Source organism: Eulemur rufifrons, chromosome 30, assembly GCF_041146395.1.
Source record: "Eulemur rufifrons isolate Redbay chromosome 30, OSU_ERuf_1, whole genome shotgun sequence".
NCBI lineage: Eukaryota > Metazoa > Chordata > Mammalia > Primates > Lemuridae > Eulemur > Eulemur rufifrons.
Window position 1 is genome coordinate 142,505,843 of NC_091012.1, and position 72,089 is coordinate 142,577,931.

Sequence of the window (72,089 nt, forward strand, 5' to 3'; positions counted from 1 at the left end):
CAACAGTGTGTCCTTGAGAATCTATTTTTCCAGAAAGTGTGCTTGGGATATAAATTTTGACAAACATGCATGTTTATAATTCCAGGTAGGCTTATTATTATCAAATAGTGTTTCCTCAAGTGTTTGAAACTCTGTTCCGTTTCTTCTGATAAATTGTGGCTTTCTGATAAGAAGTCTAAATCTGCTAAGACCTTTCCTGTTTTTTTTTTCTTTTCTTTGTAGATAAATGTATCTTTCTTTTTTCTCTCTGTATAGAACATATCCAGTGTGTGCCTTGCTTTATATTTTTTTCTCCCTCGAAATACACGTGTCGTAGATTCTGTACCCACGTCCAAAGCATTATTCCCAACCACCAAAAGGTGGAAGCAGTCTAAGTATCCACAACAGATGCATGGATAAAGAAAATGTGGTATAATACACAAAAAGGAATCTCAGTCAGCCTTAAAAAGGAAAGAAATTCTGGTACCTGCTATGGTCTGAATGAACCTTGAGGACATTATACTCAGTGAAATAAGCCAGATATAAAAAGAAAGACAAATAGTATATGGCTCCATTTAGATGAAGCAACAAGTATAGCAATATTCATAGAGACAAAAAAGAAAAAAAGTAGAATGCTGGTTTGCTGGAAGTTGGGAAGTGGAAAATGGGCAGTTTTTTCATGAGTACCGAGATTCGGTTGGGGAAGATGAACAAGTTCTTGGATCGATGGCAATGCTGGTTGTACAACAATGTGACTGCACTTAAAGCCACTGAACTGTGTACTTAAAAATGGTTAAAATGGTAAATTTTATTTTATATATATATATATATATATATATATCACACTAAAAAATAAATATGCAACAGGAAGGAACATTTGCAACATATCGTGTAATGAGTTTTGTGATCATCCAAAACATTTATTAGCATTATCACGGGCACTACAGGGCAATCTCTGCGGTCACGTGGGTTATGTGACGTGTATTCGGTTAAAGCCAATCTCTGCCATGGAATCCTGTAGAAGGTGGGAGAAGGTACTGTGTGTAAAGCTCGCTTTATCTCAAAATATTTCTAAATCTATGCAAAACTGGTATTTCTAAAGGCAAAGAAATGGCCTTACCACCCACCCCGGAAGCTTTCAGATGGACATAAACACCAAGGAGACAAAACCATACCACTTAAGATGACTAAAGATTAAACAAACAAAATCTGTGAATTTTCCAAAACAATCTGACGTTCATAGAGAAAAATAGTTTTTGCCTGTGTCCAAATGTTGCTCCTATTTTCAAAGCATGGTACAAGTAGCAGATTAAAAAAAAAAAAAAGTGGTTTCCTTAAACAGTCCCTGTTGATCTTGCCCGATACGGCTGCATTGGACAAGGTCAGCCCACGTGTTGAAATTCCTCCCCGGTTGGCTTCCCTGGTGCAATGTGACTTCTTTCCCTCTGGTCACTTCTTGCAACCCTTCTCGAATCCTTCTCGCTACTCAGCCCTTCGTGGAAGCACCACCAGAAATCCACCGTCTGCTCCCTGCCCCGAGCCTCCATCACCCTGTCAATACAGAAAACTCCCTTCTGTTTCTGTGTTGCTGCTATAAGCCGCTCCATATCCCCATATAAGACCAGAAAGTCCATAAAAAATTGCTATTTGCCTATAACAAGAAGCAGAGTAGAGACCGCTAGCATGTATCCAGGACTTAACTTAGACGCCAGGGATGGTTCTACACAGTTGATACAAATGAGCTCATGTCATTATCGTAATAAGTGCATTATTATCCTCAGTGCACGAAAGAAGAAACCAAAACACAGTGAGGTTAAGTTGTCTGCCCACGATTAGGTAGCTAATGGCATAGCTGAGATTCTAAACCTGATAGTTGGACTCCAAAACTCATGCTATGGGCCGGCGTGGTGGCTCATGCCTGTAATCCCAACATTCTGGGAGGCTGAGGCAAGAGGATCGCTTGAGGTCAGGAGTTTTGAGACCAGCCTGAGCAAGACTGACAACCCCCTCTCTGTACTAAAAATAGAAAAATTAGCCAGACGTGGTGGTGGCACCTGCAGTCCCAGCTACTTGGGAGGCTGAGGCAGGAGGATCGCTTGAGCCCAAGATTCAAGGTTGCAGTGAGCTATGAAGACGCCACTGCACTCCAGCCCGGGTGACAGAGTGAGACCCTGTCTCTAAAAAAATAAAAGAAAACAAAGAAAGAAAGAGAAAAAAAGAGAGACAACAGAGGAGACACAGACGCAGAGGAGAAGCCACATGGAGACCGAGGCAGAGACTGGAGTGACGCGGCCACAAGCCCAGGGACGTCTGGAGCCCCGAGGAGCTGGAAGTGGCAGGACGGACCCTCCAGAGGGAGTTTGTCTTTGCCAAAGCCATAATTTCAGAGTCCTGGTTGTTAGAGAATAAATTTCTGTTGTTTTAAGGCGTGTAGTTTCTGCTAATTTGTCATGGCAGCCACAGGAAACTCATACAAATCGTCTGCAAGACTGCAGGCTGCTTAGGAATCATTACCAAACCGCACGGTTTCTGTTTAAGCTAAGTATTTTTCTTTGCTGTTTGCTTCTTGGTAAGGTATTCAAAGCAATGCCGAGCAGCTTAATTCTCTCCTGCATGCTTTCTAGTGGTGTTGAGTCATTTGTTTCTTCTACTGTCTTCATACGCGGATTCTATTTACATTTTTGAAGACCATGGTGCAGAGTGTTTTGATGCTTTCCTTAAAATGCTTCGGTTCTCCTTTGAATTTAGTTTGGGTTTCAGCGAAGCTCGAAGCCCGTGTGCTTACAAACACACACTTGTGTTTACCGTCGGGAAAATCTCAGGGTGTCTCCTTTCGGAGATGAGGCAGAGAGTGTCAAAGGTCATGGGGCATTGGGATAGATTTCCTCGTCCCTGTTTTCAGAATGACTTAAACTTGCTGCACAAGTCACTTCTTGCCCCTTCACTGAGACCACTCCTTGTGATCCGTGAAAGGAAGGCAGCTCACCTGGTGCCCAGAATGTCCCTGCAGGTAAGAAGAACATCCAAGAGATTTCCTTCCCGTGCCACCAGAAGGCTTGCTGTCTCTGTCCTTCTCTGGGCCCAGAAGTACTTTTCAAACGACACTCTTTCCTTCTTTCGCAAGCTGCTCGGGCAGTTTCCACGCGGAATGCCCTAGAAGCTACTTGGGTTTCTATTCCAAGAAGCAGTTTGCCTTGAAGGAAGAGGAGTCAGCAGAAATGCCGGCCAAATTGGATTGGGGGATAAAGAAAACAAAACCCTTCTTGACTCTTTCAACACAAAATGTTTAAAACTAGATTTTTCTTTTGGGGGCCGTTGTAGGTTCACAGCAAAACCGAGCAGAAGCTGCAGAACGTTCCCCGGCAGCCCCGTTCTCCGCACACGCAGCCCTCCCCACGGTCCACGGCCTCACCCGCACGAGGGGCGCATCTGCTACAGGGGATGAACCGACATGAACTCACCCTCGTCGCCCTGAGCCCACAGTTTTCATCCCAGCTCACTCCTGGTATCGTTAGATATAGAGTCCTGAGTATTCATCTTTTCTAGGGCGTCTTCCTGAAATGAATAGCTTCGTGTGGGAGCGGAGACCACTTGCAATTTTTATTTTGCAAAGGAAGCTGATTCTCGGTTTCTGTCAAATTACCGTGCAGAGCTGAGGTCTTCGAAGGGCGACATTAATACTTGCTGACATCTCCTTGCCCAGCTGTGCCTGTCTACAATTCGCTGGCCCGTGTGGTCAGGGGAGGAAGGGAATAAAATTCCATTATCTCATCCTCTGTCGTCGTTTTTCTTGCCAAGTGAAACGGTCTCCAGAGCGGAGAAGCCCACGTCTGTGACTTCCATTGTTCTAGAAGCTTCTGGTTCAAGTCGGAGACAGTAATGGATAAACGGCTTCCATTTTGTCTAGAAGACCCTATAAGCGTGTCCATGCACAACAGTTTTCAGACCAAGTTTGCGTCTACACATTGTATTTTCTCTGTAGGTTGCTGCCCAACCAGCCGAGTGGGATTTTTCTCCCCACTAACTTGCAGAGACGATTGAGATCTTGGGAGCTTCCTTAACTTGTACCTTTTATTTATTTACTGATTTTCCACACTGCTCTATTTGTAAACATGCCATTAAGAAAACGTGGAAGCACTTAAGTAAATGCAACAGAGTAGGAGACGTCTATGGACGGACCACGCTGTGTGCGCGCAGAACAAAACAAAAATATCCTCCTGTGTTCCCGGAGACCATCAGTAGCTTGTATGATCATTTAAGCTTTACCCTAGGCAGACAGGAGCAAGTTTCCCACGGAACATTCCTAAGAATCTGTTTCTGCTCAAATCCAGATACATCCCCACCAGCTATTAGCCTACCCCTGGGATTTGTGAGCTATGCAGGCCCAGGAACTCAGAGTAGAGATTTCCTGCGTAGACTTTTTATTCGCCCCTCCACCCCCTCCAGTCATCCTGGTGTATTTGGGGTCAGCCCTTCCCCTGATTATAGAGGCTGGGGAGCAGTGGGGCGTGCAGTCACGTGACTTAGAAAGTTACTTTTACAATCCCTGTTGAGAAAATTACATGGTGATCCAAGGAGTCTTTGAGAATACTAGACTCTCACGTGGAAGTCAGAGCCGTTAGGAGCTTCGGCTCATGCTAGAAACAGTCACTGCATTGCCAGAGACCCTGCCTTGCGGTGGCCACAGTTAAAGCTGGGTAAGAAGATGAAAGACACAGCAATAAAGTGACGATAATTAACCATAGGTTCACTGGATCCTCTTGTTAACTACAGATGTAGTGCAGGTATTGTGTTCGGTCCTCTGTAGGCAGGATTGCATTTTGCCTTCACAACAGCTCCAAGAGGTAAAAACTGTCCTCATTTTACCCTACTGAGAAAGCTGGTTTCTGGAAGGGTGAATAGCGTGTTCTAGGTCACCCAGGCAAGAAGGAGCAGGCAGGAAGAGGCAGTGGGTGGAGTCCCACCGTCTGTCTGATGCAACTACCTATTGCTCTGCTGTCGGTTCAAGGAAGCCCTGCCCGCCTCACAAGAAAAGTGGATTTCAGGGACCTTATGATCAAGCAGACCGGCAAGAGTGATTCTGGCTTCCCCATGGCAAGGGTCTTCGGGGAGTGCTGAGCTGCAAGCTTTCACTATCCTCTTATTCCTCGAGGGACGTCTCCTCCAGGTCGAGGGACAGGATTGGAGGACGGGAAGGGACGTGGCAAACACGTCCAGATCTTCTTCTAAACGCATGACTCTAGAATCTAGGTTAGCATCAGGGTTAGGGTTATGTGGTTGAATTTAAAGAGCAGACACTTCTCAATCACGCCGTTTCCACGTATGGCCTTTAAAAATATGCTGTGGAGGCATCTCAGAGACAGGATCGGTTGCACAAGGAAATGGTATCATTGGGCTTGTGATGAGAGAGAGAGAGATTTTCATATGCACAGATGTCTTTTGTAGCTCCACAGAACGCAGCAGGCGAAAGCTGATGATGAGTACGTATGGTCAAAATTCTGGTTCAGGAAGAGAAATGCTGCTAAACAGGGAAACACAGTAGCCGATAAAAATTTCACGGTGCCCCATGAGACAAGCTGTGATCCATCAGAGTCGGTGGCATTTGGCCAGGAGGAGGGCTCCCACCTCTTGTTCACCACTGAGTTCAGTATTATTCTTTGTCTCAAAGTACATGATGTAGCTACAAGTGCTGATCCATCCTTCCTTCGATCATCCCTTTGCACCCTGGACAGAGTGGAATTATTAGTGAACAGGTGACTCCAATGTAACTGACATTTACTCCAAACCTTCTGTGTTTAAGGAACTTCACTGGCATCCCAAGGAATTCCACTGCTGATTGACCGTGGTTCCCACCCTAGGAGCAAATTATTCATATCAAGCAAGCAGGCACCGAATGTCAAAACAGAGAGACTAAATACATCAAAATATGGATTTGTGTTTTAAATGACGGAACGGTTGAGATTTGAGATTTAATAGTACTTTATTCATGGATCTGTTGGACAAATTATGTCTTGTGACTTTTCTTCTTTTTCTTTTTGAGACACAGTCTCACTCTGTCACCCTGGCTAGAGTGCCGTGGCATCAGCCTAGCTCACAGCAACCTCCAACTCCTGGGCTCAAGCGATCCTCCTGCCTCAGCCTCCTGAGTAGCTGGGACTACAGGCGTGCACCACCATGCCCGGCTAATGTTTTCTGTATGTATTTTTAGCTGTCCAAATCATTTCTTTCTATTTTTAGTAGAGATGGGGTCTCGTTCTTGCTCAGGCTGGCTCGAACTTCTTGAGATCAAACAATCCTCCCGCCTCGGCCTCCCAGAGGGCTAGGATTACAGGCGTGAGCCACCGCGCCCGGCCGACTTTTCTAAACTATGTATTTCTTGAGAGAACTGAAGCTCATCCAACCACTCACTCACTTACATATGCACTGATTCGCTCATCCCATGGAACACCTGGTGTATGCCAAGTTCTGTGCTAGAACCCACATCTTGATAAGCTACCACGGGGTATAAAGAAGGTAAATGATGGCCCACGATGCAGGCAAAAGGACAGGTTAGCAATGAGCTTGCATATAAGGAAATGCTGTCGGATGGGGATGGAGAGGAAGCCTGTCAAAAACAGGGGCACGGACAACAACACAAAAACCCGGGTTCTGCTACCAGTTCTTGACAAGTCAGGCCTGTTCGCAGATGCGAGATGCTTGGTACAACCTCAGGGGACCAGGGTTGTGGTGTTGAGAAGGACATCAGCCCTGCAAGCTGTAGTCGGGGGCTGGGCTTGGGTGGAGAAGGAATTGGTGGTATCTAAGTGGAGGGTAAGCCATCACCAAGGACAAACAGATGCTCTGGGGGCGCAATTTTTCCCCCATTTTTTGGTAATTTGATCAATGCGTTTTGGGCATGCCAAAAAACAGTGTACCTAAAGGCCAACAGTGTCAGCACATATTGAAAAGTGAAGTCACAGGAGAAGAGCTTCCCCCCATGTAGGAGCCAGTGTTCCCTGACTACCCACTGTAGGGACACCGGCCTAGGGGCAGAGGGCGGACGGTGGGGACTTCCTAGACGCTGCGCTTTGGGGGAGGAGCCGAGGGGGTGAACACTCCACAGCTGTGGGAAACAGCGCGTCGCGCCTTCGCCTTCCTTCTTTCTTTCCTCCTCCTAAAAGCCCCTGGCAGAGAGCTGGGGGTAGGGCGGGCTCCGTCGGGACAAAGTGGCTCCTTTCCTGGCACGTGGACACCGCTGTTTGGTCCCTGCACAGCGAGCGCTCCTGTCCCCTCTCTTTGCCCCAGGTCGGCTTTGCTGACGGCTTGGCCTCCCCAAATCCCTTCCCACTTCTCCCCAGTCTGATTCCACCTGGAAGCCAGGCAGCCGCCTTTTCCTCCCCTCGCTCCTCGGCGCGGGGACCCCCTCCTTCTCGCCTGTCTGGTCCGCCGGTCGCTCCCACTTCGCCCCGCCAGCACCGTGAGGCTCTGCCGAGCTCCCGGCCCTCGCCCTGCCCCCGCGCAAGGCTCCCCGAGCCTCCCAAGCGGGAGGACGCGGCCCGCGAGGGGGGCGGAGGGCGTGGCGCGGGTCTCACGTTGCAGCCCGGCCTGCAGCTCGCGGGATGCCGGCGGGGCCGCCCGCGCTCGCCTGCGCCCGGCCGGGGAGCCGCTGCCAGAGAAAACTCCGTCTGGCCCGGAGAAGCGCAAGCCCGGCTCCTTCTCTCTCCCCCAAGGGGAAGAAAAGGTTCCCAGCTCCGCTAGGCAGGGCGCTCTCCTATTGCGGGGGACTTTCCGCAGCGGCTCCCACAGCGCCCCTCCCCTCCGGGGTCCCCGCTCCCCGGTCCCCTCCGGGCCGACAAACTTGCTCCTTCCCAAAGCCGTCTGCAAGCGGCCCCCCGCGGCCCTTCCAGCGGCTGTGGGCGACGCACGCCCACCCGGGACCCGGAGCGATGAAGAGGCGAGAGGAAGGCTGAGCGCGTAGCGGCGAGGCCAGGGTCCCTTGGCTCGGGCCAGAGCCCCGTCTCCCCGGGGTGGGGCAGGGTGGGGGTGGGCCGAGGCGTGGACTCGGGGAAGCCTCTCGGCGACGCGAATAAAAGGGCGCCGGCTGGCTGTGCCGCGCTGGGAAGCCGAGCTGCCTCGCCCCCCGCCCTGGGAAGGGCATGGCCCCGGCGGACTCCCAGCCGTGACTCGCGCGCCCCGGCCACGCGGATGCTCCGGGCGCACCGCTCGCGTGGGTTGCAGCTTCCAAAGGGCAGGTGAGGACCGAGGGTGGCCAGGGAGCCTGGGGGGGGGGGCGGGGGGCGCTGGCTCTCCCTGCAGGGGCTGTGGGGAGTTGAGGGGCGCCCAAGGTAAAGCCTGGGGCGCGGGGAGCCGGGAGACCCATTGCTCTGTTCCCTGGGCGCTATTTTAAGTAGCTGCGGGGTCAGTTAGGTTCAGGAAGGGAAGCTCATGGAACGAATCTTGCAGGAGGAGGCTTTGAATAGGTCTGATTAACCCTGGGGCTTCCCTTTCTCTGTCCTTCTGAGCAGCGCGCTCCCCGTGCGTCTCGGTCCCTGGGTCCTGCCCACCTCCCCCATCCCTCGCTTCTAGAGCGCAGCCCACGGGGATTCCGAAGTGAAGCCCACTCAGCTCTTGCAATCTGTGGGGGAAAGGACAGTTGAGGGGGCCTCTTTCCAAGTTCCTTGGGCTCGGGTTACACAAGTCTCCCCTCCCTCCTTTTCTTACCCACGTTTTCCCTGGAAAAGGGGGCGACCTAAGCCCCAGAGTGAACTGAGCCCTGCGGAAAGCGGGAAGGTCACCCTCGGAGGGAGAAGGGGTTTGATGGCCGAGTCCCAGACGCGTAATTCACCGCGCAGCCGGGTCAGCGCGACCTAGAGGGCTCTGGAAGCCGGCCAGGGGCGCAGGGCCGCCCTCCCGGCCGTTCCAGGTTGTCCGCCCCGGGCGGGGAGGCAAGCAGCTGCCTCGCGCCGCCGCCCCTGCTTCCCCCTCCCCGGCAGGCTGGCTCCGGCGCCGTCGCTGGCGCGGGACTGCGTGAAGACGCGGGCCCCGCATCCCCCGGGACTAGGGTTCTCCGGGGCGAGTTCCCTGGGGTCTCCGAGGCGAGGTGTGCCAGAGAGCTGAGGCTGAGGAGTCATGCGGGGCCGCCCGGGCCAAGTCCGCCCGCAGGCGCAGGGCGCGGGGCGCCGGCCCGGATGCCCTTGGAAGCAGCCCAGCGCGAGGTCGGGCGCGCAGGCGGAGGCGCGGAAAGCCCGGGCGGGCCAGGGAACTTCTCCGTTCCAGCGCTCAGAGGTGGAGTCCGGCTCGCTCTCTGCACAGCTGCCCTGCGCACCGTCAGCTCTTCCCTGGCAGCTGCAAGGCGGGACGCACGCGGGCGGGCGTAAGGGGACAACTCGCTCCATCCAGGTCCTTTAAAGGATGGAGCAGCTGCGGGTTTGGGGTGCTGCCCTTCCTCCCTGAGCCGGCTGGAGTTCGTTAGCAGCAGAACCGGGACAAACCGGCAGCTGCGCTTCCCCGTTGTATATCACTATCTGCTTTTCATTTATATCGCTATGTTTGAGTAAACTTCACTCAAGAGATGACAAAATTATTAGATGACGCAGGCATGCGCATTGCATGAGAAAAAAACCACCGCTGTTCTAAACTAGATAGGTGATGTCGTCTAACATTTATCTAAGCATTTCGCTGTTTTTTTTCTTCCTTAAGTGACTATTTTGATCTTCTCTGTTTCCCCGAACGTATTTTATTAGGCAGTTTCTTTCTCTTTATTTAATGGTCGAATTTACAGAGGTTCCCCCAAACTTCCTCCTGGATAAACAACCAGACTCTGCCAACATAACCATGTTGCCTGTTCCAAGAGAAAAATAAATAAGTAAATAAATAAGGGTGGTAAACAAACCCACAAACAGTGGGATACATTTTAGAATGAAAACTCTGAGGATTGTCATTAAAGGAAAAAAATACTCCTGATCATAAAAGACTTTCTTGAGAAGTTGTTTTTTTTTTTTTTTTTTAATCCAAATATATACAATAGATAATGACTCACTCTTGGCTAAGGGTGGGGACCCACAGCCTTAAGGCCACATGTGGCCTTCTAGGTCCTTAAGTGCGGCCTTTTGACTCAATCCAAATTTTCAGAACAAATCCTTTTATGAAAAGGGATGAGGCAGAGAAAGTTGAAACTTTGCTTGCCTTCTTTGGTGTTTCCAAAAGAACAACCTTGAAATCAGAAGGCCCCGGGTTCCTTGCCATTGGAGGCCAACACATAACTTTTAATTCTTTATTATTATAAGAACATAAATGTAAATATCTCCCCTCCTTCTCCTTTCTCTTCTTCTCTCTCTTGATCTAACTAGAGATAGACAGATAGATACTTAGATATATGTGTACGTGTGTATATTCACACTTGCTGAGCACAAGTTAGCGAGATTTCCCAATCTTAGTATGCCAGTCAAGAATGAAGGCTACGTTCTATAGTAATGATTAAAGTGATTTGGAAAAGGTTGAAAAAAAAAATAAGAGTTCCGTCTTTCTTAATTGACATGCTGCAAGAGCATCACTATACTATATGATTTCAAGTCTTGGGAAGCTTCAAGACAATTCAAACGATGCACGATTCAAATAAATATTGCTAAAACCAAGTCAGCCGGTGCTACCCGAGGATAAAGGCATCCCGTTTTGCTGTCCCACGCCAGGTGTCCGAGGACGAGGCGCCCCGACAAGATGCCCACCCGAGCTCCCTGGGGGGCGCTCTCCGTGGTCCTGATCCTGGTCTGCGGCGGCCACCCTCGAGCGGCGCGGGCCTGTCCGCACGCCTGCGCCTGCTACGTTCCCAGCGAGGCCCACTGCACGTTCCGGTCCCTGGCGTCTGTGCCTGCCGGGATCTCCAAACATGTGGAAAGGATCAATTTGGGGTTTGTACCACGTTCGTCTCAATGTCTTTGCGCGCGCCTTACTTTGGGTTTGGAGGCACGTACGTGCATCTGCTTGACTTCGTGTGTTTCCTCTGTGTGTCACCCTGTCTGGCACGAGGTAGCTCCAGATGGGGAGAGCAGAGGGCAACGTCTTTTAAGGATGCTAAATGCAGCCCTTTCAGACGGTTGTCTGAGTATTATTCCATCAGATGCAACCACTACAAGGTCTAGGAACAGAGAATTATGAACAGCTTTAGTTTGTCGAGAAACCGCCTGGATAGGATAGCTTTTCTTTAATATGTTGTCGATTCCATTCGAATGCACATGACACATCCTTAAATATAAGAAGTCTATTTCAAGAGAGAGATTTCAGAAACTATTATTTACTTATTTAAGAATAACAAGAGAGAGACTTCAGAAAATATTAAAATGAATACTATAAGTAGATCATCTGTGGCATTTTCTAACTCATCTGGCCTGTGACTTTGAGGCAATAAAAGAGTTCTTTTCGGTTTTGCCTACTTAAAACATTAATTTTTGTTTAAAAAAGTATTTTTATGCAGCATTCTAAATATAATTTTCTATCTTTATTTCATTTGATACACACAAGTGTTGACTGTACATAAATGTTAGTTGCTGTGAACTACAGGCACTCATGTGCAATTTTAAGAGTCCACAATCATTTGGAGTTTTTCAACCATATGTAGTAGTGATTTTCAACCATCCAGAAAAGAACACATTCAGTTAGTGTTGGATGCATATCTGCTGTGGGAATGTTTTAATAAAATGGAAGGGCCAAATGCGAGTCCACAAACAAATAATTGTAAATGTGTCTGACATCCTATAGCACAGTTTTTTTTTTTTTTTTTAAAAAAAAATCTTGCATCTGTTGACTATAAAGTCCAGTGGTTGAATTAGAGAATGACAAGTTGAGACCATCAGAGGGAAAGTTCCCTAATCTATGGCAATAGACCATTAAATAGATTTCTCAACAGAATCTTGGGAAATCTCACAGTCTGACTGCCTGAGAAGTCAACCCCACTGCTGATAGCTCCATAAGGAAAACAATTGGACTTTGCCACAGAAAGGAATATTAATACACAAGCCAGCTTTCATTTTTACAATCTTATCATTTATTAAGACAGACTCCTCGTCTCACGGGAGCGAGAAAAATGGAAGAGGCACCAAAGTCCATTGGAATCACGGAAGGATGTGGTTGATGCAGAGTGGAAAATAGAGCTTCATCTACAGTTTCTCTTTTTTTCGTGCACCTCTCAGGGTGCAGAGTGGCTCTGTCTAGGTGTTGGGTTTTCGTGAGCCATTTTAACACGTGGTCCCACTTGCTGGGATTAGCCACATAATCCTGCAAACCCAGCCCCTTGGCAGGTCACACAGCAGGGGGGCCTGCCAGACAAGCCTCACTGGAGCCCCTTAAAAAGTATGGGAACTGCGGCGTGGTGTAGAATTCTTTCTCAGTGCGCTTCCTGGGCAGCAGTGCTGTGTGAGGCTGTCAGGTTGTAACTAGCAGTGAGCCAGTTCCTGCACTTATCTTCCCAAATGAGAAGGTTACTTGGTTGATAGCTTTAGACTTGCAACACCAGTAGAACTTACCTTTGCAGAGGTTTGCATCTTGTCTACAGTTTCTGGGATGTTTCTCTTGCCAGCTGTCTTTAAACAAAAGTATTTTGTAAGTGCGAAACTTAACCATCCTCGAAACTAGAACATCATTTCTAATGCTTTCATTTTAAGCAACTCACAATAAAGACAATGATTGATGGCTGTCTAAAGACTTCACCCCTGGAATAAAACAAAGATATCAAATGTTTCTTTTTCCTGTTGGTACCAGTGATATCTTGAGTGCCTTTGTGTAACACCAAAAAAAAAAAAAAAAAAAAAAAAAAAACCAGAAAAAATTCAAAACCCTACGGAATTATTTCATTGCTTGAACATCTGTGACTTCTTTCTGGCTTCATTTGGAACAAGAATAGATATGTTACTTTTTTCATCACTCACAATATCACAGCACTGTTTCTGAAAATCAATATCCAAATAGATGATGAGGCTGGCATCGTGCATTTTGTTGCGAAAATAAAAGCAAAGCAAGGCCAGTGTGTAACAGATAAAACTCAAGGTCTCATTTGTGTTTCAGCAATTTGGAGGGCGTGTAAGACTCTCAAGGAATGAGGATTGTTGGCCGAAAGCTAATGAAACTTTCTGTTCCCACACAGCTGTCTTGAGGGCTCTCTGTCTTCATTGCTGTTTCCTGCTTGGGCAACCTCCAAGATTTTCTGAGAATTTCTCTCCAAATATTTTTATTGAGGAAACAAACATACAAACAAAAAAATAACATCGACCTAGTGTCTGATTTCCAGACTTTCAAAGATTTTTTTTTCCCCTTTGATTAAAAGAGTCCTTTTAATGACATCTTTCTGGAACTTCTCTGGTACCCATATTGTGTATTGTATTTTAAATTCTGCTTGGCAATACTCACTGGTACCTTTGATGCAGTTTTGCAAATACTGTCTGATGTAAACATTTCACTGAGTTTGATATGGGGTCAGCGACTGCCCATCAACAGGTGATCACGATTCTCTATAATGTAAGCCAGGTGGCCAGGAAGTTGCAGAACTGGGCTTTACCCAGGTAATCTCTTCTGTTAGATTCTTTTCCTGAGTGTCATGCAAATTTCCTGCAGGTTTTTTAGAAGGATGCAAAGAGAATTCGTGCATACCCCTGGGTGAAGAGGGGAAACACAATTCCTCCTCCACTCAGCACTCCAGGGATAAGCTAGGCTTCTGTCTGTCCTAGAATAGCCTCCCCATTCCAACATGCAACTCCAACAGCATCCACTTCTGTAGCTCTCTAAGGCCTCTAAAAAACAAGCATGAGGAAGATGACAAAGTGACACAGGTCTTTGAGCTGACATGGTCTCATCCCAGACCTTGGGAGCCTGACTTCCTGGTGGGGGCGGGGGACAAGCTGTTCCGTTAAAAATAAAAGCAGCAACATAAGAGGGTTATTAACCATGCCTGAGACTTCCTTTAATCCGGTCTGGACTTGGGTCGTTTGTATATTTCTGAGAAGAATTATTGAATGGACGTGTTGACTCCTATTATTATTGTTTTATTATGTCATTTTTGAGCATTTATGGATTTTGAACATATGAATGTTTACGTTGTTATTGAACATCTTTTTTTCTAGAATATACTTCTTACACTATCTCCCCGCCTACGTACGTTTTAATTGCTATTTTGGGCTGCCTGTTTTTCTAGGCAGTCTCATTTTGGTGTGAATTTCCCTCTAATCTCCTCACTAGCTGCTTTGCTGTAGACACAGTTCCCTCCAGAAACTCTGCCGCAATCCTCGGCCCATGGTGACATGTGCAGGGGTATAGACATTATGTCATCTAACTCACACACACGGTCCTTTGGAGATAGAATTATCAGGCACATTACTAATGAGGAATTTGAGCTTCCAAAAAGTTAAGTAACTTCTCTGGTGGAGCCAGGAGGCAGCACTAAGCGTGTCTGACCTCAAAACGTAAATCTTTTGCACGGTTCTGTCTCATCGCTAGCAGACAACAAGGCAGACCGGAAAATCGGGACCCCAGTCCCCGACCCAGTTGGCTGTGGTCAAGATCCTACATTAGACTCTGCCAGATACACTGAGCTCATTTTGGGGGTACCTCTTTCTTCTCTTACTCAAATTTTTTACCTACCGAGGAGGTCATATCCCTAACATCACAGAGCGAACCTCCTTCCCTTGGGTTTCAGTAGTCATTGCAACGTTACCTTTGGGGGAGTTTTGCACCGTGATTCTGTTCCTCCAAACTTACCAAGTGCAATACGGTGTCTAGTGTTTGCTGCTTCTCCTGCCCCAGTTAATGGCAGGTGACTGCAAATTGAAGCTTTGCTCTCAGGCTGTGTGGACCTTACCTGTTGTGACTGTGTATGTTTGGATGCCGTGCCCTATCTTTTGGGAGTTTCCCCTCCTCTACAATGAGGATGTTACAGAATTTTTCCACCCCGGTCCTGTTTTAACAAGACCAAAATAGCACTAAGCAAAAATGTAAACTTTGGAATCGGGCACACCCTGGTTCAATTGTCTTTCACCTGCTGATTTGCAACATGATCTTGAAACATTTGGAAACATTCTGAACCTCCGTTTCTGCCGTGGGACAATTTAGCGGGACGTGCCTGCCTCGTGGGGTTGAAGTGATAGAGTTTAAAAAGTGATTTGTGGAAGACAGGGCTCAAGTCCAGCTAAGCCTCCAGCCTCCGGTGGAATCCAACGCCTGTGCACACTTAGCTTTGAACCCAATTCTTGTAAAATTTTCCTCTCACTGCTATTAAATATAGCAGCGCTCAGCTGCCAGCACGCTGATGCACCAAGGAAGCGTGGAGAATGTTATATAACCCCAAAGAGAGAAGCTCTGTATATAATTGTTCTTGGACCACATGAGTCCAAATGACTCACAGGAAATAAGATCACCTTTGATGGCATCTTCCCCAGACACTGTTTTGAATCCACACAATATTATTCTAACAAGGTGGGGTGAATGTTTTGCCCTCTGGTGTCTTCTTTGCATAACTTGGTCTTACGTATGTCAGTGCAATTATGAAAATAGGTCTTGGAAGGGTTCGAAGCAATCCAGGCGAATGCTTTTGGTGGTGGAGATGATCAATTTAAATTTCTGGCACTCTAGACTTTGTAGCCAAAAGGTGCTTCCTAAAGCCTGGCTCTTAGGGAAGTTAACACCCCGCTGGGTGTTTCTAAGGACTTTGCTGTTGGCGTCCGGGTTTAGGCACATATCAGTTTACGAGAAAACTGCTCATAGCTGGCATCTGCTACACGGAGCCATGCACCTGCATTCTGTACGGGCCGACTTCCTTTTATTTAGGTGACAAGGACAAGGGACCAGTAACATCAAGCTAGATGCATTATCTCCCAGCAGGAACGCTGACGAGAGGTAGCAGCCTGCGGGATTCTCCGTTCACCCTGTAATCCGTTCTCCGGCGACCACGTTTGAGGCTGCTCCTGGGTCATGACTGACACGGCAACAGGACATTTCCAAACTGGTCAAGAAAACATCTTGACCGATGTTTACACAGCAACAAAAATGGAAAAAGAAAACCCAGCAGGTTTACAAACCACATTCGAGATGGTCCATCGGGCTGGGCAAGGTGTCTTTGTGCAATGACAGTGTTGGTGTCTGGCGGATCAATGCTTGGATTTGACCCTTCCGCCCGGAACGCTTTCCTATCTTGTTACATAGATGCGCAGTTCTCTCTGCCGCCGAGACTTTTGCCATTCCTGCCGCCATGTGTCAGCCATCAGTGTTGCTACTTCAAAGCATTTTCCAACAAGGAGCCTTATGCCTCATTTGGGATTCTACAGCCTACTTAGCCTCCTGCGGACATTAGCATATTCCAAGCCGAAATTCTCCGTGAATATTCTGCAACTGAATGAAGACTAATGAATATGAGTCACTTTCTTTTCTTTTCTTTTCTTTTTTTTTTTTTTTTTGAGACAGAGTCTCGCTCTGTTGCCCAGGCTAGAGTGCCATGGCATCAGCCTAGCTCACAGCAACCTCAAACTCCTGGGTTCAAGCAATCCTCCTGCCTCAGCCTCCCGAGTACCTGGGACTACAGGCATGCGCCACAATGCCTGGCTAATTTTTTTCTATATCTATATATTTAGCTGTCCAGATAATTTCTTTCTATTTTTAGTAGAGACGGTGTCTCGCTCTTGCTCAGGCTGGTCTCGAACTCCTGACCTCAAACAATCCTCCTGCCTCGGCCTCTAAAAGTGCTGGGATTACAGGTGTGAGCCACTGCGCTCAGCCCGTCACTTTCTTTTGATTCCAGAGACAGAGAAGGACCCAAAGGGATGAGCGTGCTGTGGAAATGGCCCTGATATGACCCCAGAATTAGCATATCACTAACCTAAGGGTGGGCTGGGGAATCCTTTCCATATGGGATTTAAGCATTCACTGTTTTTTATTCTGATTATTATTGTTACTTTTTTTTTTCTTTGTAGGTTTAATAGCATACAGGCCCTGTCCGAAACCTCATTTGCAGGACTGACCAAATTGGAGCTACTTATGATTCATGGCAATGAGATCCCAAACATCCCGGATGGAGCTTTACGAGATCTCACTGCCCTGCAGGTAAACTCGGCCATTAGGAGCATTGCTAATTGCATCCTCTACGATCCACAATTAAAAACAAACAAACAAACAAACAAACAAAAAAACAGGAAAACTCTATTCTTGGGATACTTCACTTAGTAGCTGTGCTGAAAAAAAAAAAAAAAAAAAGAAAAGAAAAGAAAAAAGAAACCCAGAAACTCTATACTTGTCCCTAATGATCAATAAAATGGCTTTTTTTTTTTTCTTTCTTGCATGAAAAACAAGCTTAATGTCCTGACTTACTGTTCCAGCCTTCCCTAGTGGTTTCTGTCGTTCGCCCTGTGCTTTCTAAACTGCAGACGGGATTTGTGTTTTTCCCCCTCCCTGTCTCTGCAGGTCTTCAAGTTCAGCTACAACAAGCTGAGGGTGATCTCAGCCCGGACGCTGCAGGGTCTGTCGAACTTACTGCGGCTGCACATGGACCACAACAAGATCGAGTTCATCCACCCACAGGCGTTCAGCGGCCTGACGTCCCTGCGGCTGCTGCACCTGGAAGGAAACCTGCTGCAGCAGCTGCACCCCGGAACCTTCTCCACGTTCTCCTTCCTGGGCTACTTCCGACTGTCCACCGTCCGGCACCTCTACTTGGCGGAGAACATGCTCCGCACGCTTCCCGCCGGCATGCTCCGCAACATGCCGCTGCTGGAGAACCTCTACCTGCAGGGCAACCCCTGGGCCTGCGACTGCCAGATGCGCTGGTTCCTGGAATGGGACGCCAGGTCCAAAGGTAAGAGGAGAAGAGAGCAAAGGGCTCCCAACGGCACGTTCTTTTGCCTTCACGGGAACGGTCCGTTGATCTCCAAGGCTCTTAGGTCGCTTTATTTATCTTGCCTGGGGTGAAATCAGCGCTCCTGAGCAGTAAGGCAGGAACTTACATGTGACAAGTCAACACTTCCATGTCAACACTGCTCCATTGTATATGCTAATGCATGCATCCTTTACTGAAATAGAAAGTAACAATGTAACGATCATGTAGCCAGTTACATAGCATGGACTTGGGTTGTCGTGCATTGGATGTCAGGAGTGTGGCGTCCAACCTTGGGCTGGATGTGGGAAGCTGGGATGGGGAAGGTCCATGAATCCACGTCCTGTGAGGAGGCATCAAGGGATGCTTGGAAAAGGGGCAGGCTCGGGCGGACTCTGAGATTATTCTTATATGGGCAGAGGAGAGATGTTCAGTATTGATCCGGAGATCAATGACAGCCACCAGGAGAATGTGTAGAAGATGCAAGAGTAGATTGTGGTTCAAAATAAGAAAAGTTTTCCCTTCCCTCCCTCCTTCCCCCTTCCTTCCTTCCTTCCCTCCTTCCTTCCTTCCCTCTTTCCCTCCTTCCTTTCTTCCTTCCTTCCCTCCTTCATTAATTCCTTTCTCCCCTCCATCCTTCCTTCCCTCCCTCCTTCCTTCCTTCCTTCCTTCCCTCCTTCCTTCCCTCCCTCCTTTCTTCCTTCTCTCCCTCCCTCCCTCCCTCTTCCTTCCTTATTTCTCCCCTTTCCCTACCCCACCTTGCAACCCATCTCCTGTCCTCGGATCCCAATGGGTTGACTGTATCTGGCTCTAGTTGCTTAACTCCATTCTCACAGCCACTGGCCTGGCTCGGGCTCCTTTCTTCCCTCTCTGGCAGGAAGGTGGAGCATTCTGTCCAGGTGTCCCCACAGCCTTGCTAGTCCCCCGTTCTGTCCACTCTCTGCCACTCAGTGGGAACAATTTTCAGAGCATGCATCCAGCCCCGCAACACCCCTGCATAGATGCCCCCCAGCTTCCGTTGCTGTCAGGGCGACAGGCACGCTCTTTCCAAGAAGGTCCCACACCATGCTCCTTCCACCTGTCTCTCCACACACATGCCTGCTGCTTGCTGGTCCCCTTCTTCTTCTAGTCATCCACATCCAGCAGCACTGTTCTCTCTTCTGTTCCTTGCACCTTCCAAACTTATTTCCAACTCAGCATCATTGGAATCAATCTCCTGCCAGGAGCATTTTCTGCTAGATGTTCAAGGAGCTGGCTTCTAATTAGCCTTCAGAGCTTCACTGCAAGACTGCCTCCTCTCAGAGGTGTTGTTGACCTCCGCTTCCTCTTAGACTCTTTAGCCAGTGCCCACCTAGAAGCTTCCAGACACCTGCCTTATATCAGGATTACATATGAGTGGTTTCCCTCCATGGATGGATTCAGGGACCCATTTGTGTCCATCTCTGGCTCCACCTTAAATTTGGCATCAGAGGACTTGATCAGGCAATGGATGCAGGAAAGATGAAGGTGCATCCTCTTGTGAATGGTCTTAAGCAGAAAAGACACGTGCCAGTGAACTCACACTCCACTGGGAGGACCTAGTCCCCACTCCCCAGTGGGTGCAAGGGGACTGAAAGTGCATCCAGATAGCTTTCTTGCAGAAGCAACATGGCATTATGGAATTGGAACTGTGGAGCTTTGGCAGGTAGAGAACCATCTCTGCCAATCTCTGGAGGAGATGCATGTGCATGTCTTTGCATGTGCATGCCTATGCATGCATGTGTTTGGCTGTAGGTATGTACATATGTGTATGTGTGGTGCGTGTGTATGTGTATATGTGGGGGGAGGTGTGCAAAACAATCCTATCTGCAATTTGAGGTGTTTGCTCTGAAAGTCACCTAGAAAAGTGTGATCAGGGTGGCAAAGGGAAAAATAGTGAAGCCACTCAGGGGCTGTATAACTCTGCAAGTCATGGATAAGGCAGTTTGCCTGGGTTCCATCCAGGGGGGAATGGAAGGATATGGGCAGATTCCAACAGGACTGTCAAAAAGAACTTCCACCAGTCTTCAAGCTCCCCCCAGCTGGAGAGCTTGTGGCGCCACTTATGGGTGTAGAGAAGGCATGAGATGTCTAGGTTTGGGGCAGGGAGAGAACATAATTTTTTTTTCTGTAGATGTCAGTTCAAAGAGCCTTTGTGATGTCTAAACAGACACCTCAAATAGAGAATGGGGTGTGGAACTGAGAATGTGCTTGGCTTGGAGAAGCGCATAGGGTAGTCATCACTGATGGTGACTGGGGCCATTGATGATGAGATAGACCAAAAGGACATGAGAAAAGTCAAGAAAGAATCCGTGAGTTAGTAATGAGTTAGTCAGAGAAAGATGAGGCAGTGAACGAAATCAAGTACCCAGAAAGGATGGAAGGAATTCAGGAGGATTCCAAGAATAAAACATGAACCCCCCCCAAAGTAAACAGTCTGTAATGAGGAAAAAAAAAAAATATATATATATATATATAGCAAAAGGGAAAAAAACAGTTATAGGTAGGTATGATGGAATTCATATCAAAGTTTCATCCTTTCACCTGGAAATATTTTCATGGGGTACAATTACTTATGTCCGTTCTCCTGGACTTTCACATAAGGTCCACAATGTCATGTATATAAATGAAGTGAGTTTTTTTTTTTTAAACTTAAAAATACTGAAAAAAAAAACTCTATTAGTGTTTATTATTCACTGTTGAGTAATCATAACACACCGGTTAGTTACCGCACGCTGTGCTAAAACTGCGATGTAAAGTCGAGACAACGTGAGCCTGGGATTCCTTCCTCGTGGAAGTGTTGGGTGATGGGGACCATGTGAAAGTCACACCCTTCTTTGACCCCCTGACTTACAGAGTGTCTGTATGCTTGTTTGTTTCAGGGATTCTGAAGTGTAAGAAGGATAAAGCGTACGAAGGCGGTCAGTTGTGCGCTCTGTGCGCCAGTCCCAAGACGCTGTACAGACAAGAGATTCACAAGCTGAAGGATGTCGCTTGCTTGAAGCCTTCCATAGAGTCCCCTCTGAGGCAGAACAGCAGCAGAGATACGGAGGAAGAGCGGGAACCAGAGGAGGACAGTGACAGCCAGCTGGTCCTGCAGGGCTTCCAGCTCCCCCTGTGGAACATCTCCTTGAACATGACCGATGAACATGGGAACACGGTGGACTTGGTCTGTGACATCAAGAAGCCCATGGATGTGTACAAAATTCACTTGAACCAAACGGATCCTCCAGAGATTGACATAAATGCAACGGTCGCCTTGGACTTCGAGTGTCCGATGACGCGGGAAAACTACGAAAAACTGTGGAAATTGATAGCGTATTACAGTGAGGTCCCTGTGAAGCTCCAGCGGGAAGCCATGCTGAGCAAAGACCCCAGAGTCAGCTACCAGTACAGGCAGGACGCCGACGACGATGACGCCCTTTACTACACGGGTGTCAGAGCCCAGGTTCTCGCAGAACCCGAATGGGTCATGCAGCCGTCCATAGAAATCCAACTGAACCGACGTCAAAGTACGGCCAAGAAGGTGCTGCTCTCCTACTACGCGCAGCATTCTCAAACCATGTCCACCAAGGACATGATGCAGGCTCGGAGCAAAAGCTGGGTAATGATTGAGCCGAGTGGGGCTGTGCAAAGAGCTCAGACGGTCCTGGAAGGGGGGTCGTGCCAGCTGAGCTGCAACGTGAAAGCTTCGGAGAGTCCGTCTATCTTCTGGGTGCTTCCAGATGGCTCCGTCCTCAAAGCACCAATGGACGACCAGGATGGCAAGTTCTCCATCCTCAGCAGTGGTTGGCTGAGGATCAAATCAATGGAGCAGTCGGACTCTGGTTTGTATCACTGCATTGCTCAGGTAAGGGATGAAATGGACCGGATCGCATATAGGGTGCTCGTGCAGCCTCCCTCTACTCAGCCGTCTGAGAGAGACACGGTGACAATTGCCAAGAACCCAGGGGAGCCAGTGATGCTGCCTTGCAGTGCGTTGGCAATACCCGAAGCACACCTCAGCTGGATTCTTCCGAACAAAAGGATAGTCCATGACTTGGCTAACATGTCACACGCATACATGTTGGCAAATGGAACTCTTTCCATCCCAAAGGTCCAAGTCAGCGATGCCGGTTACTACAGGTGTGTGGCCGTCAACCAGCAAGGGGCAGACCATTTTACCGTGGAGGTCGCCGTGAGTAAGAAAGGGTCCAGCAGGTCATCCAAAAAAGGTAGACGTCCAGACGCCAAAGCTCTTTCCCGAGTGAGAGAAGATGTCGTGGAGGATGAAGGGGCCTCAGGCATGGGAGATGAAGATGATACTTCCAGGAGAATTCTACAACCAAAGGACCAAGAAGTGTTCCTCAAAACAAAGAATGATGCCAACACGGGAGAGAAGAAAGGCAAGAAAGGGAGACGAAAGCTGAAACCCTGGAAGCATCCTGAGAAAGAGCCGGAGAGCAACATAGCAGAGGGTCGCAGAGTGTTCGAGTCCAGACGAAGGATAAACATGGCAAACAAACAGATTAATCCCGAGCGCTGGGCAGATATCCTAGCCAGAGTCCGTGGGAAAAATCTCCCTAAGGGCACAGAAGTACCCCAGGCTGTTAAAACCACTACTCCTCCATCCATGAATCTGGAAGCAACGCCTCCTTCCCCGGCTGTTTCTCCCCCTGCCTCATCTCCCGTGCAGACAGCAACCAATGCCAAAGAATCCTCAGCAGATATGTCTCTGTTTGGTGAGGAGGAGCAGGTGCTGAGTACCCTCTCCTCACCCAAGATGGCGCCAGGGCACGCCAGCAATGGAGTGATTCTTGCAGACCTCGAAGTTACAAGCACACCATTGGAAGAAGTTATTGATGATGCGTTTTCTGAGAAGGTTGAGGAGGTATCTCCCACTGAAGTTGACATGAAGTGGGTTACAGCCCCGACACTGATATCTGACCCTTATGAGTCCTCTTCTGCTCTATACACCGTGGACACAATCTATGGAGAGCCCACCCATGAAGAAACAGCAACGGGAAGCTGGACGACAGCAGATGGTGGGTCCGTGCCAGAGCCCACACTGAGTGGGTATGAGCCTCCACTGGATGCTATCTCCTTGGCCGAATCTGAGACGATGCAATACTTTTACCCAGATTTGGAGACTAATTCGAAACCAGATGAGGATAAGAGGAGAGAACCGACCTCTGCACACTTTATTCCCACTCCCGTTCTGTGGGTTACTGACCTCAGTACATTGGAGTCATTTGAAGATTCTACTTTAGGGGAACACGATGTCCCAGGTCAATCACATCTACAAGGGCTCACAGACAACATCCAACTGGTGAAAAGTGGTGTAAGCACTCAAGGCACCCCACTGATTATAAAGGGTGGAGAGGCGACGTCTCAGACACCACAGGGAGGAGATATGCTGGAGAGACACCCCACAAACTCCAGAAGTTCTGAGGGTGAGGGGCAAGACATCAAATCCATCACTCTGCTGGATTCCACAGCGGGAGTGAAGAGCGGCATCCATCCTTTTAATCAGCCTGGGGAAGCCACACTTGGCACTGTATTGGACAGAGCCACCACCACAGCAGCAATGATGACCCCAAGACAAAATGCCCCTGCCCCATCAGCAATGCCCCCTCATCCTTCTCAAAGAAGACCCAACGGGAGGAGGAGGTTACGCCCCCACAAATCCCGCCACCGGCATAAGCAAACCCCACCAACAACTTTTGCCCCAACAGAGACTGTTTCTACACAACCAACTCCAGGACCTGAAATTAAGATTCCAAACCAAGTGGAGAATTCTCTGGTTCCTACAGCTTGGGTTGATAACACAGTTAATATCCCAAAACAGCTGGAAATGGAGAAGAACACAGAACCTGTATCCAAGGGAACCCCACGGAGGAAACACAGGAAGAGGCCAAACAAACATCACTATACCGCTTCTACAGTGAGCTTGAGAGCATCTACATCCAAGCCTAGCCCTTCTCCAGAAAATAAATATAAAAATGTTATTACTCCCGGTTCAGAAACTATACCTTTGTCCAGAACTGTTCCTCCGAGAACCGGGGACTTGTATGAGGTAACCAGAGTGGAAGATTACATGACAACCACCACAAAAATGCATTCATCTCACCATGACGTCCAAGAGACACTTTCAGTCACATATGAACCTGTATCAGATGGAAAGGAAATTAAGGACGATGATGTCACAGATGTCAAAGGCTATGAAACTGATGCTTTAGTCCCCGGTGAGTCGATCACTAATGTCATACCAACTTCTGGCTCGTTGGTCTCCACTGTGGGAGAGATCTCCATGGAGGAAGGCTCCCCTCCTATAGGTTTTCCAGGAACTCTAAGCTGGAATCCCCCAGCAACAGCCCAGACTAGGCGCCTGGAGATGGACACCCCTGTTACCAGTTCTGGAGAAAACCTTACAGATCCTCCCCTTTTGAAAGAGCTAGAGGATGTGGATTTGATTTCTGTGTCTTCACCTTCCATTACAGTCTCAACACCATCTCAACAGGAAGAAACTGGTGCTTCGACTACTCTCACAAGCATGAAACCAGAGTTGTCCTCAAGTCAGGCAGAAACCACCACCCACGGTCAGGAACATCATGAAACCACTGTGGCTTTTCTTCACTCTGAAACCAGATCACAGAATCACATCCCCATTGCTGCTCCCAGGGAGAAGCCAACCTCCCTGTTCCCACCCACAACTCTTGGGCCTTTGGCACAAACCACCACTAAGCCAGCACTTCTTAGCTCCAGAACATCTCCAACATCTACAGATTCCAAGGAAAATGTTTTCTTGAATTATGTGGGGAACCCAGAAACCAAAGCACCCCCAGTGAGCAATGAAGGGACACAGCCTACACTGAGGCCAGATGAATTATCTACCACTTCTTCCAAGCAGGACACACCTCAGTTGTCTCCAAAGCAAGAGCTGGGAAAGGAAGTCTTTGACAGAAGGAGCAACAAGAGTCTCCCACGCAGCCCAGAGAGTCACCACCAGGATGGGGGAGCCCATGTCTCTCACCAACCATCCAGAGTCCCTGCCAAACCTATCCCACCACGGGGAACAGTTCGGCCACCTGATGTAGCCACACAAAGCTCCTTCAGATATTTCGTAACATTACAGCCTTCCCGTCATTTGACCGACAAACCGCAAATAACTACATCTCCCTCTAGGGCTTTGCCAGGGAGCAAACTCTTTTTCACTCCAAAATTACCAACTACGACAACGCCTGTTCCATTGCACATGTCCAAACCCAACATTTTTACCAAAGTGACTGACCAAAGACCTGACCAATTCAATGGCTACTCCAAGGTGTTTGGAAATAATAACCTTCCTGAGCCAAGAAACCCAGCTGGCAAGCTTCCAAATTCAAGAGTTCCTCATTTTTCCAATGGAAGATTTCCTTTCTTTATCAACAGAACACTCTCTTTCCCACAGCTGGGAGTCACCGTGAAGCCCCAGACATCCGCCTCTCCTGCCCCGGTGACGAGGGAGAGGATAGTTAATCTGGGTCCGTACAATAGGATACATTCCCAGAGCACCTTCCACATTGACTTTGGTCCTCCAGCCCCTCCCCTGCTGCACCCTCCCCGGACCATGGCATCACCCTCAACTAACTTACAGAATATCCCACTGGTTTCTCCCACCCGGAGCTCCGTCCCCTTTGCGACATCTTCCGTCCAGTCCTCTGGAAGCTTCCATCAGAGTAGCTCAAAGCTCTTTGTGGGAGGACCGCCTGCATCCAAATTCTGGACGCCCGGGGAAAAGCCCCAGATTATCACCAAATCCCCACAGACTGTGTCTGTCACTGCCGAGACAGACGCTGCGTTCCCGTGTGAGGCGACAGGGAAGCCCAAGCCTTTCATTACGTGGACAAAGGTTTCCACAGGTAGGATGTTTACCTACCTACATCTTACCCAGAGTTTATGTGGGAGGAGGTGACAGGAATCTGACTCCAGGCAGAACTGGAGACTCAGAAAACAATGCATTGGCAGAGCAAAGCTGCACTTTCTTTGCTTAGGTTTATCTTTCGAATTTTTGAGGGCTTCAACAGATAAATTTGGGAAGGAGACATCTGAGAACTTAGATCCAAGCATGTTCCTCTATATGCTTCCAGGGACAGGAAATGAGGAGTTAGAATGGATGTGAGATTTTAATGAAGCCGTGGAAACATCTGATAGGTCGTTTGGATAGGGAACAACTTAGGCTTTGGGATATTCCGTCACGGGACCCACTCAACTTTTCCTCACTTGGGTACTGTACAAAAGTCTTCAACCACCCATGTTTTGCACAGAATAGGTAAGAGGGGAAGTCTGCAAATGCCCCCTGCCCTTCTGATGGTTTGCAAAGGTAAACCCAGCTTGGCCAGACATCAGCTTCTAATCTTCTAAGCACTAATCAGGTGCTTCATCGACTTGAACCTAGAGAGATGGTTATATGAGTCTGCTCGGGCTGCCATGACAAAAGTCCCTCAGACTGGGCAGCTTAAACACAGACATTTATTTTCTCACGTCCTGGAGGCTGGAAATCTCTGAAATCAAGGTGTCTCAGGGCTGGTTCCTCCTGAGGTCTCTCTTCTTACTGTGTAGATGCCATCTTCTCCCTGCGTCCTCATGGGGTCGTCCCTCTGTGCATGTCTCTGTTCTCATCTCCTCTTCTTATAAAGACATTAGTCCTATTTGATCAGGGCCCATCCTGGTGACCTCATTTTACCTTGATTATCAATTTAAAAGTGCTACCTCCAAATGCACTCATGTTCTGAGGTCTTGGGGGTGAGGGCTTCAACAGATAAATTTTGGGAGGACACAGTGGTCTATACTTGGAAAGTTAGGGTGCCCAAAGAGCATTCTTCTTCACAAATTGACCATCCATTTTGTCTGAATGGCAAAACAATTTTTATGGAATATTAATAGAAGAAAATAAAAGCTGAGAGTCACACCCTCCCTGAAAAACCATCCCTTCCTTCTCTCTCAACACAATTAGATCCTTCACTCCTGGCTTCTGACCAGAAGGCACGTGTGTGTGTGTGTGTGTGTGCGCGCATGTGTGTTGTTTCTATTTGGACAATACAAGAATGATTTTGCAGCTAGCACTTAGCAAACCTGTACTTTCTTTGGTCGGGTTTATCTCCCCAATTTTGGAAGGGTTCTAGAGGCTCCCAGAGGCACCAAGCCTCGGGAAATTACTCCTCTGTTCAGCTCAGCATTTGAAGTCATATATTTTTGTAACGATTTCCTAATGATTTTTGCTTGAAGTTGCAGATGGAGGACAACATGGCTTTTTTGTTCCAAAAGGGTGACACCTTTGAAGGAACCCATTCCTCTACTGGGAGATCCCATTTGTGTTCGTTCTTAGGATCTTCCATGCCTGGGCTATGTCAGAGCATGTTTGGACCGTGCCTTCTCCCCAGATGTTCGTGCACACTTTTCATCTGCATCTCCTGCAATCAGCTCTGAATGCTGGCTGCTCTTCTGTTAGCTAGCTCTGGGTTTTAGGAAGTTCTATCTCAGTGTGTGGCAAAAATGAGATTTGCTCCCATCCACAGAGCTTTGTATTCTAAGGCTGTGGAGCTATAGGATGTGATTGTATCCTGCCTTTGCTGCCAGATAAGCCAAATTAGTTCATTAGTTGAGGCATCGGAGGGAAATACAAGGTAACCATGTAACTGGTTATGAACTAGAATGATGGGCAGGAGGTTACAGTGGTCCTTCTCTTCCACCCCAAATTAAATGGAATAGATAAACACTCTATCTCTGCATCGTAAAATGCCTTGATGGGGAGCTGAAACCCCATGAGTGAGGACCATTATTTGGGAGTCACCTGTCATTTGGGAGGGCTTAAACGCAAAGATGAAGGGCTTCCTACCTGCACTACCTGGAAGGCAGGAGATCATACCAGCACCAACCAAGTCTTGCTCCCTGGGACCCTGGGACACGGTGAGTTGGACACACTCACTTGGCCCCCAGACCTGGTTTTGGAGGAGACAGCTGTGGTCTTGGCAGCTCTTGTAAACATGCCGTGTAGTGGCCTTGTTTCCACGAGTGCTCTGTACTGGAATAACCCATCCACCATGAAAGCCTCATCGCGGGGAGAACAGGTCATTTCTGAGGTGGATGAACAACAGATACCTTGGCAGAGAGTATGAGGATGAGGGCGATGGAGAACTTCCTGAGCTTGAACCCTTCATCCAAAGGCAGCACTCCCATCTTAGAGAAAGCTATTAGCAAAAGAGTCAGAACTAAAGGCATAGTCCACGGGTGAAGCCCAGACCCAGGAAGGGGCCAGCAACATGGAAGAAGGAGGGGGCTCTCTTGGGCGTCCCAGTTTTAGAATGTAGGTTTTACTATATTCTGGTGTGGTGAGCCCAAAAGATCAGAAGGCATTGGCCATGGAGGAGAGAGTTTGCTGTTCACAGTTCCTGAGGGCACAAGCCATGCCATGGGGGTCTTGCTGGGAAGCACCAGAATTGTTCAGGAGGCAAAGAGATAGGGGAAAATTTGAGCAAGTGCCATTTTTGTGTGCTTTCTGTGAGAAGAAACAGTTGATGCTTAGAATGGGGGTAGTTTGAGAGATTTCAGCAGGCTGTAGAGGGTCCAGGGATTTCCCTAGCTGTCTGCTACCTGACCCTGGGGTAATTAAGGCAGGTGGATAATGATCCAGACTGTGACAGCCCCATAACGGAGGTGGTTGGGGTGTGGTCTCTGGATTGCTAGGTTTGCATACAAAAAGCAAGCTCATGGGGGAGTCTTTTACTATCTTTAGGAGTTGGCTAGCCCTGGCAGGGGTGGACCCTCCTGGGTCAGCAAAAGCCCCAGCTACCAGAGCATCAGAAACACATGGTTGATTTGCCATTCTTTACGTAGTTCACTTAGGAGAATGGCCTCCAGTTTCATCCAAATTGTTGCAAAAGGCATTAATTCATCCTTCTGTATGGCTGAGTAGTACTCCCTTGTATACATACACCACATTTTGTGAATCCACTCACGAATCAAAGGGCACGTGGGTTGATTCCACATCTTTGCAGTTGCAAATTGTGCCACGATAAACATTCAAGTGCAGGTGTCTTTTTGATAAAATTCTGGTTTCCCTTAACATTTTGAGATTAAAAAAAAAAGAAAAAACACATGGTTGGTACAGACCTTGACGAGGGCAGACAGGAGGTCAGACAGGGTGTGAGATATGGAGAACATAGAGTGGAGAGAAATAAGAACCTATCTCACTCACGTCTACCGTCCGGCTGGAGTGGTGAGGAGGTCAGACGTCATGGGGAAGCCTGAGTCTGTGCCCAACTCACCTGGACGGGGCAGAGAATGACGACATCCATCCCTCTCTCTTGTGGACTCGGGGACCTCTCTGGGCAGGGGTGGACAACAGCCGCAAGCCTAGAATGTCTAAGCAGGCAACTGGGGAGTTCAGGAGACCAGTGTCAACATAAATGAGGCAGGGGCTGTGTCTCCAGGAACTGAAATGAACAGTCAGACAACCTCGGGTGTGCTTGAGGCTCACAACCGCTTCCAGAATTCTCTATGAAGCCCGTGTTCACTATTCTTTGCCGGAAGAAGGTCTGTGGCCCTGTTTCTGGGACTACCATAAAAATGAACAAAAAGGGAAACAAAACATTCTTCCTCTCTCTTCTCTTTTTTTCTACCAAAGAAACCCCTTTTATTTTTGTAGTGAGAACACTTAAAATCTACTCCCGTAACAATTTTCAAGTACACAATGTATTACTGCTAACTATAGTCACCGTGAATGCAATAGATCCCTTGAATTTATTCCTTGTGTCTAGCTGAGCTTTGTAGGCTTTGATCAACGTCTCCCCTTCCCCCGCAAAACCCCCGGCCCTGGTTAATCACATTCTAGTCTCTGCTTCTACGAGTTCAACCTTCTTACATCCCACATAGAAGCAGGATCACGTGGTGTTTGCCTTTCCGTGCCTGGCTTATTTCACATAACATAAGGTCTCCTAGGTTCATCCGCGTTGTCACCAATGACAGCATTTTCTTCTTTTTTTAAGACAGAATAGTATTCCATTGTGTAGATACACCACATTTTCTTTCTGCGTTCATCCGTGGGTGGACACTTGAGTTGATGTCACGTCTTGGCTACTGTCAACAGTGCTGCAGTGAGCGTGGGCGTGTAGACGTCTCCCCAACATACTGATCTCAGTCTCTTTGGCTACATACCCAGAAGCAGGATTGCTGATTCATAGGACGGCTCTGTTTTTAACTTTTTGAGGATCACGCATACTGTTTTCCCTAGTGGCTGTACTGGTTTGCTTTGTCCAACTTTGTCTTTTCCATGCTGTTCACCCTAACGGTGTGACGTGGTATCTCAGGGTGGTTTTGCATTTCCTCAATGATCGTCGACAAAAACCTCTCTCTTGCGCATTTGCTTTTGCCGTTTGGGCCGTAAGTAGGAGAATTAGGTTAATGAACGAACAATGCTTTTTGGGCATGATGGAAAGGACACGGTTTATGTCAAAGGTAATGGTCCCTGTCGTTCTACTCCAGGAGCCCTGATGACTCCCAACACCAGGATACAACGGTTCGAAGTCCTCAAGAATGGCACCTTGGTTATCCGCAAGGTGCAGGTGCAAGACCGCGGCCAGTACCTGTGCACGGCCAGCAACCTGCACGGGCTGGACCGCATGGGGGTCCTGCTGTCCGTGACGGTGCAGCAGCCCCAAATCCTCGCTTCGCACTATCAGGACGTCACCGTCTACCTGGGAGACACCATCGCCATGGAGTGCCTGGCCAAGGGGACCCCAGTTCCCCAGATCTCCTGGATCTTCCCCGACAGGAGGGTGTGGCAGACCGTGTCCCCCGTGGAGGGCCGCGTCACGCTGCACGAAAACCGGACCCTCTCCATCAAGGACGCGTCCTTCGCAGACAGGGGCGTGTATAAGTGTGTGGCCAGCAACGCGGCGGGCGCGGACAGCCTGGCCATCCGCCTGCACGTGGCGGCGCTGCCCCCGGTCATCCACCAGGAGAAGGCGGAGAACATCTCGCTGCCGCCCGGCCTGAGCGTCCACATCCACTGCACCGCCAAGGCCGCGCCCCTGCCCAGCGTGCGCTGGGTGCTCTGGGACGGGACCCACATCCGCCCCTCGCAGTTCCTGCGCGGGAACCTGTTCGTCTTCCCCAACGGCACGCTCTACATCCGCAACCTGGCGCCCAAGGACAGCGGGCGCTACGAGTGCGTGGCCGCCAACCTGGTGGGCTCCGCGCGCAGGACGGTGCAGCTGACCGTGCAGCGCGCGGCCGCCAACGCGCGCATCACCGCCACCTCCCCGCGCAGCAGCAACGTCAGGTACGGGGGCACCCTGAGGCTGGACTGCAGCGCCTCGGGCGACCCCTGGCCGCGTATCCAGTGGAGGCTTCCGTCCAAACGCATGGTGGACGCGCTCTTCAGGTAAATCGCGGGGACCCTCTGCTCTCCTTGCCTGTTGGGGACACTCTTGGTGACCCAAAAGGACATGAGTCCTGGTCAGGATGAACATGCACAGACATTGCTCCCTGTGCATACCTTTTCACGCAGTGAAATCTTGCCTTTATTCATTCTTTTATTTATTTAAGAGACAGGGTCTCTCTCTCTCTCTCTGTCACTTGGGCTGGAGTGCAGTGGTGCCATCATAGCTCACTGCGGCGTGGAACTCCTAGGCTCAAGGGATCATCCCGCCTCAGCCTCCCAAGTAGCTGGGACTACAGATGCCACCACCACACCTGGCTAATTTTTTTTTTTTTTTTTTTTTTTTTTTTAGAGAAGGGGTCTGGCTATGTTGCCCAGGCTGTTTTCAAACTCTTGACCTGGAGCAGTAATCCTGCCTCAGCCTCCCCAGTAGCTGGGACTACAGGTGCATACCACCACACCTGGCTAATTTTTTTTTTTTTTTTAAAGAAGGGGTCTGGCTATGTTGCCCAGGCTGTTTTCAAACTCTTGACCTGGAGCAGTCCTCCTGCCTCAGCCTCCCCAGTAGCTGGGACTACAGGTGCATACCACCACACCTGGCTAATTTTTTATTTATTTATTTATTTATTTATTTTTGTACAGACGGGGTCTTGCTATGTTGCCCAGGCTGGTTTCAAACTCTGACCTCAAGCGATCCTCCCACCTCAGCTTCCTCCTGCCTCAGTTTCCCACAATGCTAGGATTACAGGTGTGAGCCACCATGCCCAGCCATTGTCTTTATAAAGTAGGATCCAGAAAAATACACTTGACCCTCTTTCTCCCCTCTTGCCTGTCCAGAATAATTAAAAAAAAGGAACCAAAAAGCTGTTGTTTTAATAATAATATGTTTCACTGTATTTTAAAACATAATATTACATAAAACAATTTAGGCTGCTTTTGGTTCCTTTATTAATTTTAACAAAATACGTAGGTGTTTTAGGCCTTATTTTAATGTGGCATTAATGATACAATGAAAGTATGCAAAAATATAATAAAAATAAAGATATCATTACAGCTCTAAGATAGCATACTTGGAATTATAAAAATATATTTTGGGCCAGGCTCAGTGGCTCAAGATTGTCATGCCAGCACTTTGGGAGGCTGAGGTGGGAGGATCGTTTGAGGCCAGGAGTGGGAGAACAGCCTGGGCAACATAATGAGGCCCCATCTCTACAAAACATTAAGAAAAAAATAGCTGGGCATGGTGACTAAAGCCTTTAGTCCTGGCACTTTGGGAGGCCAAGGTGGAAGGATCACTTAAGGCCAGGAGTTTGAGACCGGACTGGGCAACATAGCAAGACCCCATCTCTCTATGTAAAGCACACCTGTAGTACCAGCTACTTGGGAGCTGAGGCAGGAGGATCACTTGAACCCTGGAGTTCAAGGCTACAGAGAGCTATGATTGCACCACTGTACTCCAGCCTGGGCGACACAGAAATAGCCCATCTCAAATTTTAAAAAAAAAATGTATTTTAGTGATGAAGAAAGCCACCTTCTAATCACATACCATCTGTTTCCAGACATATAGGTTTGTGGCAGTGTTTCTCAACTGGGGGTGATTTTGCCTCCAGGGACCCCTTGGCAATGTCTGGAGACATTACCGGCTGTCAGAACTGGGGTAGTTGCTCCTGGTATCTGGTGGATAGAGACCAGAGATGTTGCTCAACACCCTACAGTGCACAGCACGGCCCCATCTCAGAGAATCCTTGGCCCCAAATGTCAGGAGTGCTGAGTCTTCAAAACCCTGGACTAGATCCAAAAAGGTTCATGTCTCCTTAGTAAGTGTTTCAAAAATAATAGAGGACAGAGCTAACAGAGGAAAAGGAAAATGAATTCAAGTGGTGTTTTCAAGCAGGAAAACATCTCAGTGTGGGTTCCACCGCAGGATGGGAGCAAAGTCATTGTTTGTGGGTTTGTTCAGTGCAGCTGTTGCTGGGCTTCCAGGGCCCTCCCCGATGTAAGAAAAGGGCTAAGGTGTTTTTCCCCAGCTTCTATCTTATTTTATTATTACTATTTTTTTCCATTGCTAGAAGTTCAAATATTTATTTGTTCAATTTATCCATAATATTTATTGAACTTCTTCCCATCAGACATGCAGTAGGTGCTCAGATACATCTGTGAATCTAGAAGATGAAGATTCCCAGCCTGCTAGAGTTTGTGTGCTAGCCGCCAGGGCACACTGCTTTTATGGATTAGTTGCATAAATGATATAAATGCAGAGGAGCATTATTTGCATTATTATTTTAAGGGTCTCAAAATCATAAAACCTTGTAGCAACTTAGCCACATTTTGTGCAGGATAGGCGTATAGGCTACCCTACACAAAACCAAGTGGAACACAAAGCAAACTTCTCCAAATATATGTACATTTTAAGGTCTCAATAGTTCAACTCATTATTTAAACGAAATAGAAAATATTTAATGATGGATGTTTGCCAAAGAAAGAGAGTGTAGTGGTCAAAAAAGGACGGGGAGGGTTCTGTGTTAGGGTTTCCTCTCTCTGCCTCTCACAGGTTTCAGTGAGCTGTGGCTATAAGTCCACTTTATTTAAGCTTAATGCTTTGGTTTCTCATTTTATTTATTTTTTTCAAATTCTTTTTATTTTATTATTATTTTCTTAATTTCATCATTTTACAGGGGCATACCCATTTCGATTACCCAATTTGCTTTTGAATCAGCCCACGTGCCCAGCTTCTATTTTAAATGTTCGCTATAGCTGGGCGGTGCCTGGAAACAGCTCGCACAGTCCATCCGGAATACCGAGTACCCGGCTCACCCTGGAACGTCTTCCCGCTCAGCCAATGTGCCGCCACCTGCGCCCGCCTGTTTTCCGTTGACTTTGGCGTGGCTGAGCCAGCGCTGAATGGATAACAGTACACGAATGTAGCTCCAGGAGGGTTTGGAGTCATTTTATTAATATCCCCTGTAGAAACCCTAAACCCATCATAAATCATCATCTCTGGGGCTTCATTCTTACTAAATAGATTCCGACTGATTACATCCTTAGCGTGGTGTCATTAAACAACCCATCTGAGTTTTATCAACAAGAGAGCCCTTTGCTCTGCTAGACGCCAGGATGATTTAAAAATACAGATCATTGGCACTTCCCTTCCTAAAGCCAAGTCCTTCAGGAGGCGTGTTTTTCAGATATGCCCAGTTTATTCTGATTATAACTAGGGCCAGACATCAGTGCTGTAGACACTTCATAATGTTTGCAGATATACGCTATGGTACAAATGTTTGGATTCAAACTCCAAGACACATTGAAATATCCTAGCCAGCCCCACACCTCTCCTATTCCTCACCATGTTACCTTGACTTGGTTTTCAGTCCTGGCCCACAAGACAAGTTTATTTGGTCACCGTTAGTATAATAGTTGCTTTTATTTATGGTGATTGGGTTGCATCCAAGTGCAGGCAGACGGTTTCTTTTTAAAGATCTATGATACTGTCCCAGACATCCCATTAGAATAGTGCAGTATTCACAGGAAACGCTAAGGAATTACAGCTCAATTACACCCTCTCCCTTTATAACGTAAGTGAAATTGAAAATTCAGTGTGGACACTTTAAAAATGAGAACCTCTCCGATCTTTTCCCTGGGTTATTCAAAACACGAGTTCTGAACGGCTCAATATTTATAAAAATGTCACGTGCATAACAAATTAATAACCCCATATAAATCCTAAAGAAACTCTAAATCATCATCTCCGGAGCTTCATTCTTACTAAATTCCAACTATATACCTGGTATGGTGTAATTAAACAATCCATGTAAGGTTTTTTTTTTTTTTTTTTTTTACTCTATCAAGCCTTCAATCTTGTCTCTTTTAAACTGAAAACCTTTCATGAATATTAACTCAGATGTGCTTGGACTTCATAGAGAAGAATGGCATGCCACCCTCAGGGTTTTAGTTACATTCAGTTTTGGGTTTTTTTGTTTGTTTGTTTGTTTGTTTTGACAGAGTCTCGCTCTGTTGTCCGGGCTAGAGTGCCGTGGTGTCAGCCTCGCTCACAGCAACCTCAAACTCCTGGGCTCAAGCGATCCTCCTGCCTCAGCCTCCCGAGTAGCTGGGACTACAGGCATGTGCCACCATGCCTGGCTAATTTTTTTCTATATATATTTTTAGCTGTCCAGATCATTTCTTTCTATTTTTAGTAGAGATGGGGTCTCACTCTTGCTCAGGCTGGTCTCGAACTCCTGACCTCAAGAGATCCTCCCGTGTTGGCCTCCCAGAGTGCTAGGATGACAGGCGTGAGCCACCACGCCCGGCTGTGTCGTTCAGTTTTAATTACAAATCCTAGAGAAGAAGGCTTTACACCAGTATTGCCCAGCGCTGACAAATCCAGGTTTATTAAATACCTGTGGACGTCTGGGCAGAACCATAATGACACGATCAATGTCAAAGTTACTTTGTTGCCCCTGGCTTGATACTGGGCTACAATGTCTTAAAAAAAAAAAAAAAAAAAAAAAGCAATTGCCAAGAGTAGGAGTGGTGTCTAAAGCATTTTCTCCCAGAAAGCACTTAACCTTTTTATAAGGCTAACTTGGATTCATTCTATCTGATTTTGTGGTGGCAACACTGTCTGCAAAGACCAGGGGACAAACACTGGACACAAACGCACACACACGTGCGCGAACTCGGCTGAAGTCTTTGCCTACCTCTCCCATCTTTGAATCCACGGCCCGCCCAGCTGGCCAGACCCTACCAGGAAGTTCTCATTAGCCGTAAATCCCTTTCCGGCCTGTTCTCAATCTTGTCCAGGCTGTAGACGCCCTTGGGCCTTTTGCGGCAGCAGCCGGGTGAGCTGACACTTCCCAAAACCACGTGTGCCAGTTTCGCTCCGGCGCCCCACAGCCAGCCTGGAGCATTCGGCCAACTGACACCCCGCTTCCTTTCTCCTTTCTCGCCCTCAGCTTCGATTCCAGAGTCAAAGCGTTCGCCAACGGGACCCTGGTGGTGAAGTCGGTGACCGACAGAGACGCGGGCGATTACCTGTGCGTGGCCCGGAACAAGGTGGGCGATGACTACGCGGCGCTCCAGGTGAACGTGGTGATGAAACCCGCCAAGATCGAGCACAAGGAGGAGAACGACCACCGGGTCTTCTACGGGGGCGACCTGAAAGTGGACTGCGTCGCCACCGGGCTGCCCAACCCCGAGATCTCCTGGGGCCTCCCCGACGGCAGCCTGGTCAACTCCTTCATGCAGTCGGACGACAGCGGCGGGCGCACGAAGCGCTACGTGGTGTTCAACAACGGGACGCTCTACTTCAACGAGGTGGGCATGAGGGAGGAAGGGGACTACACCTGCTTCGCCGAAAATCAGGTCGGGAAGGACGAGATGAGAGTCCGGGTCAAGGTGGTGGCGGAGCCCGCAGCCATCCGGAACAAGACGTACCTGGTGGTCCAGGTGCCCTATGGAGACGTGGTCACCGTCCCCTGCGACGCCAAAGGAGAGCCCATGCCTAAGGTGACGTGGCTGTCCCCGACCAACAGGCTCATCCCCGCGTCCTCGGAGAAGTACCAGGTGTACCAGGACGGCACTCTGCTGATTCAGAAAGCGCAGCGCTCCGACAGCGGCAACTACACCTGCCTGGTGCGGAACAGCGCGGGCGAGGACAGGAAGACCGTGTGGATCCACGTCAACGTGCAGCCGCCCAGGATCAACGGCAACTCCAACACCATCACCACGGTGCGGGAGATCGCGGCCGGGGGCAGTCGGAAGCTCATCGACTGCCGGGCGGAAGGCATCCCTGCCCCGAGGGTCCTGTGGGCCTTTCCGGAAGGCGTGGTCCTGCCGGCCCCCTACCACGGAAACCGCATCAGCGTGCACCGCAACGGCACGCTGGACATCCGGCAGCTGAGGAAGAGCGACTCGGTGCAGCTGGTGTGCATGGCCCGCAACGAGGGCGGCGAGGCGCGGCTGGTGGTCCAGCTCACCGTGCTGGAGCCCATGCAGAAACCCGTCTTCCACGACCCCACCAGCGAGAAGATCACGGCCACGGCGGGCCACACCATCAGTCTGAACTGCTCGGCCGCGGGGTCCCCGCCGCCCACCCTGCTGTGGGTCCTCCCCAACGGCACGGAGCTGCAGAGCGGGCGGCAGCTGCAGCGGTTCTTCCACAAGGCGGACGGCAGGCTGCACGTCAGCGGCCTGTCCGCCGCGGACGCCGGGGCCTACCGCTGCGTGGCCAGGAACGCCGCGGGCCACACGGAGAGGCTGGTGTCCCTGAAGGTGGGGCTGAAACCGCAGGTGGGCGACCCGCGCCGCAATCTGGTCAGCATCATCAACGGAGAGACCCTGCGGCTGCACTGCGTCCCCGCGGGGGATGGCCGGCGGGGACGTTTCTCCTGGACGCTTCCCAACGGCGTGGTCCTGGAGGGCCCCCACGTCCTCGGTCGCCTCTCCCTCTCGGACAACGGCACCCTCACGGTGCGCGAGGCCTCGGTGTTCGACAGGGGCACCTACTCGTGCAGGATGGACACCGAGTACGGCCCCTCGGTCACCAGCGTCTCCGTGATTGTCATCGCCTATCCGCCCCGCATCACCAGCGAGCCCGAGCCGGTCATCTACACGCGGCCCGGGCACACGGTCAAAGTCAACTGCATGGCCATGGGCATCCCCAAAGCCGAGATCACCTGGGAGCTGCCGGACAAGTCACACCTGACGGCCGGCGCGCAGGCTCGTCTATACGGCCACCGATTCGTGCACCCGCAGGGAGCGCTGACCATCCAGCACGCCTCGCAGAGGGACGCGGGCTTCTACAAGTGCACCGCCAAGAACGTGCTGGGCAGTGACTCCAAAACGACTTACATCCACGTCTTCTGAACGGCCCGCGGGAGCACGCAGATTGCAGGGCTTGCCGTGTGGCTGGAACGGGGAGCCGGGCTGGGCGGCCGCAGCTCCCGGAGTTAGTCTCGGGGCGCGGCGGCCTCCCCGGGGGGTTTCAGACGGAGGGTAACCGTCACCGAGGCTTGTCCGGGAAAAGGGATTTAAGCAGACGCAGGCAGGAGGGCTCGGCCTCTCTGGGGACTCTGTTTACAGCGCGCCACGGGCTTCGGGGTACCCGGTCTGCAATTGCGTTTTCTACCGCAGCTGCCGTCCTGGGCGCGTCTGTAGGACACGGGGCGCAGCGTCCCCTGAAAACAAGCCACCGACATTAGCGACTGTGCCTTGCCGCCCCGAGGGGGACGCACGCCCTAGTTAACCCGAGGCAGTTTTCACACCATAGAACCTTCCAGAACGAGAACTCTTCACCTTTCGGTTATTTCCTCTGTCCCTTCAAAACTCCAGCTTGCCCAAGCAACGCTTTAGAACCAGACTGGACTGATGTTGTTTTTTAATCCGCACTTTCATACGTTATAGCTACCATTTTATAAGAAAACAAACAAACAAAAAAAAAAAAACCCCTCTTTCTCCCTGGAACTCACTTTTTATATGGTGTTATATATATATATATATATATATTTTTTTTTCTTTCTAATCAGACGATGAGATTCGAAAGAGAAATTCTTTCTGTCTCATTAAAAAGAATAAATTATTGGTCTTTACAAGACTTGGATACATTACAGCAGACATGGAAATGTGATTTAAAAATAAATAAATTTCTTTCCAAACCTCCTTCCAATTCAGTAACCACTACTTCATTACCTCCCCCCCTGGGGAGGCTAGGATATTGGATTGCCTTGAATACAACGTTTATCTTGAACGCCATTGCAAGGAGGGGGGAGGGGAAGGAGAAAGCGACACCACGACCCCACAGAACTGAGTTCACAGCTCTTCCAGAAAAGCCCGGAAACTTCTCTGAAGTATCTGAGCTGTTCACCTGGTCCAAGGCAGCTGCCCCTCCCCCGGCCGTGGGTCAGTCTGTGCCCACAGACAGCAGGAGAGCTATTATTTCCATGACTGCTTTACTGTATTTTTAAGGCCCATATACTGTGCATTTGATAATAAAATAATATTTTCAAAAAAAAAAAAAAAAAAAAAACGGGGCCACGATGACAATGATATTTTCAGGAGCAAAAAGAGCTTCACATGAATTTGGGTTTAAAGCGGAGAGGTTTAAAAGAGAAAAACTACTTTTAGTCACCCTATTTCAATTATTCTAGTCTCTATAAAAGTTTTTAGCAGGCAAGGAAACCAAGTCAAAGGTGGCGGCTCATTCCCACAGCCTGTCTGAGAAACAGGAAGGCAGAATCCGACCCGATACGCAGCCAGACCATTTTAGGATTGAGAAACAACATTGCGGCGGAAAATCCTACGTCAATTTTTTTTTTTCTTTTCTACTTTTTTTTTTTTTTTTTTTTGCAAAGAGACATCCAGGAGTTGTTGTACTGGCATTCCTCAAATAACATGCAAAACTGTCATTCTCTTGCTACTCCTGAGAGGAAGGAAAAGACAAACTTCAGAAAAATATTTGGGAAGACCGTGACTGTCAGCGTTTCAAGAAATGCAATGCGGCCAGTTGTTAAAGAAGGTCGGCACAGAGACCAAGGAGAGGAGCGATTGGTGTTTCGCGACGCTGAGTCTCTCATTCATTAATCCACTGGTTCCCACCCTTTTGGGGGCACCAGGGACCGTTTTCATGGAAGACACTTTTTCCACGGACCCGGGGGCGGGGGGGGGGGGATGGTTTGGGGATGATTCAAGCGCATGACATTTATTGTGCACTTTATTTCTACTATGATTACATTGTAATATATAATGAAATGATTATACAACCCGCCATAGGTTGGGAACCCCTCTTTAATCCACGCATGTGCTTAAGTCTCTCTGCACAGCTGTTGCTGTGTGCCAGGTGCCAGGATGGGACGCGGGGAAACAGGTATTGCGTGATGTCCTCATGACCAATATACGTACCCTTCAGCTAGGGCCCCCGGCCACAGAGTGAGTGACATTTGGGGCTGGATCATTCACTGTGGTGGGGTGTCCCATGCACTTACTAGGGTGTCAAGCAGTGTCCCTGGGCTCTACCTGCCAGATGCCAGTAGCACCCACCCCCGGGTCATGACAACCCAAAATGTCTCTGCTCATTCCCAAATGCCCCTCTGGGGGTACCAGGTCAAGGGTAGCATGGGAGGCATTTTTGTGTCCAATGTGGCATTTTGGCTGAGTGGATCATAGAAGGATGGCTGGGCAGGATGCAATGGGCAGGAGGGGGGTGGCTCCCCTGTCAGCAAAAGTGTTATGAAGACAGATGCCCCAAGCAAGGAGAACTGGGGTCTACTGACAGATAAAAGGTGATAGACATATTTGGACGATGGTGGAAAATATAGGGTTGGTTTTTTTTTTTTTTTTTTTTGACACAGAGTCTTGCTCTGTTACCCGGGCTAGAGTGAGTGCCGTGGCATCAACCTAGCTCACAGCAACCTCAAACTCATGGGCTTAAGCAATCCTACTGCCTCAGCCTTCCAAGTAGCTGGGACTACAGGCGTGCGCCACCATGCCCGGCTAATTTTTTTCTATATATATTTTTAGTTGGCCAGATCATTTCTTTCTATTTTTAGTGGAGACGGGGTCTTGCTCTTGCTCAGGCTGGTCTCGAACTCCTGACCTCGAGCGATCCACCCGCCTCGGCCTCCCAGAGTGCTAGGATTACAGGCGTGAGCCACCGCGCCTGGCCAGTTTTTTTGTTTTTGTTGATCATGGTAGGATATTGTAGTTGGTTGAATAACGTCCTGCAAAAGGTCAGGTCTACCTAGAACCACAGAATGTGGCCTTGTTTGGAAATAAGGTCTCTGCGGATGTAATTAGTGAAGGATCTCTACATGAGACCATCCTGAATTAGGGAGGGCCCTAAATCCAATGACAGGTGGCAGAGAAGGAGAAACAGACACAGAGGAGAAGCCACGTGGAGACGGAGGCAGAGACCGGAGCGACGCGGCCACAAGCCCAGGGACGCCTGGAGCCCCCAGGAGCTGGAAGAGGCAGGAAGGAGCCTCCCCTGGAGCCTGCGGAGGGAGCTCGACCCTGGGACACCTGCGTCTCACACTCCTGGGCTCTGGGAGAGGATGAATTTCTATTGTTTTAAGCCCCCATTTTGGAGTCATTGGTTATACCAGCCCCTGGGAAACAAACACAAATATTTAAAAATTGCTGGCAGGAACATGAGATGATGATAGTTGCTTAGCACTTTAAGACTCAGTAAGAGGCATTTAAACCCGTTTGCCCAGCACTGAGAGATGTGTCATTAGTGAGCACATCGTTCATTGGAATCACATATGTCTGTTACCATTATTTGCAAGTAATAGACTAACTCCAAGATAGTGGGTTGTGATTGCCTTCCCTCCATGGCTAACTCCTGACATCTGGTGTATGTGCTTGTAAATGTGTGTGCACAATCAAAATCTTTCGCTAACAGTCCATTGTCGCTCTCTAATTGCTCCCAGGCGCCCCCTGAAAAACAAAACCCAGACCACGCCGTTCTGTTGGAGGTCTGGTTTGTAATTGCAAGGGAAGCCTTTGTGAGTGGGTGCAAGGCAAGGTGAGGATGCCCCTACCCGGCTGCTAGATTCGACCTGCAAGATGCCAAATCCTGCGGGAGCTTATTCTGTGCCTTCATCTTGTCCAGCTCCCGTGTTCAATAATAGGTTCATGTTGAAACTGGTAGTGTAGACTTTCCAGAGGGCCCCACAGAACCTGACTTCTTTCTGGTAAAAAAAAAACAAAAAACCCTAAAGATCAATTTGCCTGCACCCTGGGACACTGGTCAGCCTCTTTCCTAACAGTCTTTAATTTTTAACCTTGTTGGGACCCAGTAACATTCTTAAGACACAATGAACCAGTGGTTCTTGTTGGCTTCATCTTGTACCTACCTGGATGGATTAAAAATATCCTCATGTCTATGGGTGTCTCTTGCCTGAGGCTGCAATAAAGGATGACCATGGAACCGGTGGCTTAAATCAACAGTCTTCTGGTGTAGGGTTTCAGCCATGCTACTCCAGCCAAAACTCCTCAGATTCGATTCCTAAATTTACAGAATCAAGTTCACAAGGTTGAATTACTAAATAAGGAATTCCGCTACCTTCCAAGTCGTTTTCTTTTTTTTTTTTTCAATTTTTAAATTTGAAAATAGTAAAGGGGTACAAATGTTTTAGGGCACATAGATCACATTTGTAATGCTTGTGTTCTGGCTATAGGTGTGCCCGTCACCCAAATAGTGTTCATCATACCCATTAGGTAGGTTTTTATCCCTCCTCTCCTCCACCCTCCGCCATGGTTGATTTCCACTGGGTTTTCCTTCCCTCTGTGCACATGTGTGCTCATCAGCCGGTTCCAGTTTAATAGGGAGTACGTGTGGGTTTTGTTTTTTCATTCTTGAGAGACTAAAAGGGTTCTGCACAGCTAAGGAGACAGTCAGCAGAACAAATACACAACCTACAGAATGGGAGAAAATATCCACAAGTTATACGTCTAATGAAGGGCTGATAACCAGAATCTACAAAGAACTCAAGCAAATCAGCAAGAAAAAAAATCAAACAACCCTATTAAAAAAAAATGGGCAAAAGACATGAACAGAAGCGTCTCAAAAGAAGAAAGACAAATGGCCAATAAACATCTAAAAAATTGTTTAATGTCACTAATCATCAGGAAAATAGAAATTAAAAACCACAATAAAATTGCATCTTACCCGTGTTAGAATGGCTTTTATTAAACTGTCCAAAAACAACAGATGCTGGCATGGATGCAGAGAGAAAGAAATGCTTGTACACTGTTGGTAGGACTGCAGATTAGTACAACCTCTATGGAAGACAGTGTGGAGATGACTTCCAAGTCTTTCATTTCATTCTTTTCTGCACATTTTAATGCCAAAAGAATTATGATTGTCACCTAAACGGGCGTGAGTCTCTATCAAAGACTCCACTCACCGCAATTGCTATGTTTTGGCTGTCCTTTATGAACTCGGAGGTGATGTGTGTGGTGGACAGAATGCTGGACTCTCTTTATGAACTTAGAGGAGAAGTCGGTGGTGGATGGACTTCTGAAACCGAGGCTTGTGTCTGAATTCTTTCTTCACGATATCCGGTGGGAGAAGCCACAACTATTGAGGATCTGTCTCTTTTCCTTTGCGATGACCAAATGACGTGACTTGAAATATACATGTAGCAAAATCGCCACCAAGATCTGGTCAATTGGTGGAGTCAAAGACATAATGTTAACTAATCTTGCTCCATCTAAGGTCTCACCTTGTCACATAGGAATTTTAGTTTTTTAAACTTTTTCATCCCCCTCATCCTGCTACCCTGCAGGTCTGGGCACCTCCTGTCTTCTGTCAGACCTGCTCTTTGTCCTACCACTATCTCTGACTGCTCAAGGCCAGCCTCTGTCCCCACAAGGGCCACTCTAAGCTTGCCTCTTTGGCAACCTGGGCTGTTCCACCATCAGTAGCTTGGGGCAATGGAGTTGGGGCCGCTGCCCTCACTCTGGCCATGGGCTCTTCTCCTTATATCCTATGTAACTGCATGCGTTTCTTGGTAGGAAAATGTCCCTCACAAATTACCATGTAAAATTAGTGGGTGCAAAAGTCATCTTGGTTGATGGGTATCTCAGGATCATTTTTGTCTCACACCTAACCCAGCAAGGATATGGGGTGCATGTGTTAAAACACTAAGTTAAGGGTGAAAGCCATTCTGATGCAAGGTGACATTAGGCTGTTGGTTTTGTTGTTACTGCCATCATTGATATAACCACCACCACCACCACCATCATCATCACCATCACAACCACAGTCATGGTCACCATCATCACCACCATCATCACCATTATCACAACCACCATCATCATCACTGGTATCACAACCACCACTGTGACAATAACTTTTTTATGATGATGGTTTTAAAAATAATATTCCCTGTAATGCCATGGTTCCCTGTGTTATTGAGTCTCACTGCCTCCAGAACCCCCAAGAACTGCCTTTGCTCCTTGTGTATGTCACCCAAATGTCTCAGTGTCCTCCTTCTGGCCCCATGAGGTTGCCCTTCACTTAATTAAACATCCCGGCGAAATGATTTATGTGCTCTTATAGAGTCTGAAGAAACTCCATGGCCACTTCCTATTCTCAGGATGTTCCCATGGGAGGAAGGTGGAGAATCGTTCTCATATCCACTGGGTTGCAATGAATCTCTTGCTTCAACCTGCTGCTTCTACTGAAATTGTCCACCAACTCTACCTGTCCAAGCGTGACCTTGGAAAGCTTCTGTCCCAACAAATGGATAACTTTGACCCAATCCCAAATGCAACTCCTCCCCTTCATTTTCCACATTCGACACCAAGGGTAATAATTGGTAACAGTGTATTGAGTCCTAACGGTCCTGGCCAGTTTCCATCTATTAGTGACCTGACTCTCACAACCTCCCTGCAAGGTTGGTGCCAAACCACTGTGCCCATTTTACAGAGGAGGAAACTGAGGCACAATGAGGTTAAGCAGTTTGTCTCCGGTCATTCAATTTCAAGATGGTAGTGGTGAGACCACATCCGAGGAACTTTGCACAGTATATTCCACTCTCTTAATCTCTTGCAACCTGGTCTTACGAACACAGAATAGGAGGTAAAGAAAGATCACAATCACACGGGATTGGCAGGATCCTAACACTCCAAATATCACTGTTCCTCAAGGCAAAGGAAATGCCAAGCCCTGATGAATCCCCTCATCAGTGGTTCTTAATCCTGGGTGCACGATGAAGTCATCTGAAGAATTTAAGAAATCTGATGTACGAGTTGCTGAGTTGCTCTCTTCCCCTTACATCATGGCTAGCAATTCAGATTTCATTATTCTGGGAAATGACTTGGGTGTTGGTATTTGTACAAGCCCCCTGGGGATTCTAGCGTTCAACAGATTGGAAACTGCTGTTCTAGCTTATCTCTCTGCAGGCTTCACTCTAACTTCCGACCTTCCTTATCAGAACTTTAGATCCAATCTTGCCCAAAGATCCAACCTCTTCTTCCCCCAGCGGGTAGCGTTAAACCTCCAAATTCCAATCACTTTGCTGAGTTGAGCCATCGACATCCCTACATTGTTTCAACCTCTCCTACACATCATTCCCCGGACACACCCCACCCTTCACAAAGTCAAAAAGGCTCATTGATATTTTAGCTTAACCCCCAAAGGGACAGTTTCTTCCTAAATGGAATTCTTTGGCAACTTGCCAGTGCTCTGAATAGTATTTTTCTCTTCTAAAGAAAAACTAGTCTCAGAATATACGTTATTTGAGCCATTTGTTTATAATTATTACTCCTGGACAAGTAGATATAGATAGAGAGAGATAGTATATAATATATAAATATATGTAAAATATATAAATATAAAATAGCACATATATAAAATAATATACATAGATTCAAGATTCAGGGACTCATTTTTGAGCCTACTATTAAATCGAATTTAAAATAACATGCTGAATCCTGTATTATGCAAAATATTTACCCAATTCTCACACTGTACAGACAGCTGCCTGGCGGGACTTGAATGGCCAGCCCTGGCCAGGGTCATGAACACATTGCCATGTTTCAATGAGATAATAGTTGAGCAAGGCCTCCTGTGGAAATGATAAATGAATGCCACCTGTTAATGTTATTATTACTGTAATTGTTAGTTTCTTGACGGAATGATAGCGCAGCTCAAAGTTACACAATGGATTGTGGATTTTTAGAAGGGTTCACTTATGCTGCCATTTAAACTGCATAACAGTGGAAACAGCCCAAGTGCCCATCAATGCATCAGTGGATTAATACAATGTGGTCTATGTACACCATGGAGTTCTACTCAGCCACAAAAAACAGTGGTGTTCTAGCACCTCTTGTACTATCCTGGATGGAGCTGGAGCCCATTCTACTAAGTGAAGTATCCCAAGAATGGAAAAACATGGACTCACCATCCAATTGGAACTAATCGATCAACACTGATGTGCACATATGGAAATAACATTCAGCGGAAACCAAGCAGGTGGGAGGGGCAGGAGGGGATGGGTAAATTCACACCTAACGGGTACAATGCACACTGTCTGGGGGATGGGCACACTTCTGTCTTTGACTCAAACTGTACAAAAGCAAGTCATGTGTCCAAAATGTTTGTACTCCCGTAATATTCTAAAATAAAAAAAAATAGAGGAATTGAAATTGCAAAAAAAAAAAAACAACAGAACAGAACTGCATAACGGTGCTTTACAGCAAGGATTATTTCCATGTTGTAGATCAGAGGACTGGAGCTCATGAGATTACGTGGCTGACTCAAGCTCTTCCCCCAGGTGAGTGACAGAGAAACCTCTACAGCCCACGGAAATGTCGCCGACTTAATTCAGTGGGGTTAGTAATCACAGCATACGTTAAACTTTTCTACGAGCCTTCATTCACAATTTTCAGATTCTTAGGCCCTCCTTATCATTTAAGAGATTTTTTAAAGTATATTTTGATTAAAAAATAAAGCCATAAAGAGGTTTGGAAAGAGTGATGCCTTGTTAATGGAAACTTAATTCAACTTTCTGTTATAAAAAAGAAATACAGACATATGCTTTGGGGAGAAAAAAGCAAGGGTATTTGTCATGAATATCCAGCAACAAGAACTTTGAGAGAATAATGAAAAAAAATCAAACAAAAAAAAATCTGAGAGTTTCCATGTATAACAGAAGGCTCACACATTCTCTTTTCATTATTTTATGTTATATAAGATGTTGTGAAATATATCAACATAATGCAATAATACATTTTCTGGGCTTGGATGACGGTTTGAAGCTTATAATTTTTTTCCCCAAGGCTGGGCTCTGAAGGAATTTAAAAATAGCTTCTGCATATAAACTTCTTCTATTTTTCTTTCTGGATGATGGTAGGAGGTTGAGGCCTATTTTAAATAAATAGTTAAAGGAAGAGATAAAAAATGACTTTCAGAGGACCGGATTTAAATCCACTGTAGTTTTAGGTTCTCATTGTGGGTTCTGGAAGGTCAGCCTTTTTGGTAAGCCAAGATTTAAACTAATAGAAAAAAAAAATAACCACTGATATTTTTCCTACAGAAAATACTGCATTTAGTGCATTCCAAAATGGAGAAAAATGGTCCTTCTTGAAGTCCTCTGTGTAGAAAACAGTGCACAAAAGCCCACCCACCATGCGGCCAGGTGGCTGGAGGGACAGAGGGTTGTGGCCACCTTTTGGAGAGGGACATTTTCACACACATAGCTGGGTCTGTGCTGAGTCTCTGTAAAAAGTTTTATTTCATATTGTAACTGTTACAAGTAACAGGATATAGAAGTACAGAAAAAAATGTTGTATGCACGGTGTGCACAAAAGTAGTCCCAGCTACTCAGGAGGCTGAAGCAGGAGGATCGCTTGAGCCCAGGAGTTGGAGTCCAGCCTGGACAACATAGTGAGACCCTGTCTCTAAAAAAAAAAAAAAAAGAAAGAAAGAAAAAAAAGAAAAAAAAAAAAGAAATACAGAAGAAAAGGGAATAAATTACAATTATTCTCAATCCCATTACTCACAGATAAAGACTACAAACATGCTCACTTGTTGGTAAGAGTGTGTGCACACTATATAATTTCACTTCGGTTTATAAACCAAACCACGTGGTTTAAAGTTCATTTTTCCCCCTACATCACAATGTATGATTTGCATATTCCCATGTCATTATGGAGGGAGGCCCTTGGGGTGGATGTATCATAAAGTATTTAATACTATCTTCGGGGACATCTAGACTGTTTCACAATTTTGCCCATCTTTGCAAAGAATCCCCAATAAATCTCTGAAATCCTGAGCCATGGAATGGTTACAGGGAGGCGTGCGAACACGTTTGAGGCTCTTGCAAAATGTTTCCAAAATGCCCTCCGAGATGGTTTTTCCAATTCACATTGCCACCCTCTTGCCCTACACAAGTATACACTGTACCTCCACATTTCACCCCCAAGAATGGCTATTGTTTTAACAACTTCTAATTTTATTGCCACAAAGGGTAGTGCTCTTTCAGTTCTTTCTTCTTCTTCTTTTTTTTTTTTAAATTAATAGTCAAACTACCTAATTTGGCCACTTCATGGAAGATTTTTATTTCTTAATTTTCCACACTTTTTTTTCTTTAAATTTTTTTTCATTGACACAGAATAATTGCAAATGTTTATGGGGAACATAGTGATGTTTCAATACATATGAAACAATGTATTTGTAGCAATCTGTAGCAAGCAGATCAGGGCAATTAGCATAGCCATCATCTCAAACATGTATCATTTCTTTGTGCTGGGAACATTCAATATTCCTCTTGTAGCCATTTGAAACTATTATTGTTAATTAATTGCAGCCATCCTACAGTGATATAGGACACTAAAACTTATTCCTCCTACCTAGCTGTAATTTTGTAACCTTTATCAACTGAGCTGTTTAGCCTTTGTTTTTTGAGTAATAAGGATAATTTACTTAGCAATTTCTAAATACAGCAAATACACAATAAGTCGTTAATACATGTTCTAAATCTAGCAAATAATTTTTTATAGTTATCATTTTCCTTCAATTTTGTTTATAGGATTGCATTTTTTGGAGTTACAATAGTGTTAAAAGTACTTGTAGCTGTATCTCTCATTTCTTTTCATTTTTTTTTACCCTCTTTTATGTGTAGAAAGTCCCTCTTCATTCTGACATATTTCCCACATACATTTATAATATTTTTCATTTTTAAATATTAAAACTTAAAGCATTTGGAACTCGTGTGAGTGTAGGGTATGAGGCAAAGATCTAACTTTGTTTTACCCAAATATTAAACTAATTATTCTAACACCACGTATTAAGTAATTTATTATTTCCTCAGCAATAAGAAATTTCACTCACAATAAAAATAAACTCAGATATTTCATGAACACAATTGGGTCATTCTGTTCCATGTCTATTGTAGGGTGTTTTATAACATATGGTAATATGACAATGCATGTTTCTTAGTATTTTCCACACTGCCATTTTTCCTTGCTCATTTTTGACTTTAGATAAATTTCATTTACTGAACTTCTATAACAAAAAGTCACTGAGATTTTAATTAGATTTTTAAAGCAATAGATGCATTAATGCTTGGGTATTTATCCCATACAAGGACACATGTGCTTTTATATTTTGAGGATCTTTGTAGAAATCTTGAACACATTTGCAGAACCTTTTCAAGAGGGGTCTTGTTTATCTACATACATCTTAGCTGAGCTATTGAATTAATCATATTGTTTGTGAAAAATTATAATTTTCTCTCTTCTCTCGTACTTATGTCTCTTATTTCATTTTCTTGTTTTATTCTACTGACCACATTTGAAAGCAATCATTGACATTTCTGACTCTGAGAGAAAGAAAATGTCCCTGGAGCAGTGTTTCCTTGGTAAGGTTCAGAACACTGCTTCTGACTGTCGCTGACGTTCTAAAAGGAAACGAGAACTTCTCTGGCTGAGAAAATGTGCACCCAGCAGCCTAAGGGAAATGTTCGTTGCATTTAAGAAGAATTTTTCAAAGACTAGATTAGTAAGTGTGCATTTGTTTGTTTGTTTGAGAAGGGTGTTTAAATTTATCAAAAGCTTTCCCCACACATGTATGCAAGAGCAGTGTCTTGCAACTGGCAATTGGATCATTCCAACTCTTTTTTTTTTTTAATTGATGCAGCAAACTTTATTGTTGTATTATTTTAAGAATTTTCCCCAGGTGCCCTAACTTTCAGCAACCATCACCCTGATCAATCCGACACACAGGCAAGATCCTCCATCAACAAAAATATCATGACTATCTGAAGGGCCAGATGACTGTTAGTACTTCTTAGTAATAAAGTGGGGGTTTTTTTGTTTTGTTTTCTTTTTTTATTTTATTTTTTTTTTTCAGCTCATTATGGGGGTACAAAAGTTCAGGTTATATATATTGCCCATGCCCCCCCATCCCCCCCGAGTCTGAGCTTCAAGCGTGTCCATTCCCCAGACAGTGCACATCGCACTCATCATGTAGGTATGCACCCATCCCCTCCCCCCACCCCCATCCCCCCCAGTCAGAATTACACCCATCCCTTCCCCCCAGCCCCCACCTCTGTCCGGATCATTCCAACTCTTAAGAACCAACAGTTAAACATCCAGGAATTTTGTGAGCCATCAGTTCAACCATTGGTAGCCTGAAATCCACAAAAGTGGGATTACTTGCACCACAGTAACCGGCAAACACTACAAGTCAGTGTGTGTGTGTGTGTGTGTGTGTGTGTGTTTCAGAGCTGGTTTGTTTAACACATCACCTGTTATGCAGATTATCTCTTCATGCACTTAGTTCATAATTATTTGGGGGCAAATTCTATGTGCTAAACAACATGCAAAGAGCATAATAAAAATTTCAGTCATGCAGGCAAAATTTAAATGAGTAGTTGCACAAATACTCTATTGATGAACACAGTTATCATAAGTGCTATCAAGGGGAACACGTGCTATCAGTATAAAAAACAGATACGTAGTGAAACGTGACACAAGATGTCCCCAGAGCAAATGACGTGTCAGCTTTGATCTTGTCACTTTCCAGTATCCTTCAGGACTCTTGATCTATCCCAGCAATACACAAACAGGAGTTTCCTAACTGGATTTATCTGCGTTTAGTTCAGAGAAGCCACATTTTCTTTTAACGGCTTACTACAGGAAAAAAATAGAACCCACGTCCGTGGGTTCATCCAAGCCTCACAACTGAATAATAACAGATTCGCTCCCATGAGGTAGATCAGAGATGGCAAAAACAGGATGTCAAATTCACAGCGGAATCTCTGGGGGAGCCTTAGGTCCCACCAGAAGCGGTGCCTCCCTCTCGCTAAGAAAAGATTTGCAGAGGTTCGAAGAGAACCGAAGAACATGCGGATTTTACTCTGAGCTCATAGACGTGACTTAAATTGCCTGTTGGCTGCAGAAAACAGCAAGGGGAATATTAGGGAGAAAGGTTTAAAAAAAAGAAAGAAAACATTGCGGGTTTACTTTGCAGAGGTAAGGACATGGGCAAGAGAAAAGAGACCCAGCGTGGACAGTTTGCCTGATAACAGACAGTGTGTGGTCAGAGAGATGAAGGGAATTTTCGGTAGTCTTAAAGCTTCGTTGGTCTTGATGCAGCCCATGTGCCAAAAAAACGGCCACTTGCTACCATGTAGTTTGCCAGGATAAATACAGCACACGGGGCCCGTTCGGGCTTGGTGCTTGGCTCCCGTGCTGCGGGTGGAGCCCCTGATAGCCTGCAGCTCTCCAAAATCTCTCTGAAGCTCTTTCCACCTGCGTATAGAGTGAATCACACCAGAGCCAGCATCGCAATAAGCGCACCCACGTATGGGTAGGCAGTTGCACGTCCCTCCGAGTTTGTATTTTATTTTTTCCAGCAACCGTAACCGTGGAAACACAAAGTCCAGGTCAGCCTAAACAAGTATCGCCCTAAGTTTTGGAAAAGTCCCACGACAAAGCCAGGAGAAAGGAGATGTCGAGAATAACAGAAGGGGATCCTAGGATGAGAGTGTGCGGGCAAGGTTATTAAGACAAAAGATCATCAAAATTTTACACATATATATATATAAAAGTATTATTGCAGCATGCAATGTTGACTTTAAAGAAATAGGTGGAATCTAGCTAACCACTCTACTATTTTATAATACATGAAAGAATAGATATCTCTTCTTTGGGCAATGCAGAAATAATTTTTTTTGTGCAATTGTACCTTGAATAATTTATAAAGGTGATTACTGAAAAAAGATAAGGCCACACAATGTGTTGTTTTTGCTCAGATGTTGTTGGAAAACGGCTAGAATAATTAGCAAGCAGAGCAAGGTCTTCGAATTGCAAGGATGGAAAGATAATTGCTGTGTGCGGAAGGACAGATGTTGGCTGAATGACAGGATGGTGCTTCCTCTTGGTTCTCAGGAATGACGCCTGGTGTAAGAGGTGTTATTCGCCGATGTTCCGGGTGGGGATTAGGGCTCACACAGGCCAGGTGATGCGTATGTACAGCCGGCGACAGCCAGTCCCCTGAGTCAGACCTGGGTACAGCTCACCTCTGCCCCTTCTCTCCTTGGTGACATTGGTTCATTGCATCTCTGTTGCACAGCCATAGAATTCAGATCTAGATTCAGAGCTGAGGTCTTGGCAGCCACAGATACTCAGCTCTCTCTGCTGCTCCCTGATCCCCCTGCAGAGAGAGGGCCTTGCACGGAAACAGGAGAAGTAGGCTGCAACCACACTTGGGCGTGATACCAACATCTACCATCAACTTGCGCCTGGTTTTCCAATAGTTCACGCATCTAAAAAAAAGCTTCCATACATGTTGTGTCTCTGTTAGGTCGAATAGAATGGCTCCATTCTGGAATTTTCCTGCATATTCATATTGTCACATACATTTTCTGAGATGTCCTTTAACATTACCAACAAGATTAAGGACTCTGGACTGAGTATTTTGGGCTGGGGGCGGGGTGGGGCATTTTGCATGAAAGTCCGTAGTCTTCCAGAAAGCCCTGGGGGTGTGCATGCATTACATGGCCCCAAGCCCACGGTGAGGGGTAGGAAGGAACTGGTTTCAGATTGCACAGCTAGGAGGAAGAATTAGTCTTAGATCGCGCAGCTAGGAGGAAGAACTAGTCCTAGATCGCGCAGCTAGGAGGAAGAACTAGTCCTAGATCGCGCAGCTAGGAGGAAGAACTAGTCCTAGATCGCGCAGCTAGGAGGAAGAACTAGTCCTAGATCGCGCAGCTAGGAGGAAGAACTAGTCCTAGATCGCGCAGCTAGGAGGAAGAACTAGTCCTAGATCGCGCAGCTAGGAGGAAGAACTAGTCCTAGATCGCGCAGCTAGGAGGAAGAACTAGTCCTAGGTCGCGCAGCTAGGAGGAAGAATTAGTCTTAGATGGCACAGCTAGGAGGAAGAATTAATCTTAGATCGCACAGCTAGGAGGAAGAATTAATTTTAGATCACACAGCTAGGAAGAAGTGCAGCTGAGCTGTGAACCCAGATCTGTGGACAACAAATCTCTACAGTGTTCTTGGTCTATTGCTTAACGAATAATAACTTTTTCACCTTGGGAACACCTGGTGTGGCTCATACTGGAAACCTGCAACAACATATATGAACTTCCAGGTGATTTGCTCTGAAAGCACAATTTTCGCTCGCTTGGAAAGACAGGGACCGTGGTCCATGGCCGAAAGCACCATCTCCCCTGGTTGGGAAAGATAAGAGCCACGTGAACCAGCAGATCCTGTCTTAGTCCGTTCTGTGTGGCTACAACAGAATACTCAAGCCTGCGTAGTTTGTCGTGAGCAGAGGTTTATTGGGCTCGTTTTCCTGGAGGCCAGGCAGTCCAAGACTGAGGCGCTATTTGGGAGCGGCCTTTCTCGCTGCATCCCAACAGGGTGGAAGGTATCACATGGTGAGAGAGATTGAGAGAGCGAACTCACAGCCTCTCAACACCTGTGAAAAGAAAGGAAAAATGTAAAGAAAAGAAAAACAAGCACCACATGGACTCACCATCAAATTGGTATTCACTGACCAACACTTAAGTGCACATATAGTAACAACATTCGTCGGGTGTCGGGCAGGTGGTAGGGGAGGAGGGGATGGGGATATTCACACCTAATGGGTGTGGTGTGCACCGTCTGGGGGACGGACACACTTCAAGCTCAGACTCGGGTAGGGCAAGGGCAATATACGTAACCTAAACATTTGTACCCCAGTAATATGCTGAAATAAAAAAGAAAAATTTTTTAAGAAACCAACCTGCAGTCTCAAAACCTTCTATCATCGGTATTAATCCATTCACTAGGATGGGAACCTCATGACTTAAACACACTCCATTAGGACATCGTTGCTTTGGGGATGAAGTTCCCAATCCATGCTTTTTTTGAGGGGGAGACACATTGAAACCATAGCAGATACTCATGAAAAACTTTCTAAACCTGCATCGATTTAATGGTATCTACATGTGTGCCTCCATCCATTGATCTATCTGTGTAGAGAGAGGGAGAAGTGTTTTGTATGTTTCCATATAGATATAGATATATGGGTACAATAAAGATATGTACCAGCACAGCTAAGCGGTAAAGCAAAGCTGAATTTTGTCAAAGCTTAAATATTATATTCCCTTTCTTAAAATGAAATGGAACGTCAACTCTTCCTTGGTTGACATGAAGGGGAAAATTTTGTTCTTTCCCCAGAAGTATGAAGTGTGAAGACTTCCCCTCCCCGGCCATTTGGAATTCTTTGTTCGGGTCCTTGTGAAATAAGGTCTGGGAGCCAGGCTTCCCTGTCTGTGGATACCCAGTATCGGTTCTTTCTTTTTTTTCTTTTACTTTTTTTTTTTTTTTAATTTCAGAATATTTATGGGAGTACAAAAATTTTGGTTACATAAATTGCTTTTGTACAGTTTGAGTCAAAGTTATAAGTGTGCCCATCCCCCAGACAGTGTGCATTGTACCCGTTAGGTGTGAATTTACCCATCCTCTCCTCCCCCTCCCACCTGCTTGATTTCCGATGAATGTTATTTCCATATGTGCATAAGCGTTGGTCCATTAGTTCCAATTTAATAGTGAATACATGTGCTTGTTTTCCATTGTTTAGAAAGAATCAAAACTTTTAAGAAAAACATTGCGAGTCCCTAGTTACGACTGCAATCTCTCCCACCAAATCTTATTCAAATCATGACCTGATTAATTAACCGGCAAGAATGTGACTCATTCCGGCCCCACCTTCCTTTTTCCTTGATGGGTTCCAAGACGTGCTGTGTTTCCACAGAATGAATCAGTAGAATTCCGAAGGGAGTAGCCCATTTACGATGACACTGTGAAAATGTGAGGTAGAATGGTGGGGTTGAAAATTAAAATCCACACCGGGACTTTACAAAACTGAGACTTTGCAACTCAAGGTGCATAGGTGAAATGTTTCCAGGCTTTCAGAAAATCTAAGAAAAGGTAAAAAAAAACTGTATCAGAATATAACTGGGGGGAAATTCCAATGATACAAAGAAGAGGCGATGGTTAAGAATGTCTGTGATCAAATCCTGCCTTGGAAACCCCTTTTCTCTTACCCAATGGACTAGCTTCTAAACCTTCACGTGGCTTCATTCTGTGCTGGGCAAATAAATACATACACCTGTATAGCAGAGTGCAGTGGCTTCCACCAATGACAAAAAAACTCCATCAACCTGTTTATAACCAAGATGGCAAACCATGGTGAGACTTGTACCTATAAACTCTCAGAATCAGAACTTTCTGCCACGGTGAACGTTTTATATCACTCCCTTTACCAAAACGTAATAGAATCCATAGACGATGAACACACCTGCACAAATAATGTCTGCATTTCTTTACAAATACTATGCATTGCATCACCCATAATGTATTGGAGGCTGCACCTGCAGTATAAAAGATAAATTAACAGGAAAGCAACTTCTGTTTGAAAATACCATGTATTTCCCTAGGTAAATGCTAAGGTAGGGCTGCAACAGCTGTCCCTGTGAAGGTGTCACAGGCTTGCTCTGGGGAGGGCCAGCGAGGTCGATACCAGAATTCCCAGCACAGGTGTGATGTGTTGGTGACTCAAATACCACCAGCAAGACTTCCATAGATGAGGTTTTTCCAAATGGGGTAAATAGCTCTCGATCAAGCTGTGATCAGGACAATTGATAGCAATCCTCCTTTCCAACCGTTTTGCTTTCTCGTGAATTTCAGCGTTTATTAAAACCGTGCAAAAGAATTATCTACGTGAAAAATGAAGTCAGGTTCTCGGCTCAGATAATAAAGTAGGTATTCCGTCTCCAAAGGTGCCTGGCATGCATTTAAAACACTGCTCTCACCACTGAAGGCAGACACTGCCCCCCAAATCAGTGCACCAGTAAAAATCTCTCCACACACATTTCCAAAATACCACATGTGCAAGAACCACGGTGTGAATATGTGGGAAAAGCTTAGAAAAATAGACATCCACGGTAGAAATTCTAACGATGTGTATTCACAACCAAACTTATTCAGATGCGTAGGCTTCATGCAGACTTTCAGGGGCGAGTAGGCTGAAGGTGTCTGTGAGTAGATCACAGAGCCCGCTGAATTAATACGTTTCTACTTAATAGATTTGAATTATCACTAACTCAGTGGAGACAATCATAAAATATTTTTAAGAGCAACTGTTCGCCACACAATGTTTGGGCTGTTGCAACCTTTTCATTTTCCTCCTGTCAAAATTAAATCTGCGGCATATATTCATTGATCTCCTGGTCCTCCAGTGAGGGAACTCTCCTTACTATGTCAGCTTTTAGGGATTTAAAAAAAAATATTTTCTTTTAAGGAACAAAGATCATTCTATAACAAAGACACATGTACCCAAATGTTTATAGCAGCACAATTCACAATAGCAAAGATGTGGAAACAACCCAAATGCCCATCAATACATGATTGGATTAGTAAGCTGTGGTATATGTATACCATGGAGTATTACTCAGCTATAAGAAATAATGAAGATACGACATCTCTATGGTTCTCCTGGAGAGAGTTGGAGCCCATTATATTAAGTGAAGTATCCCAAGAATGGAAAAACAAGCATCACATGTACTCACCAGAAAATTGGTTTCCCTGATCATCACCTAAATTGACATCTGGGAACGACATCAATCGGATATCAGACTGCGGTGGGGGGTGGGGGAGGGGATGGGTGTATGCCTACATAATGAGTGTGTTGCGCACCGTTTGGGGAATGGTAACGCTTGAAGGTGCTGACTCGGGGAGGGGGGGATTCGAGGAGGGGATGGGTATATACCTACATGATGAGTACAATGTGCACTGTCTGGGGAATGGACACGCTTGGAGCTCTGACTTGGGGGGACAGGCGGTACATGGGCAACATATGTAACCTGAACTTCTGTATCCCCCATAATAAGCTGAAATAAAGAAAAAAATAAAATAAAATAAAATATTTTCTTTTTATTTCAGAATATTACATGGGTACAAACATTTTGGTTACATAAACTGCTTTTGTACCATTTGAGTCATGGATGATAACAGACTTAAACCTAAGGAATGAAACTATAACAATTCTAGAAGAAAATGTTGGAAAAACTCCTATAGACATGGGCCTAGGCAAAGAGTTTATGAAGAAGACCCCAAAAGCAATGACAGCAAAAATAAAAATAAATAAATGGGACCTGATCAGATTAAAAAGCTTCTGCACAGCCAAGGAAGCAATCATTAGAGCAAATAGACAATCTACAGACTGGGAGAAAATACTTGCATGTCACACATCTGATAAAGGGCTGATAACTAGAATCTATAAAGAACTTGAGCAAACCACCAAGAAAAAAAATCAAACAACCTCATCACAAAGTGGGCAAAAGACACGAACAGAAAGTTTTCAAAATAAGACAGACTCATGGCCAATAAACATACGAAAAAATGCCCAACATCTCTAATCATCAGGGAAATGCAAATCAAAACCACAATGAGATATCACTTAACTCCAGGGAGAATGGCTTTTGATCAAAAAGTCCCAAAACAACAGATGCTGGCGTGGATGCAGAGAGATAGGAACACTCCTACACTGCTGGTGGGACTGCAAAGTACCTTTTAGTTTTAAGCCGTAGGATCACCTCTGGAGTCTGCAATTGCCTTTTCTTCTGGGATCCACCATGTGGCTCTCCTTGTAGGAAAGGGTCTTCAGACCCCTTAAGAGCCCACTTAGTTGCAAGGGAGTAAATACCTGGGCAGACGAAGAATACAGAAAAGACAGCACAGAAGAACTCGAGAGCTTACTGTGCCACGTTTGTGTGTGGGAAAAGAGAAATACCAATGCCAACATCCACAGCACATCATGGAGGTATTCAATAGGAATTTTGAGAGGGGACACAGACATTCAGTTCCTAGCATCCCCCATATGAGCTATGGAAATGTAAGATGGCAGCCAATGCAACTCCAACACCTGCCCATCTAACTGACATCCTCACTTGTCCAGCGTGGATTTTACACATGCCCTGAATTAGCTACAAAGCTGTGGGGAGAAAGCTCGAAGACAGCTTGAGAGCGCTTTGGGGGAGTCTGGCTTGAAGACACACAACGGGCTTGATGGGTCTCTAATTAACGACAACCAGAGAGACTCAGGGGGTCTTCTGCACACCAGATGGGGAGAGACTTCATCCTTCCAACATTTGCTTGGATGAAGCAAACCACGCCATCCACGGGATCAAATGGGTGAGTTGTCAATGCCCGGATGCTTGGAGTCCCATCTGAGAACAAACTTTCTCAATCCCCCTTCTGGCAAGCGCCCACACCCCCCGGACCACACGATGATCCTAAAACACTCTTTGAGACAGTTCAGTAGCAGCTCATTTTACCCAGAGATTTGACACTTGGCATCATGGAATGAGTGGTGAAAATCGTTCCAATCGCTCAAATACTTGGAAAGGAGGCCAGAATTGGGCCATGTTCCTAGGCAAAGGGGGAGGTGAACAAAACTCTGCCATCCATAGAAATGAGAGTGCTTTCTTGGGCAAAACTTGGCTGCATTGGGTGTAGAATGTCTGCCCTCTTGGAATAGCATTTCGTGGTTTCAAATCACTGGAGGGTCTCCAATCTTATCCTGTTTTCTTTTATTTCAGAGTATTACAGGGGTACAAATGCTTTGGTTACATAAATTGCCTTTGCACCACCCAAGTCAGAGCTATGAGTGTGCCTATCCCCCAGACAGTGCACACTGAATTCTTTAGGTGTGAATTTACCCATCCTTTCCTTTCCTCTCCTACCTGCCTATGAATGTTATTTCCATATGTGCACATAAATGTTGATCGATTAGTTCCAATGTAATGGTGAGTACATGTAGTGTTTGTTTTTCCATTATTGTGATACTTCACTTAGAAGAATGGGCTCCAGCTCCATCCAAGGTAACACAAGAGGTGCTAGATCACCATTGTTTTTTGTGGCTGAGTAGAACTCCATGGTGTACACAGACCACATTTTATTAATCCGCTCATGTATTGATGGGCATTTGGGCTGTTTCCACATCTTTGCAATTGTGACTTGTGCTGCTATAAACATTCAAGTGCAGATGTCTTTTTTATAGAATGTCTTTTTTTCCTTAGAGCACATACCCAGCAGTGGGATTGCTGGATCCAATGGTAGGTCTACTTGTATCTCTTTGAGGTATCTCCATACTACTTTCCACAGAGGTTGCACTAGTTTGCAGTCCCACCAGCAGTGTAGGAGTGTTCCTATCTCTCTACATGCACACCAACACTTGCTGTTTTGTGACTTTTTGATAATAGCCAATCTTACCCTATCCTTAAACATCCATTGCTGTCTGGTTCTGGGTTGAGAATGATGCTCATGGGATGAGCATGCAGCAGCACCCATCTGCAATGAAAATCTCGTCTCTGCGAAGGTATTCACTGACAGCTCAAGAGGACATGAAGAAAGCCACGCATATTCCACTTGGTATCTTCAACTATTAGGGACTACCTCTTTTCTAGAATGGTGACATTTTCTGCGTGTGTGTGTGTGTGTGTGTGTGCGCGCGCGCGCGCGTGTGTGCACTCACTAAAGATTTACAGCCCTATCATGTTATCGTGACTTCTTATAGCAACTCCACATCCTGCCCACCCATAAGATCACCTGTGGTGGGAAATGTGTCCGTGTCTGACGTATTAACTGGTGGTCCCACAGTGCCAATGTGCATTTCTTACAAACGCTCCATCTTCTGCCCTGTTTCCTGTGGTTGCCTTTTCTCTGCAAGCAGCAGGGCGAATGCCCATGATTCACAGACGGTGCAAGTTCCCACAAGCACAGCTTCCCCGGGAAATTTATTGTCTGCCTCTGATAATTAACCTCTTCCTCCTCTCAAAACGTAAACACCAGGCTTCTTGGGAAAGGCGGTAGAGATTGCAGGCTTCGACAGGCAGGGCTCTGTCAACTGACTTCAGAGGCTGGTGCTGTTTAAGGACATTCTTAGTAAAGCCAGGCATGCTTCGGGGATGCATTAGAGACTCAATTGGAAGGTACAAAGCCACCGTGCAATGAAAGTCCCTGCAGGGATGAGACGAGTGACTTTGAATTACGAAGAGACGTGGGCAGATATAAGGAGTGTATGCTGAGTTTGCACAAGGCTGTCCTTTGTTCCTCCATCCTAACTAACCCAGCACTTCCCTGCCTGTCTCCATGACCTCACTGGGAAGTCACTTGGAAACTTTGCACATGCCAGCTTGGCACGGCTCTGATAACATCACGCTAACAGGCAGGACTCGGTGCTCCCCAAGCAAAGCCAACGGGGCCATAAATTAGACATCGCCATGAATGTTGAAAGAGCTGCAAGGAGGAGAAGCAGATTTGTCAATGTGAGGGATGTCTGCAGGCACAACAGTGACAAGTCAGCTTGGCACACTCCCCCCAGCCAGACTGAGGACACGAACAATAAGTAGCCTTCCTACTGCATCCGTCATTCAACTCAGGGTTTTAATGTGTGACTCTAGCGAGCTCCAAGTGACAGGGATGATTTCCCTTTGGACACAAACAATCCCATTAGAAATGCAATCACTCTGGGCTTCTGCTGTAAGCCAGTTGCTAGCAGTGTGACATGAAGATCTCGTTGAAAGAGAGTTGCTCGTGTTCCGTGTTGGCACTGCGTGTCCTGGGAGCCTTTTGGAAAGGAGCAACTCACTGGAACTTTCTTTTACAGTTCAGACGCTATTGCACTGATCTCGGTGACTGCAGACTCCATCTACATGTTTACTTGGTGGGAAACGGACGCCTTAATTGATTATTGAATCTATTCCATTTGTTTTCATGCAATAGACTCAGTTTCGTACAAAAGTATCACAGGGAGTGAAAAAAGTAATCTACAATCTTTTAGCCCAACAAACTGAATTCTGCGATGAATGCAGGTATTACCTCTGAAGGAGGATTTCCATCCTGAAAAGGAAAGTGCACAGATGCGAAGACCCCTGTTATCTAACGCCTCATGCTACTGGACAAGTGGGGAGGGGGAGCTATGAGGAAGAACCGTCCACACCTCTCTTGGGGTCTGGGTATTTTGGGTGAGGACTGGGAGCTTAATTCCCATAGAACTGGTCTACCTGCAAGTTTGCAGGACTCTGGGATGCTAAATGGACACAGACATCATACAAATTGATCCAATTTGTACACCTGCCAAAGTCGAGATTTGTTTCCATCTGCGGACTCCACTCTCTCTGTCATATTGGAAAACACACTGCGTTGGGAGGAATATTAAAATTTAGTGGTGACACCCGCCCTCCAATGCATATGGCTGCACAATTGGCAATTGCAAAGATGTGGAACCAACCTGAGTGCCCGTCCATTCGTGGGTGGATAAAGAAAATGTGTGTATGAATATAGACCATGGAATAGTACTCAGCCATGGAGAAGAATGAAACAATGTCTTTTGCAGCAACTTGGATGGAACTGGAGACCATTGTCCTAAGTGAAGTATCTCAGGGATGGGAAACAAATACCGCATGTTCTCTCTAGTGATTGGCAGTTAATCAATGGGCACATATGAGGACCAAGCAGTAAGAGTCACAGGAAAGCAAGAAGGCAGAGGGGGATGGGTAAAACCCTACCTGTCAGGTACAATGACCTCTATCATGGTGATGGGCACACTAAAGCCCTGATGTAAATATTCTAAAAGATATCCATCTACCAAAACCATTTGTACCCCCTTAACATTTTGACATTTAAGAAAGGCAAAGTGAACCCACAAATGGGACAATAATAGCATTTTTATTGCTTTTGCTAATAACCTTTTCCATTCCCTTAAAAAATTTTAGTCTTGACAGAATTGTTAAGTAATTGAAAGAGTTTCTCAATCCTTCTTGCCTTGTTTTTTTTGGTTTGTTTTGTTTTTAATTTTTTATTATTTCCGAATATTATGGGTGTACCAATGTTTTGGTTACATAAATTGCTTTTGTGCCATTTGAGTCAAAGTGATAAGTGTGCACATGCCCAGACAGTGTGCACTGTACCCGTTAGGTGTGAATTTACCCATCCCCTCCTCCTCCCACCTGCTTGATTTCCAAGGTTTGCTATTTCCATATGTGCACATTTCTCCTCTCCGTCCTCATCTTGGACCTCTCAGAGGTATAGTCATTTACCTTTATGTCTTCCCACTTCATGTCTTCCCAACTAAACTATTATTATAAGCTCCTTAAGATTTTAAAAGAAATCAGATCAGAGTTCCCTCAAATATTAGTTTCCCGAGCTAAAGAAGACCTAGGAAAGAAAAATATCCCTCAGATTTCACTTGGAGACCACAGAACTATTAATAGAAGGAGGACTTCTAGGAAATACAAACACAGACATAGTCTAAAGTACTAAAGTGATTGCAAAAAGACATTTGCCAAAATAGCGTTGGGTATGGGGAATTGTGTACCGCTACAGAAAATGGGAATGTTTATCCCAGAAGAGGAAGCAAACTTATTCTCTTACTCTCTGAGACTAACGGGTAAAAGCTACGCATGAAGCATCCTCGGGTGTCAGGGTCCAAGCTGAGACTCTCTCCAAAACCCCAAGGGCAATTACCCAGAGGTAATTGATGCATGCTTGATTTCTTCAGGAATCGACTTAATTAATTTCTGCCACTAAGCGATAGGAATTTGGAAGAGAAACCATCGAGTCTGGACATAGAGGTGTCGACGTTCATGTCACTAGCATTTATTGAGCATATACTAACTATGTGCAAGGCGAGCTATAAAGCCTACCTCCCTGCCTTGCAAAGCTCACATTCTTTTGGGAAGAGGCAGACAGGCAGTCGATAAAGAATCTATGCAGAAAATCAGAGGTGTTGTGGGCTTATAAAATAAATAAATGGCAGAATCGGGAAGAGTAACTGAGCTGCCAGTTGGCTTATTTCCCCTGGGAAGGCGTCTCTAAGGAGCCGCTAGTTGAGCTGGTCTCCAAAGGCTGAAAATGAGCTGGACGTGACAAGAGCTGAACTTTGACCCCAGAGAAAGGAACCCACAGGCGCACAGACCAAGAGCTTGAAACGTGGTTGACCTGCTGACCTGCTAGAGAGCAGGCAGGAGGTGTGGCTGAATCAACACAGAACCACGCTGCATGCATAAGGAATTTGGATGCTTTTCAAGTGCAGACAGAGGCCAGGGGAAAATAGAAAACACGTTGGGAAGACAGTGCTTTAGGAGACGAGTCCGGACTGAAAATAGAACTAAGAAGTATTCAAACACACACTGGCGCACTCACGTTCAGGGCAGCATCATCCACAAAAGCTAAAACATGGAAACAACCCAACTGCCCATCAACCGGGCAGAATACATAAATAAAATGGGTTACAACCACACAACGTAATGGTATTCGGCATAAAGAGACATAGAGTAATGAATCCTGCTATATAGCACTGATGAAACTTGAGAACATCCTACTCGAATGGAAGAAGCCAGACACAGAAGTTCACATACTGTGCGAGTCCATTCACAGTGCGCAGAGCGGGCAGGTCAGTAGAGAAAGAAAGATCAGTGGTCAGCGCCCTGCCTCGTGAATTTCAATACACGGAAGAGAGAAAACGTTACCTGAATATTTCAGGTTTCCGCTCGAAGTGCCCTGACAAAACAGAATGAAGGAACCCAGGTGCCTGGTGGCTTTGTCCCGAGCTATGTGACATCACAAAGTTATTTCAGATTTCAAGCCTTGGTTTCCTATCTTGTAATGTGATAAATAAGAACTTATCATCAGTTCTTAACGTTCGGAGGATGATAAACCTCTTGGAGAACCTAATGAAAGCCACACACCTCATTCCCAGAAAATGCACAAAACACCCACGTACATAGATACATAGTTTGACAGACACTGCCTCGTTGGGCGTGGATTCCACATTTGAATTTGCCTACCCTCTAAAATTTATATTAAATTAATATTCTAGGTGCTGTTGTGGTCATTTTCAGACATATCCAAGACACTCAAAAAAACATGACTCACCTGACCTGTCTGGTCCCAGCTGAGCTCAAATAATATGACACTGTGCTTTCTGGTCTCAGCTCATACTGAAAATAATGTCTTTTTCATGGTCAATTGAGTGCTATGGTTTTCACATTTTGTAGGGTTTTTTTTTTTTATTGTTGTTGTTGTTGTTGATGATTTTGTTGTTTAAAATGTGTCTCAAGAGTAGCTGTCTAGTGTCCCTAAGTGCAAGAAGGCTGTGACATGCCTCACGGAGAAAACACATGTGTTAGAGAAGCTTCAGACAGGCATGAATGCTAGCGGTGTTGGCCGTGAGTTTAACGGTCCAGTATCCACTAATTCAGTGGTCATGGTGACTTTGTAGAACATCACGACATCAAATAATGCGTGTGGATACATATGTCCTTCCCCCTCTTACATGTTGCTGTGCCTGAAACATTCTTGCATCATTTCTCCATCTCAATCGTCCCAATTCATTCTCTGAGGTCTGGCACAAGCATCTGTGAATTCATATCACATGGACGCTGATGGGTTTACTATTATTTAGAGGAAACTCTCTCTGTCTTTCCTTCTAAATGGTGAACTGCTCAGGGGTTCATGTTTTTTTATTTATCTTTTTATTCCCAAAACTTCGTGGAGTTCTCATAGCCCAGTACTCTTTGTATTTGACAGCAACATTGAATCTGGGTGTATTTATTGGCTTCCTCGGTTGGGTCAGGTATGACGAACATGTCACACCTGTGTTCACTTGTGGTTCTGAGTAATGTTGTACAAGCCATGGCAGAAATATGTACCTCGTGTTATGAGACCACATCATTCTTTTTTCTACTGTAATCAAAGGAGACAAGGTCTTTGGAAAAAATGCAAAGTGTTCTGGAAATGTAAAGTGAAACCAGGAAAAAGCATTGTGTCATAAAATGTATCACATCCAATTTCATGCACAACATCTGAAATCTAAGAAAGAAGGTATCGAAAAAAAATGTAAGTGCATCAAGATTATGTTTTTTTTTCTTTTGAGACAGAATATCACTCTGTCATCCCAGCTAGAGTGCAGTGGCATCATCATAGCTCACAGCAACCTCAAACTCCTGGGCTCAAGCCATCCTCCTGCCTCAACCTCCCGAGTAGCCGGGACTACAGGTGCACCACCACGCCTGCCTAATTTTTTCTATTTTTAGTAGAGACAGCATCTGGCACTTGCTCAGGCTGGTCTCAAACTCCTGGGCTCAAGCGATCCTCCTGCCTCGGCCTCCCAGAGTGCTGGGATTACAGGTGTGAGCCACTGCACTGGGCCTCATCAAGTGTATTTTATATCAGCCTCTGGTGGGATATGATATGACTGCAAGTACTAAATATTTCTCACCTGGCACAGGGATGAGCAAGTCAACCAGGTCATTGATATCTGTAGAAATGCAAAGAGAGCACCTAGCAAGCTCTAGCAAATGTATTACATTCACACTCCAAAGTAGACATGGTTTTTCACATGGCTGCTATAGCCAAGAAGGCCTTCATTAGGGAGCTAGAACAGTGCTTCCAAGCCCTAGTTAGCAGTCCCTCCAACAGCAAACTAGTACAACCACCATGGAAAGGAGTATGGAGATACCTCAGAGAACTAAAAGTAGAACCTCCATTGGGTCCAGCCAGCCCACTAGTAGGTATCTACCCAATGCAACAAAAGACATTCTATAAAACAGACATCTGCACTCAAATGTTTATAGCAGCACAATTCACAATTGCAAAGATGTGGAAACAATGTCCCCTTCTTCCTGTAGAGTGGTCCAAATCTGCCACAAGTCTGGGGCCAGATAGTCCCTTCTGCCTCCTCCCTAAAACTTTTTGAGACAAGGCCAGATTCTGGGGGGTCTGACCTCTTTCTGAATCTTACAACTGCTTCTCATCCGTATTGGTCATTTCTTCATGTTTACAAAACATTGTGTGTGTTTTGGTCTCATTTGCTAGACCAGCCTGAAGGAGATGTGTGTGTGTCTGTGTGTGTGCATTTGTGTGTTTTCATTCTCTCTACAATGCCTTGACAATCTTTTACAATCTTCCACAGTGTTTTACAAGCTTCCTGTACTGGAAACCCCATCATCAAATATCTCAGTGATTAGAGAGTATATTTCCTTTGGAATGCTGGAAAAATGTTTTAATTATATGGTGTGTTTCTTTGGCTCTATTTTATAAAATTACATATTATATTTTTTAAAAAAAACTCTTGAAAGTTAAGGGGCAAAAAAATATCATTAGATAATGAGAATGAACAATATTTGATAGCACAACAAAATGACTATAATGAGCAAGAAATTAGGATATACGTTAAACTAACTGAAAGAGTGGAATTGGAATGTTCCTAAATGATAAATGTCTGAGGTGATGGATACCCCAATTGCCCTGATTTGATTAATTCACCTTTTATGTCTCTATCAAAATAGCACATGTACCCTATAAACACATACAACTATTATGTACCCACAACAATTAAAGATTTAGAAATAAATAAATAAATAAATAAAAATGAAAGAAGTCGCTTGACCTATTATAGGCATGGATACCTTGAAAACATCGGCATCTTTTACAGACTATCAAGAATATTGGTTCTGGCTGGGTGCGGTGGCTCGTGCCTGTAATCCTAGCAGTGTGGGAGGCCGAGGTGGGAGGATGGTTTGAGGTCAGGAGTTCGAGACCAGCCTGAGCAAGAGTGAGACCCTGTCTCTACTAAAAATAGAAAAATTAGCCATGTGTGGTGGCACATGCCTGTAGTCCCAGCTACTCAGGAGGCTGAGGCAGGAGGATCGCTTGAGCCCAGGAGTTTGAGGTTGCTGCGAGCTAGGCTGACACTGCTGCACTCTGGCCCAGGTGACAGACAGAAACTCTGTCTCAAAAAAAAAAAAAATGTTATTTGCATGTTTTGAGTACCAAGCCACTAACCTAAACAGAAATGGGTGTGTATGGGTAGACAGTTTCAGTTCTGCAAAATGAGAAAGTTCTGGAGATGCACGGTGGTGATGTTGGCACAATGTGAATGGATTTAACACGACTGAATTGTACCGTTAAAAAATGGTGCTAAATTTTGTGTTAGGCGTATTTTAACACAATCGTTTAAAGAATATAGCATAGAGAAACGGCATATTGTAAATCAGTAAATAAGTAAATGCCCTCCCCTCCACTCGAGATAATGGTAGACATATGTCAATGCATACATGTTGCTCTAAAGTCGCTTGCAAGGTAGCTCACCAAAACATTTCAAGCCCCTCCTCCTGGTTCAAGGAGAAGCATTAAAAAACAACCACATTCCTGCATCAGAGCAGAGATGCTGAGCACAGCCGATTAGCATCACGGACCAGGCCCAGCAGAAAGAGGCACCTGCATCTCGTTTACTTGTCCACATAGATGTTCTACTAAAGAGTCTCTAATGGAAATCTAGTTTTTTAAAAAAAATCATGCCCATTTCTTTTCACCTAGAAGTTTAACTGACAGAAAACACCCCTTTTCAATAAGAGAGCTCTAAGAGAGGAGGTCTGTCCGGAAAGTACCCAGCCGTTGTTCATATAACGAGGACAGTTTGTGTGACACCAATGTAACCTGGCAACCAAGGCGCACGTGTGAACAATGACGACCTCACTGCACTCGTCACCGGGGCGCTAGACGCCGTGAGTGAGCATGTGTACTGTGTGGCCGTCACATTCGAAATTACCGAGTCAGTAGAGCAGTGAATCTGCATCAGATTTTGCACTAAGCTTGAACATTCCTCTGATGAAACTGTTCAGGTGGTTCAGAAGGTTTTCAGGGATGATACAATGAGCACAGCGCAAATAAAAGTGTGGCACAGAGACTTCAAAGACGGTCAAGAATCTGTTGAAAGCGACCCACGTTCTGGAAGGCCTGCGACAAGCAGAACAGCTGGGAATGTTGACCGTGCACAGGTTCGGGTAGGAGACTCTGGGAGAATCGTGTGAAGTCCCAACGTGCCTAATTTGAAGAGGATTGAGGCGTCATTCTCCTACGTACAATGTTTCTTGTATCTTGTAGCATCTTTAACAAATGTCTCTGTTTGTCCTATCCCGTGACTGGATACTTTCCGGACAGACCTCGTATGTGTCCCCAGGAAAGCAAGTCACTGACCCTTCCAAGGGCCAACGTAGATGGAGCCCACTTAATGGGGAAGGCAGTGCTGGAGTTTGGTGCTTATGGGTTCTTATTTAACGTACACCGTCACCATGGATGAGCAACTACTGTCATCTCTGTCTTACAGCTCTGGAGACTGGTATAACCAGCCCAGCTAGGACATGTGCATTCGGGATTTGAACGCAACTAGCGTATCACAAGGAGTGTCTGAACACTCTTGCCAGCATCCTGGTACAGGTAGAGAAACAGCCCTTGCTCGGTGTCCTCATATTCTTCTCCCTCCGTTTATTTTTGCAAGTGTGCAACCTGGAATTAAGTATTTTGAACCCATGTCGCCTATTACTGTATTTAATGTGTTGAATTTAAATCAGTTCAACACCTATGCATGGGCTCAAAATACATCGCAGTGCAGGTCAAAGCTATAGACGTGCAGATACCTGCCTGTGTGGACTACACTCCGGTAGGGAAGATGCAGCCACCTGCACACAAATGCACACAGTTAACTTACAGAAAGGGAGATTGGGAAGTTGTTATTTAATTCAGGCTGCTATAACAAAATACCATAGACTGGGCGGCTTATAAACAACAGACATTTGTTGCTCACAGCTCTGGAGGCTGGAAGTCCAAGATCCCGGCGTGGCAGAGGCTGTGTCTGGTGGGGACTCAGTTCCTGGTTCATACATGGTGCCTTCTCGCTGTGTCCTCACATGGTGGAAGGGGTGAGGGAGCTCTCTGGGGTCCCTTTTATAAGGACCCTGATCCCATCCACGAGGCTCCACCCTCGTGACCTCATCACCTCCCAAAGGCCCCACCTCCTGACACCATCACCTTGAGGGTGAGGATTTCAACACAGGAATTTTGGAAGAACACATTCAGACCATAACAGATGTGCAATGTAACAAGTGAGTAAATCACATGAACAGAAAAAGGCGAGCAGGTTTTAATTCAGTCTGAGAAATTTGTTAACATTTCAGGACTTTGAGCTGGGACCTCCAATGTGAAGGAAATCAGCAGATAGAGATGGGGCCAGAGAAGAAAATGAGAGTGAAGTCTGCGGATATGGGAAGGAGACAGAGGAAGCAAATGGAGAGAAACAAGAGGAAATGCAGAATTCAGTCTGGACAAGATAATCTAGAATAGTAGACAGAGGCCATTGACCTCTTTTATAACTGTTGATAACCTTTGGTGTTCGTCTGACCTGGGGTTGAGTTTCAAAACAATCACTTTTGAGTTTGGGCACTTTTCCCACTTCCTCTAAGACTGATATTTTAAAATTTTTCATTTCTTTCCATAGTTGTTTTCACAATATTGTTTTTGCAAGAGTAGCAACTATTCAGAGTGGTTTGCATAGAGTGGATTTTAAAAAGTCATATAAAGCTGAGTAATACTCCATGGTATACATATACCACATTTTATTAATCCACTCATGGATTGATGGGCACTTGGGTTGTTTCCACATCTTTGCAATTGTGAATTATGCTGCTATAAACATTCGAGTGCAGATGTCTTTTTTATAGAACGTCTTTTGTTCTTTTGGGTAGATGCCCAGTAATGGGATTGCTGGATCAAATGGTAGGTCTACTTGAATCTGTTTAAGGTATCTCCATATTGCTTTCCACAGGGGTTGCACTAGTTTGCAGTCCCACCAGCAGTGTATGAGTGATGCTTAGCCCGGTAGCTATCATACAACATGTTGTTTAGAAAATAATTAAACACAACAAAAATCTGAATCTATGGAGCTGACCAATGGCCTATAGAGTTAGGGATGTGTGATTATAAAAGTTTACAAACATGAGCTCTGTGAGTCTGTGGTTGGTTTCCAAGTACCATTGGATTCCGTACTTACGAATTCATCTACTCCCTAAAATTTTGTAACCCCCCAAAATCAAGACTCACAGTATTCTGCAGTCATTTTGAGACACACACAAGGCTGGAAGAAATTTAATTCAACCCATGCACATGTTCCCAGCTGTTTGAACTCTCATTCTGTGTAAACAAGTGTCATTTTGTAGTCCATCGAGTGCCATGTATTTTGCATGTTTGTGCTTTTTGTTGGTGATTTTGCTCTTTGAAATGGCCCCAAGAACTGAGCTGAAGAGCTGTCTAGTGTCCCTGAGCACTACCAGGCTGGGATGTGCCTTACAGAGAAAATCCATGTGTCAGAAAGGCTTCATTTAGACATGAGTCATGGCACCGTTGGCTGTGAGTTCAATGGGAGTGAGTCAACGATATCTATTCAATGAGGCATTTTTAAACAGAAACGCACACAAAACAAGGTAATGTGTTGCTTGCTTGACGAAAACATTGTGAGCAGACACCATAGAAACCTAATCTTGTGTTTCTCCTGGGAGCAATCGTTAAGGCTTTGCTAATTCAGTGCTTATGGTGACTTTATAGAACATGACTACCATGGATACTGAGACTTGAACATAATTTTAATTTTTATTTGTGCAAGTGGTGGCCTTGATCAACCCAGGAACCTGTTGCATTGGTTCATTGCCGCACCGTTGATGTTTATCCCAACACTGAGCTCACGCTAGGCATTTGATTAACATTAGGTCAATAAATCCAGTGGGTGACCAACACGCACTGTTGAACAAGAGACTGTCTTCATTATTTAATGTTGTGTGTAGCGTGTCACATTTATTAAGGAAGGTGACATAGAGAAATGAAATAAATGAAATGTCCATTCTAAATCAAGGTTGAACATAATGTAACATAGTCATGGTGGAACAAGAATTATATTTAATCTCTCAACAGCATGTTCCATGGTAGCCCAGGAGGGCAGTTGTGTGTGTTATTACAGTTGACTTTGACCAAATGTCTGTTCCAATCAGTAGACTGAATGACAACTGCAAACCCTAAAATGTGCACACATGTCCTCTATCAATTTCTTGTGGTTATTGTAACAAATTCCTACAATCTGGCTGGAATAAGACAGCAGGGATTTGTTCTCTCATGCTTCTGGAAGCTAGAAGTCCAATGTCAAGGTGTTTGCAGAAAGGCACGTCCTCTGGAGGCTGAGAGGGAGAATCTATTCTATGCCTCTTCCAACTTCTGGTGCCTGGTGGCATTCTTTGGTTCCTGATCACATCATCCCATTATCTGCCCCCATGATCACGTTGCCTCCTCCTCTTCTGTCTGTTTTATTTCTTGTGTGTATTTTATAAGGACACTCGTCATGGGATAATCCAAGATGTTGCTCACAGTTCTGGAGGCTGGGAAGACCAAGGTGTTGGCAGATCTGCTGTCTACTGAAGGCCTCCATCCTGGTTTGCAGATGGCACCTTCTCCCTGTATCCCCACATGATGGACAGAGAGAGCGAGCTCTGGTGCCTCTTCCTCTCCTTATAAGGGCACGAATCCCATCATGGGGCCCCACCCTCCTGACCTCATCTAAATTTAATCACCTCCCAAAAGCATCATCTCCTAACTCCATTCCATTGTGGGGGTTAGGGGTTCCATGTATGGATTCGGAGGGACACAAACATGCACTTAGTAATTTAGACCAGGGATTTGAACATGGACATGTGTTTTGAGGGCCACCATTTGAATCACTACACTCCTATGTAGAAGACCACGGATCGGAAGAAAGAGCAGATAACATTCTGATTCCACACGAGAGAAGGGAAAACAGCCACACACATGCCTGGTGATGTGAAGCAAAATAGATCTGAGCTTCTCCAGTAGACAACTTTGGAGGATTAGATGTCAGTGACATACCAAATTCCAGTTAACTTGCTCCCAGAATTGAGTCAAAATGGCATGAATTCTATAAAAGCTCATACAATAATTGTCACAGCAAGAAGGAATGGGCTAATGTAAACA

The 72,089-nt window shown here is 46.0% G+C and overlaps 1 protein-coding gene across 1 annotated transcript; it reads left to right on the forward strand.

Moving 5' to 3' along the window:
- The first annotated feature begins 10,674 nt into the window (after positions 1-10,674).
- MXRA5 (matrix remodeling associated 5) lies at positions 10,675-38,081 on the forward strand. Its single transcript, XM_069463760.1, has 6 exons — positions 10,675-10,865; positions 16,905-17,034; positions 17,392-17,782; positions 20,701-25,698; positions 30,320-31,220; positions 36,170-38,081. The coding sequence occupies exons 1-6, from the start codon at positions 10,675-10,677 to the stop codon at positions 38,079-38,081; spliced, it is 8,523 nt and encodes a 2,840-aa protein (XP_069319861.1).
- The last annotated feature ends 34,008 nt before the right edge of the window (positions 38,082-72,089 follow it).

Excerpts from the sequence above, each read along its gene's own strand:
- MXRA5 (XM_069463760.1), top strand. The coding sequence starts at position 10,675 with ATGCCCACCCGAGCTCCCTGGGGGGCGCTCTCCGTGGTCCTGATCCTG. Across the intron at positions 10,866-16,904 it reads GTGGAAAGGATCAATTTGGG|GTTTAATAGCATACAGGCCC; the intron begins GTTTGTACCACG and ends TTTTCTTTGTAG. Across the intron at positions 17,783-20,700 it reads ATGGGACGCCAGGTCCAAAG|GGATTCTGAAGTGTAAGAAG; the intron begins GTAAGAGGAGAA and ends TGTTTGTTTCAG.